Source organism: Apteryx mantelli, chromosome 1, assembly GCF_036417845.1.
Source record: "Apteryx mantelli isolate bAptMan1 chromosome 1, bAptMan1.hap1, whole genome shotgun sequence".
In the NCBI taxonomy this organism is placed as follows: domain Eukaryota; kingdom Metazoa; phylum Chordata; class Aves; order Apterygiformes; family Apterygidae; genus Apteryx; species Apteryx mantelli.
In genome coordinates this window covers 71,175,726-71,239,704 of record NC_089978.1, presented here as the reverse complement: position 1 = coordinate 71,239,704, position 63,979 = coordinate 71,175,726, and the positions used below count along the sequence as shown (strand labels likewise).

The window sequence follows — 63,979 nt, the reverse complement described above, 5'->3', positions numbered from 1 at the left end:
GTATCTTCACCAATGACCGGGCTTTATTCTCCATTGGATGTGCTAATTTGGCCACAAGAACAAGGAAACTTCTCTTTACAGAAAGTGCCTAGGTTTTGTCCTCTGTGCAGTTGTGCAAAATAATAACAATAATCATAATAAAAATAATCTTTTGTTCTCTCCTCAATAGACCTTTGACGCAGTGCTTTTCATACACAAAAGAAGAACTGAAACAGTGAAGGCCAAGTACCTCATGTGTCAATGCACAGTCTTTTGGAATTGCCAGGTCACTTTTAGAGTGACACGCGAAGATTGATCTCCCTCTCCTGTGCACCCATCGATGATGGAGTTTGCACAGGATAGTGTTCCTTTTTATTTTGCTCTGACAGTACCTACTGTACTCACAAGACAGTGCAAACTGAATCCAGCATGCTTTGAATGAGCACTGTCTGTGGCAGTCTGCACTCTGTGGCCTACTTCTGTCATGGAGCTTTGAAACAAATGCTTGTGCAAAAGCCAAAACAGTAAGTACAGAGTCATTCTCCTCTGTCCCATGTGCCCCTTGGTTAAAGCTAATCATGCATTGATTGTGCTGGTGGGACTCTATCGCAGTGGCTGTGGTAAATTTGATGATTCCGATAAGCTATTGCTTCTTCTTGATGTTAGTTGCTGCTGCTGCTGCTGCTGCTGTGTCTGATGATACCCCATATTTCCTTGCTGTGGCGAGTAGGATGGCAGGAGCAAAGAATCGGGTTGCTCATTGTGCAAAGAACTTCCTGTTTGCACCTACAGACAAAATAAAATTCATTGTGTGGTTTGATTCTGTCACAGAAAGAGCTCTTCGTCCTCAATGTACAGGGCACTTAAAAATATTGCCAGCCTGCTGGCTGTTATTTCTAAGGCTGTGTGTTCGGCATGGGATTAGCTTACCTAATAACGAGATGGAGTGGACTTAAGTTGCAGCAAAGAAGTTTACAATTAGGCATTGAGAAAGGTTTTCTAATAGGAATGGGCTGCCTAGGATTTTCAGGTTATCTGTTGCTGAAAAGCCTGTTTAAGAACAGGCTGGACAAACATGTCAGAAATGACACAGATGATAGAAAAGACAGAAATGACTCTGCATCCTAGTGTAGCTCATGAGGTCCCTTCTAGCCCTTTCTTTTTGTGAGTTTACAACTGTAAGTTGTTAATGTGAATTTTGCAGATGCTTTTCTTGGGAATGGAATCTGCCATAGTTATTGAATTAATTCTCAGCTATAATAAGGATTCCAGCACAATAATAGGAGTTTAATCATTTGAGGTTGATGATACTCTTTCAGTGACTCCAGTGGGTTTGTGATTAGGTTTTATAGGCTCAGTTCAGCTCCTTCTGAGTTAATACAGAGACATTGCTTTCCTCCCCTCCCCCATCAGTATGTGTTGAATTAGCCAGAAAAAAAAGTATTTTTACATCTTCAGTTCACCTGGCTCTTCCAGGCGATCTGCTCCAATTTATCTTCTTTGCCTTGTGGAGATGAGGAAATATGTTAATTTACTGAAGGGATCCAGATATCTGATCCAGATCTCATTTTATGTTGATGCTGGTAATTAAAAATCATCTTTTCACTTGTAAACTAAGCAAATTTTATACTGAATAAAGAGTACAGAGTAAATCCTAAGGCAGCAATTTTCTGAGTCTAGAAATACACTTTAAATACATCCAGGATAATCTGATTATGTTTCCAGTGTACAAGATTAGTAATTTCCTTTGAAATATTCTGATTGTTCTCACTGCTCCCTTGCTGTATTGCTACCTGCCACTGTATCAGTGTCTTGCACATTTCATATCTTTAAAACGGCCATCTCTGGCATGATCAGGCTCCCCTGAAATTCATGGCAAAGCTTCCAGCAGCTTGCGAGGGCATGAGCAGGCCCCATTCGCGCAGCCCACTTGCCCTGTTACTCTGTGCGTGGGCTGTGTGCGTTGTCCTCCTTGTCCTACCCTACCTGCAGGTAGTGCTGCTGCTGCTGCTGTTGGTGCTGGAGTTGCATAGGTGGCAGAGAGGATGGCTGGGAAGGAGGGGTAGTGGAGAAGCCTTGGTTTAACACTGCTTGTCCCATCAGAACGATTGGAGAGCTGCTGCTGGAAGTCTGCACTTCCAGGCTTGGGAACATTTGTTGGTTTTGAGAATATCTAAGAAAGATAGAAAGAGGTAAAGCAATCAAGAATAAATGGTTAGAAAAAAAGGCCTTTTCTGAGGATACAGGGGTGGACAGCCCTACTCTTAATAAATCATTCTTAATAAAGGATTCCAATACATAGGCCTGTTAACATGAAAGATGGCATCATTGGCAGTACTTTTCTGCTTAACACTGTGCATGAACATTGGTGATACTGGACTTGGAGGACAGAATATGTCTCACCTCAAGATCCTGACCCCTTTTTAGGTTTACTGAAGATTCTGATTTAGGCTTATCTTCTCTCCAGCCACTGCATTCACATCCCAGGCTCATTAAAGCAAATGGCCTTTGATTTTATATTAATATGCTGAGCTCGGAACTGCAACAGCTGAGAAGTAAATACACCTCCTTTTCTGCTGCCTGTGCTCCCATACCACTGCCTGTGGGGGTGGTAATCTCTTGCAGAAAGATGGGTAGGGTTGATTACTTTTTAAGCTGCTCCTGTACAAACTGCCAAGTATAGTCAGCAATTCCCCTAGCTATGAGCCACATTGTAGGAACAGAAGAAACAGAGGTTCTGCCCTCTGAAGTAAAGGATGGGCCAGAAACAAAATACTGAGCTCTTCTTGCCAGTCTGCTTTTGCATAGCAAAACTTAAATACTTGTTGTTTTGTGGAAGGCTTTGGGCAAAACCACAATGGAGCTGCTGCCAACCCTGCCTAATTCTGTTTATCCTGTAATGGCTGATGAGATCATAGTGTGGTGTGTTTTTGCTATACAGCTGTTCAAAATTAGGGGTCAGACAAAAATGCTAAAATTTCAGTACTTATACTAGGACATGGGCTCCTAGAAGGGTCCTGTGAGTCAAGCAGAATGCATGAATTGGGAGATGTATATTTGAAAATCAGGCCTCTTTGATTTAGATGCTTAAAAGGAGATCTAAAACCCTGTATTTATATTTGAAGTAGAAAATTTTAGCTGAAAGTAATCTTAGAATAGCAATAGTGTTGCTTAAAAAATACTGAATACCTACATTCCTGAGGTACCAGTTTTAAAGTAATGGTATGCAACCAGTTGCCATATTACATTGACAGTTTGCCATTAAGTACAATGAGAAAAAACTGCCAAGAAAAAAAAAAAGCATTTTCTGACTGATGTTTCCTGCTTCCTTCATCCGAGTTTTGAGGAGAGAAACAGCTATAGGAGTTAATTTAGCAGCTTTTCAGGGAGTGCTCAGAGGCAGGGGCCTGTTCGTTCTTTCAGTTTTACTGGTGTAGATTAGGCATAGCTCCACTGCAGTTATACTGGTGTCGCACTGGGCAGAGGGGAAGAGCTCTCTTGGCCCTGGCTGTTTCTGTTGGGTCGCTACTGAATTTCTCGCTCGCATTTGCCTTGGTGGGTCAGCAGTTCCAGCGCTGAAGCGAGCGCTGTGTGAGGGAGGAAAATTCCCCCAGCCTTGGCGTGCTGAAACGCCGCTGGCATATGCTGCATTCCTCTCTGTAACCATTCCTGATGTGACCAGACAGGGCAAGGCTCACCCTGGCACTGGAAGCCAGGCTTAGCACAGTAACACATTCCTGATATTTATAACTGCTTTATCATCTTTCAGTAAAGAAGGCGATTTCCCCTCAAAAGCGCCTTCGGTGTTTTTTCTCTGACAAGCCACGTACTTAGCCTGGGATCCAGCCATGCTGAGGTCTGAAGGGTGTCTTGCGTTACAGGACCCAGGCATCATGGGCTGAATAGGCTGGCTGAGCAGCAGTCTGGTACATGGAAAAAAGCAAAAGTGGCATCGCTGTAACAGCAGGACCACACAAATGACACGTTTCGAAAGCCGAGAAGGGATGCTTTCGCAGGCAGGGCGCCAGCCTGAGAGTGGGAAATCCAACCTCGGCTCCCGGCGGCGACAGACGCATCCCGCAGACCCGCGGGCCTTTGGGGCCGTGCCCCCCATTTCAGCTAATGTGGGTGCCTCCCCCAGGTGCTGGGCCCTGGGATTTCAGGAGGGTGACGTTTCCGCTCCCGCCGGTGTGGGAGCAGCGAGGTGCATATTTGAGCTTGCTGCACATCAGGCGCCTGCTCCCTCTAGGAGGCTCTGCTGCCTCCTAGGGAGGTCCCAGGAGTTTCGCCGCGGCCCGGCCAGCTCCGTCCCCCCACGCAGGGGCCCCGCAGCCCCCCAGCCTGGGCCCTACCTGAGCTGCTGGTCGTGGCCGCAGGCGGCGGCGGCGGCGGCGGCGGCGGGGGGCGCGGGGGCGCTGCCCCGCAGCAGGGCGCCAGGGGGCGCCGCGGCGGCGAACGGCGGTGGCGGCGGCGCGCCGCGGGGAGGGGGGCGGCCGCCGCCCGGCGCCGGCTCCGCGCTCCTCGCCGCCTTGGGGCCCTGCAAAAATCCCAGCGGGGGGAATAAACCTCGTTAAAGAAATTATTGTTATTATTATTATTTGCTATTTATAAAACAGATCCGCATTTTATTTTAATAGCGCCATTATCCTACAGGTACGTAGGAGGTTAAAAGTTGCAGCTGAGGGGTCTGCAGATGATGGCGCGACTGTGCTCGCTGCACACTCTGATAACAGGAATAGGAGCTAGGTGTTCTGGGAAGGAAGGTACCGCAGGAAGAGCGAACGCTGGAAGTGCTGGGAGATCTGCAATAAGAAAAAAAAGCCTGTGCCAAACTACTCCGAGCTTTCACAGGTCTCACTTATCAATAACTGGAGGTGAGATTTATTTCTCTGCACGGGAGTCTGTTACACTCACCACTTGGGAGTCTCAGGCCAATTTCTGTGTAGTCCACCAATGTGCCACCGCATTGCAGCAGGTTTAGCTGTGTCAGTGGCCTCTGGTCAAGAACTGGTTTGGCTGCAGAGAGTGAGCTACCCTTAAGAGCAGGGTTAAAGCTTATTCTGAGAGGTCACGCTGCTGACACCCATATTGCTGGTTTACAGTGTGGTCAGTCAGATTTCTTGCATGACCAACTGAAGAAAAATAGGTCATCCACACCTTTTGCATGCTCCCCCTGCTCAGTTTTAAAGCTGAAGCAGCTGCTCCAGTAACACTGCTGGCTGGGATCTTATAAAAGGGATTTAAGTGAAAGTAAACGCTGTAGACAGACCCTTTATATAGGGTCCCTTTATATAGGGAATAGGGAAGGAAAGGCAAAGACACCCTTACTTATGGGACTGACACGATTTTACTTGCTTGTTTAATAACAGCTCAGTGTCTTCTTTCCATACAAACGTTTCTCTGTTCAAAAAAAATCATTACCTGGCTTGATATCACACTGGCTTCTCTCAATACTTGCTGGTTCGTTGTTTGTGAAGATGCAGTTTGCCCTTGAAGTTGAGGACTGGGAACAAGCTGCTGCTGAGAAATGACGCCTGGCCTCTGCTGTAGCTGTTGTGGCTCTGGCTGTTGAATATTGCTAAAGCTCAAGGACACTGTTGGCTGCTGTAAAAACATCTGGAAAAGAAAGGAAAAGGTTTTATTCACGTCTCCTAGCTATCTAGATAGAGATAATGATGGTGACAGAGTTAAATCCAAAGATATGTTCTAAAATAAAGTTATCACAGTTCTGAATTAACTATAAATTTACTGTTAATTGGAAATCATATATTGTTCCTACATTAACAGTTCTGCTGTCTCTTCTTTCTTTCTTTCTTCTTCTGAAAGTGTATTAATTACTCATGAAATGCATCCTGAAGGTAGGAGTCCTCTCTCCGTGGGGGAGGTGCAGTCCTTGTAACAGCGGTTCACTGTACAGTCATGGTGTTCTGGGGCACTGTCTCCAGAGAGAACAGAGTCATTCCCTGTCTTTTCAATCATTTCATTTCTCCCTTCAGCAAAATCAGCCTGCCTTTCAGCCAAGGCCACTTTTGAGTTTGCCTCTGAAAATTCAACGCCATAAATGCAGTTGGGCTGTTGAATCTTTTTAATGAGGTCACAGGCAGGCCTGAGTTGTCCATGCTGCATGGTGGTGTCCTTATCATTGAGGAGACACATAAACAGGCAGTCACTGTCATTTGTGTGATTTCCAGTCAGGTAACTGTCACCTGCTGGTCTTCCATGCGTTTGGCTTCTGCAGAAGAACTAAGAACCCCTCTGCTACTATTTCTGCAAGCGACACAGTTTTGCGTTGCAAAATGAGGCTTTCTTCTTTATAAGTTTCTTCTTTATATAAGTTATAGGGCTTTGGATTTTTTTTTCTTTTTCTCTGGGCTATTTGTTTTTTTTATAGCCATACAAAGGCATCTTTTTATAAATTATTTATGCTACAAGCTCTCCTTGCAATGCATCAAACCTAGTCGGATATTCTCTTGCTGCCAAGGACTGTAGGAAGCTACACTTCCCTGGTAGTTGAAGGCATTCCTGGGTCTTATTCTGATTCCCCACCACTACTACCCATGTGCAACACCATTAATTTAAGTGGAACTACTTGTGGTTTAAATGAAATCAGAATCACAATTACTCTCTTCATTATGCATCCATCAGTCTCATACCCAGCAGTACATCTGAGGTACGCCCAGTAATTAGTACACCTTTCTGCAGCTTATTGCTATATTAACAATTCCCTAAACTATCATGTCCCCTGCAATTTCTTTTGGGAAAAAAACATACCTTTCTCCAAAGACCTGACACAATTGCTGTTCAGTTGCCTAAGTATGGGTTGATCCATCAAATTTGTACGTATTTATCTAGCTTTTAAAACACAGTTTATATTTAAAAATGTTAAATTTTCAATGCATTTCTGTATGCCAAGTTTTACTCAGAAAAAAGGTACAGACAAAGCTTACATTAATCAGTTGAGAGAGAAGGGCAATTAATGAAAATGTTAATGGTCCTAAAGCAACGCCTTGTTTCAGGTGCTGTAGGCTTAACAACATCTCAAAGATGTCTGATATAAATAAATGGGTCAAGTAACAGAGTTGTTGCTGCTCACAGCAGGTCTGAAACTAGCTCCGAGTGTTTTCTTTCAAAAACATTGCTCACTGAGTTTGGAGCCATTACATATCAGAAAGACAGATGGTCTTGCAACTTCTGCCAAGTAAATAGGTCTTATTATGAATAAATCAAAGACAGAAATTATGAAAATTCATTTTCTTGTTTATTTTCTCTACTTAGAAGCTGAGCTTTGAACATGCCTAGTAAATGAACTTATTTGGTTAGCTCCAGCAATGGAACTGGTGGCCACTTGTTTGATATAAAATTCAGAACAGGTAAAGCAAGTGGTGTGTTTCAAAAATGTGATGTGGAAAGTGAACCCACTGTTACTGGCAAGATCACCACAAATTAAGACCTTTAAAAGCAGTAGCGTAAGCGTCCTCCCTGTACGTGGTGCACAGTGCTGAGAAATACTAAGTTCATCCAATGCAAATTCAACACCTATCAATGCAAATGTTAGGCAGGGTGTGAATTTATAGCAAATTACTTACTCTGCAGGGAACTGCCTGTGTGCATGCTTTACTTTGAGATGAAGGCAAAGTAGTTTATCCTTCAAAGAAAGCAGAGGAGCCTGCTTCGCAATTATCAGAGTGTGCCACTGGATAGGAATGTGCACAATTAACAGTTGGCAGCTAACAACCTATGAATTACAACCAAGTTCACAGTAAAAAAGCTTTCTTTTTTAATGTGTTCATAGCCCGAGAGGCAGACCTAGAGACACTCTCTGTTGCCTAATAATGGCCAAAGCAACATTATTACCATCAGAACATAAATGCCCTGGAAAAACAAGCCCAGGACAAGAAGCAATGGTGCCATTTAGCCTGTGTCCCCACAGAACAGGAAGACTCAAGATGCCTCATCAAAACAGGGGTCAACCTGAGAGAGGATTGGAGGAGTGGAATTTCTACCTGCTAGTTAAGCATAAAAAGCAAGAACATACTTCATTTGTACAACACTTACGAGTGTTTCTTCATAAAATATCTCCTGTGGTAGTCCTGCCTGAATTCATCTGCAATGCTGAAATACTATAGCTTTAAACAACAACAGAAACCCCATAAGAAACAAACCTTTCTCAGTCTGAGCAAATCAAGGAGATAAATTAGCAGCCCCGTAACTGCACTGTGGATAATGACATGTCTCATGGCTGATTTTGTGTACTGCCAAGTCAGTGAAGCATCTTAAAAATATTTTTTAATTGGCCAGCTTGTTAACATACTCGGCAAAGCAGTGAGAGAGAGAGAAGGGACACACTGACACTGCTGCCCCCTCTTTCCCAGATAAACGTCCCTGCAGCTAATACATGGATCGTGTTGGCAAGACGTTGAGAGAAAAGTGGCTGTTTGACTCTACCTATTCTTTGGATAACTGGGCTTATAACCTTCAGGCTCATCATACAGATATCAAGACTCTTCCTTTCTGTAAAATATGTAAAGATGAAAAGTACAGTACTGGCACTCTGAGATTCACAGACTTCCAAGGGAGACTGGTTTGCAAATTATGGGTGGCTACAGATGGTCTCATTTGTAGTTCTTGCAAGCTGGTCAGGCTCAGCCCTTCTGCCTTCCTCTCCGTCCACAATTCATTAGTTAGACTGCTTAAATCTGGAATAGACACAGCAGCCTTCAGACTTCTGAGGTTTCACTTGCTGCTCCTGTCCCTAATACTTTCATTTCTCAGGAGAAGCAGTAACAGGCATTTAATGGGTTTTTGAAAACTTTTGTTCAAGGCCCACAACCCTCCTGCTAGTTTCATCTTTCATCACACAAGGTTCGTGGAAATGGTTACTAATGCCAACTATTGTGCTCAACATCTGTCCAGCTGGGAAAGCATTTCTTGGCGGACTCCTGAAGGAAATGGAAATCAGGCTCCATTCTCCACAGAGCTACCTGTACCCTTCTGTGTGGAAAGGAGTGAATCAGTGTGGAAGGGACGCTAATAAAACAGCTAATGAGGGAAAACTGGAGAAAAGGCCTCCCTTTTCAGAGAGCCTGTGGCACTCCCCCATGCTTCCAGCTCTCATAGTCACGTTCTCCATGTGGAATATTAAAGAGATCAGAAATATGCTTGATGGTAATGCTCCTCTCTTTGGTACTATGTTTTGTGGGTTTGATAAGAGATGCAGGCCAAAGTCTTCAGACATCGGGCTCCGTGAATGATGAAAGCTGTATGGCAAAGCACATGGTTTGATTTCTGATTTAATGGTTTACTCCTGACTGCTTGTGAGTAACAAGAGTGCAGTATGCAAAAATATGAGGCTTTATTTTAAATTGCTCCTGATGGTTTGCATAAGACAAACCTAATTCCTCATCTCGCTTTATCCCTTTAACAGCACAGTAATTTCTTTTTTTAATCTAGAGAAAGTTGGAGGAGAAGAAGAAGGTCCTGGTCATAAGTCAGTGTGACCACTCAAATCTCACTGCTTTGTCTAGTTGTTCGGAAGAGACCAAAAGGCACTCAGACTACAAATGCTGGCCCTCCCAGTCCAGCTGTGCCCCCCCAGGCAGATACAGCAGCCCCTGCATTTCCAAGCCACCCTCCAGTTCCCCTCTGTTCTGCATCCGTAATGAGCTGCAATATGGTCAGTGCTAACATCAGGCAACTTGTAGGGTTTTGAAAAAATATTCCCCTGGGTCCAACCTGGCACGTTCTTCATGGGGGAGACAGAATTGCACGAATGCTGTAACTCAGAGCTACAAACCTGGAGGGGCTGAGTGGTACAGAACCACCCACCCTGGGCCTCTCCTTCTCTCTGCTTGAGCTCCCAGGAGCATAGAGGAGAATCTGTCCCACAGTCTTTGGGTTATTAAATGCACCATAGTACATATGGAAGACAGCTAAGTAAAAGTAAAATCCGTTCCCTGCATATAAGAAGGTGCTCTGATCTTCCACTTTTGTCTGAATTATGCAAAAAAACGGGATCAGTGAATATGAATATTGAAGATGTCACCAGGAGAGAGCAATGTTTTTTGCCCAATTAAAAAGAGGGCAAGTGAGAATATCATGTCTCTTGATATTTGTAATAACAATAATAGCTTTCAGACATATGACATGATTCTGAACTGAAAGGCCAGTTAATTGCAAAGAGAATTTCCTTTCCCGTTAATCAAAGTCAATGCAGAACCAATGGAAGAAACACACTGATGTTAAACCTGGTCTACCTATATGTTTATATGATACCAGGAACAGAGAGTCCTGGTTTTGGGACCCATCATTGCTGTGTCATATTATTAGCAGTGCATATGCAGCAACTCAGGTGGCAAAATTTCTAATTTGGGTTCACAGATACCTTAATTAGCTAAGCCTACAATCCCGAATTGTTTTAATATGTGAGCTGCATTTCACAGATGCTGATTATAGGTGAGATTCTATTTCTGTGGAAGTCAGGAGCAAAATCCCCACTAACTTCAGCGAGTCCTAGGTTTTTATACTGTGCTTAAAATGTTCTGTGGGACGTTCATTTCTGTGACAGAGCTTGCCTTCTAAAAAATCTGGATAGTACAATACTCACAGTGGGTCCCCAATGCAGCATTTCTAGCAAGGGTCATTTAATTTGATATTCCTAGTTAAATTACAGGAACATAGCAGTAATCAGTCCGCTTTTAGAAAACTTCCATAAAACTGGATGATTTCTCCATTTGTCATTAAATGAAACTTGAGATGTACCAAATTGCATTTGCTATTATTTACAAGGTGCAGCAGGCATAAAGGGTAGTACAAAGCAGATATTGTACTTAGTGAATTCTAGCTCAGTGGAGGAGGTGTACCAAAGACACAGGAATAGCAGCTTCAGTCAGCTTGACCCTAATGGCTTAGCTGGTCCAGGGAAGGACAAACTCAGACAGGAGTGTTGGCCTTTCAGGTGTACACAAATCAACACTAGCAGAGGTGGGTTTTTTTTTGTTTTGTTTTCATAATATGACAAGGAAAGTCATCTCTTGTGCTCTGTATCCAAGCTGGGGCTGGGTAAGGAAGCAGGGAGCGAGTGGAAGAGACAAGCCCTTGGGGAGAGCCTGAGGGAGGGTGGGCAGGAGAAGCACAGGGCTGCTGGCCAAGGAAGAGCTGGATAGATGTGACAGTGAGGACTGGTAATTCACGTTTGAAGCGAGCACTGAAGCTAATGAACTAGAGAGACATGATCATTGCCGAGTCTGAACTTGAACACTTTGTTATTATCGCTGCTCAGTCTGAAGACTCAGTAGATGAAGTACTGAAGTACTACTGTGAACAACCTAATTTCTTCCCACCATGGTTGAGATATTTCTTCCTCTTCTTCTTCCAGAGGCCTCTCAATCTTTCTCAGTGTAGGTTACTCAGGAGACTAGCAGAGGGCAAAATCCTCATTCAGATGAGTTAGCTTTCTCATGTCCAGATTTCATGGACTCTGCAGCTAAATTGAAGTTACCAACTCTATTAAATGCCAGGTGAGAAGATGCTTCACTCTGCCCCTTCCAGCACCACCTCACCTGTACACTGGAGTCCTGGACCAAGCAGAGCTGCTCCTGTATTTTCTGGAGTTCCTCTTGCTGCCATCGAATGTTGGCCTGGAGGATCCGGGTTCTTTGTTCGAGCTGGTCCTTGATGGTCTGGAACATGCTAAACTGTGCTGAGAACTTAAAAAAAAGGAAAAAAAAAATCAGTCATTATGATAGGGACAGACCTCAATACTATGTTAATATATAAGAAGTTATTGGTCTCTTGACTGTAAAACAGTCAAATGAACAAAGTATGTCTGTATAATACTTTTATACTAACATCTAGGCAGAGATAAATCTGTTCTATTTTCAATTTTACATGCATATATTAAATTGCCTCAGTTATAGTGATCTGCTCACAACTGACCCTGTTCTTTTAGTGAATCATGACAGTGACTATTTTTGAGAATATGCTACTTTAAAACATTATCAAGCACATATTAATTAGATGACAAAGGAGTGCATTATTATTACTAACCTGTGGTTTGGAGCCCTTAGCATGACATAACCTCATATTCCAAAGAGTTTTACTAACACTTCCCGTTTCCTACACAGAAATAACAGTCCTGCAATGATTTATTCTGCTGATTACTTATTATATTGTCATGCAATGGCTGACCACAGTGAATATTTTCTAGATTTCTACAGCTGAGTAGTAGTCAAACTACAAGAAATACTTGTTAAGTTATTTTTATGCATGACATAAAATGAATGGTGAAGCTCAGTAGCAAAACAGCTATTCTAAATAATTATATAAAATGGAGATCACTAATGGGGGTGAAGAAGAAAGTGAAACATCCAATAGCAGCAATGCCTAGCACAAAAGGGAATCATCCAATAAGCACCGAGGAGACTAACATGGTAATAAATTCCTAGTTTCAGTTGGTGTTTTAGGGTATGATTTAAAGTTCACCAATGTTAATTATTACTTTAATTGGCTTTGGAGTAGCTGCTTTGCATGAGTTTCCATTCTAAAAGTAAAAACCACACTTTGGAAAAAATCCTACAGCGCAACTCTTTGAAAAATCTGAAAGCTTTTCCATAATCGGGCTATCCCACATCTCTCTGAAAACATGCAGTGCTATGAGAGTCCAGGTGAAAAATAAAAAATCTTGCAGTGACTTGAAAATGGTGTGTTGTTCCTGGGGCTTTTTTAGTGGCCCTTTGCGAGCAGGCAAAAATGTTGCAAGTTGCTGGAGCCTTCCTGCTTAATGGGATTGCACTTGCTTACACTATTTCTGGCTTTCACTTTTTCAAAATAGGAAACCAAAAAAGGTGACAAGGGGGGAATTAGGGAGTGCTCTGGTGCTAGCGACATTGTACAGTTTAATGAATTTCAGGGCACTTGGAGAAATCTAAATGCGACAGGTCAGATCTGTCTCAGCTAACTGCTTTGCTGTGAAACAGCTACATGGGTGAAAGTGCCGTCACATTCCCTCCAACAAACAGCTGAAACCTCTGTGCAAATGCCCTTCAGGTGAGAAGGGAAGAGAACTTCAGAGGGTTTTTTTGAGATATATATTTACGCAGGTGGAGGGTGGCGTCCAGGAGGTCGCTGCTCAGAGCGGTTGCCTGCAGTTTCCTCCTTCGGCAAGGCCGAGGGGAGTCTGTTTGCCAGCCTGGATCGCAGCTGGAGGACGGCTGAGGTGGCACGCTCACTTGCTGGGAGAGGCCCGGGGAGCCCGCTCCGATGCCAGAGGCGCCTGCGAGCGCTGTCGCAGCAGCTCGCGTGAGCCGCCCCGGGGGTTAGCGCGCGCTTTGCCTCGGGCGCTGCTGCCTGCGCTGCTCTTGCCTTTAAACAACAGCACCGGCGTCTGCAACCCAGGCCTCTCCCGGGGCGGAAAAATGGTGTCAAACCTCCTGAGGGGAAGTTTGTGTTATTTCTGATTGGTGTTAAAGGGGAGAAGTCAGAGCTAGTGCTACCGCTTCTTTTATTCCATGTATAAAGTATTAACTTGGCTAATGGACGGGTGGAAACCTCTGGTGTTTGGGAACAAAGATAGGTGACTGCAAGGGGCGTGCAAGTCTCCTTGTTTCAGTCTGGCCCAGAGTTTCCGCAGACTCCTGCGCACCCTGATTTTAGCAGTGGAATTGCGCCATGGAGCAAAGGCTTGATTAGATGAGACACAGCTAATTCCTGCTTTAACATGGGCCTGTACAGGACTTTTTAAAAGCTAAATGTTGGAACCTTGTTCTCTCTCTATTAATTCTGTTGCTAAGGATTTCGCTTAACTCTTTAAAAAGGTCTTTATCAAAAAGGAAGAAAAACCAGTTTTAGGCAAAAGTTTCATTTTAACTACCTGGCCTGCCAATGGTAAATTTATCTTTGAAACAGTCCAGGTGTGTGAACTCCTTTAAGACACTTGGGGAAAGGAACCTGATTTTCTTCAAATAAGAAATATAAAGAATTGTAGAAGAAATAATTTTATACCCATTTCATACTTTAATAAGAAGCAATCTCTATGTCCAAGCATTAGTTTTAGATTTGAATTTGATTTGCAGAGCTGCACACAAAAAATATTGCTTTTGATTTTAAATTATTATTCCATTCTCATATTTGATGTACATTTCTAGTATTTTCTTTTTATCTTCTTCCTCATGTGCTTTTTTGTGTTAACAACTTACTTAACAACAACAACAATTAGCTGGCCTACTAGAATGAGAGCCATTAAGGAAGAAGACAAGAAGTTTTCTCCTTTTCTTTTTTCCCTTTCCCATTCCAAATCCAAAATTAGGTGGCAACTCTAGCAATGACCTGTCTGATAAGAAGCCTCCATTGTTTCCCCGTATAGTGAGACACTAACAGCAGTTGACCTGCACCAGGGAGTATTTATCTCAAGATCGTTAACTGCTCAACTAATTAGGGAAGAAATCTGTAATTGTGTAATAAAGCATTTAACTCAAATTGTTGCACAGAAAACACTACACAGCTTTAACTCTATCCTTAGCATCAGATAAAGTTGCTATTCATCTCACTTAGCTATTTACAAACTTCCTCTGGTCCTCAGAAAAGGGAATGTTACATGTGTAGCAGCTTTCCAGATACAGCCCAACATGCAAGACAAAACCTGTGGGATATCTGTAATTGCAGAACACCCCCAGTTTGATCAAGGTTTGGTAACTCGCACACACATACACATGCAAATAGTGATAATTTTAGTCTGGTTTCTTAAAGAAAAGGGAGGCTTTTGCGATGGCGCGGGCAGGTGTTCTCGCCCGGGTGGGAGTGCACGCCGTGCAGCCTCGCTGTGCGGCCCCTGGAGAGGGAAGGGCGCTTCTGGGGTGCGATTCGCCCCCGCCAGCACGGGCACCTCGGGTCGTGGGGGTCACGGTGCCCTCGGCGGGTGCGCAGCTCTTGCCCGCTGTGCGGGCGGCCCCGGGCTGCCAAGCGAGGGCAGGGGAGCTGCGGCCTGTGCGGCTGCCACGGTGCGCCCCAGCCACGTTTGAGCCCCCTGGCCCACTGCAAACGTGTTGAACAAAAAGACAGAAACCTCAATGACATTATGTTCCCATAAGTGTCACGAAAACAGGTAGCTGGGTAAAGGAAAGAGACCCTATTTATCTTTTAGCATGGTTTCCTAAAGAAATGAGGCTTTAATTTCCTCCTGCCTTCCAACTTCCAATCCTGTTGGCCAAAACTCGAGACATGCAATGGAGTCACGAGAGTCTCGAAAGCCTCAAGTTGCTATAATTTTCATGAAAGCTGCAGTTGAGCAAAGCCGCTAGTAGCCTCAGCCGTAGCTGCGGGACCCCTTAGTCCCCCTCCTGACAGAGAGGCTGGGACCACGCGCCAGCCTTGCAGGGCACTGGAAGTCCAGCCGCAAGGCGCAATCCCTAGGAAACCAGGTTTCGTTAGTTTTGCTGCTCACTGAACAACTTGTTCATTCCTCCTGCCTTCTGAATGATGCCTGTTCATTCCCAAACAGAAGTATTAGTACTGATTTTTAGTCATCAACACCCGCTGTGTTGCAGGAGATTTAATTTATTACAATGAGCAAGACAAACAAACAGATATTTGAATGGGGAGCGCTTGGTTTGAAGTAAACCACTTACATTCAAGTGGCACCTAGCACTGTGCTTTAGGGCTTATTCAGGCAAATCGGCAAGTCGGAATCTAAAACTGTATTTAGGTGGCGACAAAGACAAGACAGCATTTGCTTGAAATAAACTAATCAAAGTTCAAGCAGATGGCGCCTGAGGCAAGAGCTAGCTGTTGGCTGCAGATGCACTTGTGGCTGCTTGAAATGTCCTTCCCTCGCTGCTACCCCTTGGCTGGACGTTCAGGCTCCCACAGACAAGCCCTTGCAAGGACTCCCGGAAAAGTGCCTTGGCCCTGCATGCACACACTCAGAAAACTTCGTTTTAGCAGCTTCCACCGCTAAACTTCAGTCCAGGGTGAGCAGCAAAAAGCTGGCGGATAGCAGCTTCTGAAACTGTTGCTTCTAGGTCTACAGCAAAGCGACTGACTTGCCTGAGCACCATTTCCATTGGGGTCCGTGGCATGATTTTGTCAGCACAAAAGGATCTTTGGTCTAAACTGCATTTGTATGTAGGGGAAAAGGCAATCTAGTGCTGTAAGTTTTGTGGCCTGTAGCAGAGGTGCAACTTTCTTTGAAATAGTGACATGGTAAAATGATACGGGAATAATTCAGTAGTGACTCTGGCATATTTGTGGTAGAGGAGTAGATATCATAGTTCTAAAAATAATGAGCTCTTGTTCTGCTGCTAAACTTCTGAGAAATGATCAACTAGCAAATTGAGGAACTGTAACTGTGGAAAGTATGCCTGGATTTCTATACTATACCTGGATTTCATCACTCATTCACTTAGTGCTGTAGGCACATAGGATGAATCTTTTTCTTGTCTTGCTAAATAATGGATTATGTTGCTGTAGGCTGGCATGTTTATTATTTTCAGGTGGCAAGTACAGAAAGAAATTAATAGTTTATGAAAAATCACCCAAATCTGTGGAGAGTTACTACCTTTTCCAGGAGTGTCTTGTATGAAGTGCGAGCCGCAGCAACCTGAGCTGATCCTGCGGTGCTATTTTCATGCTTCGCAATAAGAGAAGCGTCTGCATGAGCTTCTCTAGGGGCACTGCTGTGATTGACTGAGCCTTGCTGCCACTCAAACAGGTGATCACCAGAGGACTGCTTATTTAGACAGACTCAGTTCAGCCCTGTTCATTTTCCCCAAATTTAGCCAGTCCAAAGAGACAGAACTGCTGGCTGTGCCACTGAAGAATACTCTGATTTGGCTGAGAAGCAATGGAACAGGAATGTCAGTAAGCCTGTTAAACTGGGCTTTCAGTAAACAACCAAAAAGCATCTCTCCTGAATGAGTTTTGATAGGGAAGAAAGGGGAGTAGAAAAGAGTCAAGCAAAACATGCACAGGTTTATATAAATAAACTAATGGATGTTTTGAAATGCATTAATGAATAGCAGAGAAAAATATCTGCAAAAGAAAGTGAATGCTCAGAGCAGGTAATTGATACTCTGTTTCTTCATTGCAGGCTGGTGTGGAGTCGTGAAAAGAATGTTAAACATAAAAGATAAATGAGAATTTGTTATTTTAAAGCTGGGATCCTCCAGACTTTATATGTTTTATATACTACAGGAAGAAACTCTGGGATCCTGCGAGGAAGTACAGGGTACAAGTGGTAGAAGCCACCAAGGTCCAGGCCTCAGTCACTTCCCAAATTATAGGGTGGCAGGATATCATCACAGCATGGTCACAGGCCAGAAACAGTGCAATGGGAACACGCTACTCAAATTTGCTCCTTTGAAATCCACTGCCAGTGAAACACAGGGATTGGGTTTTTGGGCCATCACCTGCTTTTGAGATGTGGGTTAATAGACTTCAGAGGAGGATTTAGCCTCTAGCAGCATCCTCGTTGTTACCGGCAATCTCTCAAAATGGGTCTTGTTAACCTTTAAAATGTGTCCCTTACTGCAGGTTAGTTCTGCATCGGCACAGCCAAACAAGGGTTTTTAGGAGGATTAATCGTCTGTTTTTGTTTTTGTTTTTTAATTCTCATCAGGACCTTGATTCTGAAGAGGCAGGGTTGAAACCTGTTTTTCCATCTTGTTGCTTTTTGTCCTCCTATGACAGAGATGTGGGTGTGTACCTGGATATACATGCACCTGTGCTTCTGCTGTGAGTGTCTGTATATAAATATATGTTTAAACACACAAGTAGTCATTCAGATGACACTCCCACAATATTTTAAGAGTTGAGAGCTGGTGGATTTGGGGGTTTTAACTACTATAGAAGTATCCTAAAAACCCTGGACTCTGTCAATTTATTCAGTAGATGATGGGAGAAAATATCAGGGGATAGATAAGTGACCTATTCCATTTCCAAGCCCCCAACTAACCTGTGCCAGAGGTGCAGGCTGATTTGGCAAAGTTGCTTGTGGCAGCAACTGCTGTGGGAGAAGCTCACACGAAGTCTGAGAAGGCAAAGAAACCTAGGTTAAAAACAAAACAAAACAAAACTTAATTTATAAATTTGGCTCCTTTAAATTTTAGATTTCTTCTAATGCCATGGCCTTTGCGTAAGTCTTTTTTACTTGCTAAGCTGCATATGTGGCATATGCTTCAAACCTTCAGCCTATTTCTATGACCGTGTGTAAAGTTACCTGAAGAGCAGTAGGCTGACTGAGTCTATGCACAGACAAATCCTGCTGCGTGCTAGGAGTTCTTTGCAAGGGAGTGTTAGGCTCTGCAATCAGCTTTGTCGGTGTAGCTGTAAGAAAAGTATCAGTGAGTTCTCACAAACTGAAAAATCATGATCATTTTAAGTCAGAGTTGGAATGAGACATGTCTAAAAGTGATGTGTGGTCTGGCTAAATTCCAGCTGGAGTCAAGGCTCTTCCTGTTGACTTCAACTGCAGTAAAATCAAACTGAGAAGGAAGATCTGGGCAAAGATGAAAGTCAGTGAGACAGATTATGAGTCTGTGCTCCAATGAACAGAGCAAAGGGACCCAACATTGGTTCTAAAACAGCTGGAACTCTCTTTATATGAAGTTAGCTCATCAGCTTTTCTTCCAGACCAGAGAGCAGAAAGAGTGCATAAGGTGTGCCCAAGTCATGGCTGGAGCATCCTGAGTCCTGGCCAAAAGAATATCACCCACAGGCTGTTACTGCTTGTGTAAGTCAGGATGGGCCTCACACTGCTTGTCCTGAGACCCTCAAATCTGAAGACAAAAGTCTTCATTTTCATAGTAAATCTAAACAGCAGGTGTCGTGGCTAGTCCCACTACCCGTTTCCCAGTGTATGGATGGTTGCACTAGAACCTTCCCTCATGTATGTTATAATTTCAGATTATGCACTTCATTGTGAGTGACAAACACATATTATTGATATCTCATAAATAACTGTTAAATTAGCAGCTGTGGTATAGAGACACACATTCTGTAACTTGGCTAAATTTAGAATAATACAGTAACCCAGAAATGCCACTCACATGCAGGGTCTGACTTCGGTGTGTGAGAGGATTTTGGTGAGCTCCTGGATGACACTGAGGGTGTCCGACTAGCACTGAGGATTGAGGCACCAATATCGAGTGCATTAAAGTGCTGCTCGGGATCCAAGCTAGGGCCACTGTCCTAAAACAAAACAAAACAAAACAAAACAAAACAAAACAAAAAAGGAATAACTAAAACATCTGTCAGAGTAAAAACATTTTGTCATGCATATGGTAATTCTTGCAGACCCACTTCTTTGGCTAGCCTGAAATGACTTGAGAAGAGCTATTCCCCAGTAGGCTAGCAGAAAACCTAGGCCCAAATGTCGATGTCCTTTACAAACAGCATTTTACTGATTCATTTTCCAATGCGCTTTTACTGAGGTGGAAAGAAGTAGCAAGCTACTGCCATGGTCATTTTGTGCTTTGAAATGTTCTGCTGAATCTTTTGCATTCAGTTGGATGTGACAGTCACTACAACCTGTGAGAGACACTCAGCGATGCATTGAGGAGGAGTTTGCGTTCCCTTCCCTCAGCAGGCCACATACATATTGTCAAGAAAGGATTGCCAGAACATGTCCAAATGAATCTCAAAACTGTAGTACTTTGTTGGAGGAACATGGAGATAGCTCACATTGCCCCTGCCCACGTTCCACATATTTCATGGCAGTTACTGTTCTCCAGGTTTATCCTTTCATGAACTTATCCAATTTATTTGAAAATTATTCAAGTGAGCAATGAATTCTGAGGTTGAAGGAATCCTCCCACAAAGACAATGCTGAAGTCTTTGATGATGTTGACATAGGAACAGATTGTGATTGCTGCATATATTCACAAAAAAACTTGTCTTGTACCTTTAGGGCTGAGGACACAACCTCTGGGGACACTTCTTCCAAGCCCATCTCTTGTCTCCTCTCCACCCGAACATCTGCATAACTGATTGTAAAATATAATTCTATGTTTCAACATTATATGGCTATATTTCATAAAATATGCTTTAAGCAAATAAAGGCACAAATTACTATAACATTTTACGGGTTAAATGAACAACTGAAAATCACTGAAGTCATATGCTACTGCACAAAATTTGAGATACCACGTTTTAATTTTCAGTTTCTGCTCAGTTCCTATATTTGTGGAGTTAAGAGATATATTAAAGAGCTGAGGTCAAATTCACATCTCAAGATCATGTTAGAACTTCATTAGAAAGCTTCCATACATCTCTTTTAAACTGCAGCGTAAGAATTTCAGGAACTGAACAGTCAACGCATCTGTTTATTCCCTGTTTTTACACAAAATGGAAAAATGCAGCAGTTAATCTGTCTCTAAACTAATGGTTAATAAGTGAAGCTTAGCATGGAATAAGGCTTAGTCTGCTCATTTTTCTATAATAAAGTTACTTTTTTCACCGAATTCAGACTTAATTTTTATTACATAAAAGACACATTCATGTTTCTAAGAGAAATGCTTGCAATAATTAGAATGCCCTTATCTTACTGTCCTTTACATCCCTGCTGTTTGCTATGACTGTGATGGCTTTCCGTACCTTACTACCATGTGTGTGCACACAATGAACTCCGGCTTAGAGTTCCACTGGTGGTACGTGATGTAGTAATGGGTCTGCAGCCAGATCCACTGTTGTCCTTTGGTCAAAAACCGATAGCAACAAGACTTCCCCTTGCCAAACTGCATCACTGTCATCAGAAAAGATACACAGCTTGTAGCACAATGTGAAAAATGATGTGAAATGCAAGAAATGGGACAAAAATATCTATGGCCCAGGTCCTAATTCCTGTTGATTTCCAAGGGAGGTAGGAGCCTAAACACCTTTTGAGTGTGAGGGCCTGTGACTCTAATGATAAAGCAAATATAAAGATCAGTAGGTATCTTTTTCTAGCACTTCAAACAGTAAATTCTTGAATAGTACAATTACCCTTAACTTTGGACACTAACACATTAATATCTTCTACAGCTTAAGCATAAATCTTTCCCTAGTTTATGGGCTGATCACCTACTACCTAATTAAGCAACTGGGGTTAATTTCTAAGAGTGATCATCTTAAGTTCTATATCAGAAAAATACAGGATAAAAATGCTTGAAAAGATGAATAGTCTGTGCAGATGGATTTCAGTGACTGTGAAGAAAGAAGTGAGTATACAGGGATAAAATCGTGCTAAGATAAAAATCATTTGGAACAGAAAGAAAATTCCCAGTCTGACAAGAATTCAGAGTGCAGTAAGCTGCAATGTATCTAAAGGTTTTAAAGACTCATGGACCAAATTCATCCCTGCTGTTTTTCCAGTGATTGCAGGGGGTTCTCACACATGCCCATATTTAACCTTTTTATATTTTAAAGTCAACACATAAAAACTAATTTTGTCTGCATATTTTCAGGCCACACAGAGATAGTAAGACCGAGATGTTCCAATCAGTTCTGTAAGCAAATATTTGAAAAGAATTGTCTCATTTTCTTTACTTAAAGAAAGATTTTTTCAGTTAAATTTTAATAGACTATATTCAAATAATCACAGGTAATCCTAAATACACAGTGAACAACATTAGGGTAAATAATCTGAAAGAATTTTAAAAACATGATCTCCTCTGGGATTGCTTGAGTTATTCTGTGTATTTTTTTACTAACAGAGTGGGAGTCAAATCTGGCATGTCTTATCCATTCAGTGAGTCTTACTGACTACTTCTGGGCATACGGAAGGTAAAATTGGTCTTTTCACAGCTAAAGAAGTCTGGCCCAGACTGCTCAGCTACCGTGTGCGCAGTCTGCTGTAACTCCACCAAGACATACAGCCTTGTAGCAAAGGTCAGAACCTCACCTTCCAAGTTGAAACCTATTTTAATTGAAACGACATTTTATTGAAAAGAGGTGTCCCGGTTAAGTAACAGCAACTTGGGCTATGCAATACTTACAGTGTTCATGGCACCTTGCTAGCAGCTCTAGGTCATCTATATGGTAATAGTCATAGCCAGAAGTACCCAGCACTTCAAAAGGCAAGTATCCTATAATCGGCGGCGCTCTATGTTTAGGCACAATAGAAGCGAATTGGTACAACCACGAAGCAAACAGCAGTTCCGCACGTTGCCGCGGATATCCGCAAGCCCAAATCCTGCTCTCACTTGCACGTGTCCAGCCCCCCACCAGGGGACTGGATCCTGACTCCCCCCGGGTGCCCTGCTGTCCCGCTGGAGTTTGCCTTGCAGCTGGGGCCGGCAGCTGCACAGCGGTGCTAGAGGGCTGCTGAGATGCTCTCCTCCTCCCCAGGGCAAGGCCTATGAGACCCTCCTCTTTTCAGGGAAGACGTAGTTGTGGAAAGCAGCTCGGTTTCTAAAGGATCTTTGCACAGGAACCTGCTTTAAGGGGGTCGTTCCCTGTGTGTTCCTACGGCAGGGGCTCTGCTACAGTTCCCACATGTCCTGCACAGGAAAAAAAGTGTGTCCAGGTGATAAGAAGCCATCATCTGTTGAGACTAGAGCAGTAGGAAGGGAGCTCATTTGTGCCATATCTCTCTGGGTGTCTGCAGAGCTGGACCGTGCAGTGCTTACGCAGTTGCCTTGTACCTTTGCCAGCATGGTTGCCTCAGGCCAGCACAGACTTTCCCTCCCTAACTCGGTGAGAATCGCACACTTAATCAGTGGCTCGGTTTTGAAAGAATGATTTCCACCGCTGTGTAACAACTAGACATTTTCTGTCGTGTTACAGGCTTTGGTCCATTGATATTTTTAAAATAAACAAGAACAGGCTAATCAAAAATTCTGTCTGAGAAACAGAGTGGCTTTGTTTTTAGAGTCTAATAAAAATAAATGCAAGGTAAAATAGTAAACATCAGCTTTTGTAGGAATTTTAGTGGTAGCCCTCCTCTTCATGTGACTTAGATGTGAAGCATAACACTATTTGAGAGAATTGTACTTATGAAAATAGCAGCAAACAAGCACAAAACACTATCAAGAGTGCTTTTCTTGTCACCAACCTGTGATCCAGGAATAAAAATTTCCATTCTAGACTGTGCCTTGAAGTGAATTCCTCCAAAGGTTCTTCAACTATGCACATCTCCTGTATGCAAAGAAAACCTACTTAATGAGAGTTGCAGCTTCACCTCCCTGCTTCATGCAGCTTTTGTTAGCTATAAATACATGATGCATAAGAAGATAAACCAGAAAATTCATACATCCCCTGCTCATTCCAAAAAGCAATTTATTGTATTAAGCAATGCCCACATTTTTGCAGGAGTTCAGAGTCATGACTGTTCCTCAGGGTGCCAAGGGTTTCGTGGCTTTCCCACTTAATGGATGGGGGAACTATGCACTGAAAGAGTAAATGGGTTTTTCAGCGCTGCAGCCTGTGGGGGAGAGCAGGGCACCGAACCCAGGGCAGCCAGGGTGCCCCGGCTCTGTCCCTGAGCACCCAAGTACAGAGACTGCATGTGGGTGCCATCAAACAAAGGCAGCAGCTTTGCCTTTCACTTTAGTCCTGCTGTCATTCCCTTGGTACACCAATGTCAGCCAGGAATAATCTGGCCCTTAAGACTCACAACAGCCCTCTGAGCTTGTGATAATGATAATTAGTAAATGTATTACAGGAGGTAGGACACAGGGCTCTTTGTGAGGCAGAAACTCCTTGGTGCAGAGGGATGAGGATTACAACACCATTGATAATAATTAATTATTGGGGTGGAGGTAAGAAGGAGAGGAAGGACGGCATTGCACATGCCAGCATGCCCCATGGTCTGCTCTTAGCCCTGTGCACCTCTCCTCCAAGCTCCTGGCTGTCGATCACTCCTCTCCCATCCATCTCTCACTCCCCGACGGTTCACAGGACACCCTGACACCTCTCCCTCAAGCGAGCGCCCAGTAAGCCTCATCCTCCTCCCTCTGACACTTGGTGGATGAGGCCATGTGAGCCTGGAGACCCTGGCCTGGGACTTGCCAGTCATCTAAGGAGCCAGCATCAATACTCAGGATTTTGTGGTTTCCAGCACCTTGTCCAGGGTTACCATTTCCCCCTTGTCACTCCTGCAGGAGGGTCCCATCTTCACTGGTAAGAGGCCTTTGGTCTGCCCCTGTCCCACAATAGCAGGCTGACCCCTTCGCCCTGGTGCCGTCTCCTGCTGGGCTGTGGGCTTCATGACACCCTCCCATCGTCCCTCTGCTACCTCTATTTCTGCTCTCACTCTTTGGGAGAGAAGTCTTTCAGGCCAATGATATTTTCAACCCTCTTAGGACCACAGAAAAAGCTGAGGTGACACTGCCATCAAGTGTTTCTTTGATATATATTAATACTCAACAAAAGTGATTAAAGTTGCTGGCTGTACAGTGGCAAAAGGCTTCACATATCTCTCTATTTCTTCTCTCCTTCCCTCCAGCGTACAGCAAAATCAATGCTGACCAAGAAAATACCCTAAAGTTCAGGAGCTGTTCAGGTGCAGTGTGCAGGCATTGCTGTGTGACACCAAAATGCCAATTCTGCCTTACCTAGCTAGTCAGAGAAATGTTTTTGACTTCATTTTAGAGGAGAAAGTCAAGACCATGGGTTAAATGACTCACCCAGGTGAATTTAGGAGATTAATGTTCAGAATTTCCTGACGGCTAAAGCCTTCTCTGGGTTGTTCAAAAGCTGCTTTCTCCCTAGCACTAAGTTTGTTTTGAGATGTTAGTTGCACAAAGATAAGGACATTTATTTACAAGGATCCCAGAGCAACCTTAACTCTGGCCTTGACTACTAATATGATTACTATGGTTAAGATTTATGGAATGTGTTCTTACTTACCCAGAAAAAAACTCTGCTTGACTGTCAGGGCTATGAATCAGTCAAGATTGCCCTGAAAGGTCCCTGTGCAGTAATAGAGTCAGGCCAAGGGAGCAGTGATTTCATACAGGCTTTGTCTCAATTAGACTTTTTAATCTCTTAACCTCTGAGGACGGGACATTTGAGGCAATGGTTCACATTTGCTAATTAGAGAACTGCAGTGTCAGGCACAAGGTTGAATGGTCCATCTTTATTTCCAGAAGCAACTATTTTAGTATCAAGATTTGGGAGGAGGAAGGCTAGCAACACAAAGACATCAAGGAACCCAAATGAAAGTGTAGGTAGCCATCTGTACCCTGTCCCATTGCAGACAGAACAGAAAGTTGCAACGAACATCCTAATTTTAAAGTGACATTGCAATTCCTAATGCAAGTAAGGTTTACATTTCCTGCACAAGGCAGGACAGAAAGGATATTGTTTCTACAGATCCCGTTCACACCGATAATCCTCTTCACTGGATTTTTTATGCATGAAATGTGATATCTGTAATCCATTCAATTAGCAAAATTTAGAATTTTGCATGTACCCAATCTGGAAATGTTTTGAGAGCTTCTAAAATGAATGGAATCCAGGATATTCACTTACCTTCAAAAACTGAGGCGTTGCCAAACGAACAGTAGCAACAAAGCAGATCTGCTTTCCTGGTGATGTTCTGTAAGCCCTTGGAACGGCATCATCAAAGCCATTGCAAGTGGAGTTAGGCACTAGGTAGGAAAAAAACAAGACCCTGAGTCATGCCTCATACGAGATTTACTCCCCTGAATATTTTGCGCACTTGAAGAGTGCTAATACTAATTTTATTCAGAGAAGTGCTCTAAAAGCTTTTAAAGCTGATATGCATATATTTAAATCCAAGTCAGTCATGTTAGGCAGAAAGACATCAGAGCTTAACTTCAAGTATGAAACTTATAGGTTAATCCTGATAAAAATAACACCAAACCTTATTACAGAGCATAAACCAGCTTTCTGGAAAGAAACCCCACACATCCAATTGCTCCTTTTCACCACTCACAATAATTATATATGCTGCAGCTTGCCTAGTGCGTTACTTCCATGAGGCAGTGAAAAAAAGTGTTGGCAAGGGAGGTAGCTGAAGAACGCTCTTCAAGTCATCAGTGGCAAAACACTGAGGACCAAAGCCAGCAAGGCTTCATCGAGCTAGCAGAAATTGCTTGTGATTCTCGGCTGCTGAAATGTACGTTGCCATTCTATATTTAAGGAGAACAGACCCCAATGTGCTCAAGTTCTGTTTATTTTAAAGAAAAGCCGAGGGTCCCGTGTACAGCACTAGCATCCAGAAACGGGCATTTTTTGTAGGTCTGTAGATGACCTGCTGTCTCTTGAAACACTGGACTGAAGGAAAAAATGGATGTGATGTGGCTACAGAATTTGTACACGTTTGTTATGTGCGTCTTTCGTGATTGCATGGCTTTTGTGTTGCTTTGAGGGGCCTCGAGTACCTCCTGACTTAGCGATGTGTCACCAAAAGATCATGTTGCCTTAGCTTAGCCCACCATCCCATGTTATGGTGACATAATGCAAATTCTTCATCCAAATTTGGGCTGCTTAGAGATCGCAATCCCGCTCCCACAGGAGTGAAGGAAAACTGTGCATGAAGCTGCAGGGGGAGCTGGGCTTGCCCCACGGTACTCTTGCCCTGCCCAAGCCACTATCCCTGTGAGGGTAGAGAGGGTCCCATCTAGCAGCTGGAGGTTGCCAGTGTTAATGTGATGCTAATAGGGATTAACGCTAATGTGAAACAATCTTTCCTTGCCATTTGTCCCCTATAATCCAACTTTATCAAGTTTTCTACAATTTGTTTCTTCTCCACAGGACCAAACAAGGATAAGCTTGTCCATTCCTGTGAAAATTAAGAGTTTTGTATATGTCTGGGGAGGGGTGCTTCTGCACTGGACTTTAGCTCACTAGCCTAAATTGTACAGATGGAAGCCTCAACCTAGTTATCACATGTGCTTTTGGAGCCCAGTTCAACCTGTTACAAAGCCTTAGCATAACAATATAAAGCTGATAACAAGGATAACAGGGTATGAGACAGAAAAGTAAGTACTCTGAGGAGAATGGTTTTAGGCCACTATGTGTGCAAGAATATAGCACCAAAAAGGGGAAGAAAGATTCCACATCTGAGAAAGCAAGGCAGATATGAACATATGCAGAGATTACAGCCCTCTCCTGTAGCTGAGTCTTGAGGGCATGGCTTACAGGATACTAAGATAAAAAATAAGGGCAAAATTTTCCTCCTTTCACAAGCAAAGCACACTTGCTCTGGGGACCTCATAAGAATATATATTCAGCTTCTGCTGCTGGTATTATGTGCCTATAAGAGGGCTTCTATGGGACTATTAACACAAGATGTGGAAAAAAGGGGGAAGAGTTAGAAGCTACAGGAAACAGGAGAACTCCAAGTAAAGAATTATTTGTTCTGTTCTGATACTATTTAGCAAAAATCAGTTGATTTCGGTAGTCAGTCCTATTTAAAAATTAATGGTAAGGCTATACATCCAAATTAAGGTCGCTGTAAAAAGTTACTTCCAAGCTTACTACCTAATAATGTAGTCACGTTTTTAAGTCAATGGAACAGTTCCTCTCTGTAATAGCCAAGTTCAGTAGCAAATATTTGCAGGCTGGGCTCTAAGAAATAAAAATGAGATAAGCACATTCAGCCTCTGAAGTACAGGTATGATAACTTAACTTAGTTAATGAAAGCATGACCTTGCGAATGACTTCAGTTCCAGAAGAAATACAGAATGGAAAGTGAGATGCACCAAAGAGAGTAGATGGCCTTTTTACTTAAGCTGGTTGATGTAAACAACCTTGAGTCTGAAAAAAGTTGTATTCCCAGAAAAGAGCAGAATACATCCCTTAATGTTGCTTTTACAAAATAGAATTTTATTTCCAAGAGGTAAATGCAGTACTGACAGAGCAGTAATTGTCATATAATACAGCTATTTAGCAAATTTGGCATTTCATCACTAGGAATGTTGAACTTAGAGGCAGTGAGTGAAGAAGCCTGGGGAGGTGAGATGGAGGCAGCCTGGCTGACAGTCCCCCAGGCTTCGAATGGGGACTCTGCCTGCTCCACGCTCAAATGCTTTTGACAAGGTCCAAGGCATTAAAAGCCAAATAGTAGCCTTGAGAATGCAGGCAGGTAACTACCAGCTTGAAATGTACATCTCAGCCTGAAAATAACAGCTACTGTAGCTGAAAGGAGCAAAAATTCTACATTTGTTTCTGAACTATTTTGTTTCCTGAATTGTTTTGTTAGTATTTTGAGCTTTTGACAGTTCTTTCTACAAAGTCTGTTTTACTCTTCTCTTGCAGTTGTTCAGTAAATTTCAACATTTTTTACTGATATCTTTTAAAGCATTATCAAAGAAAGGGATAATTACATGTATTAAAAAAGAATTCTTGGCATAATCTTTTAAACAAGCCTTCCGAAAAATCATATTTGTTAATTCTAAAAATCCCTTGGAAAGAAAAAACACACAACATCTTAAAGGAGCAAAGTTCAGTACTGAACTTTCTGCAAACACCACAGAAAAATAGTCTAATGTAAAATATAGGATGAAGTCTAAAGCTGTGATGATATTAACTTTTATAAGTCCAATACAGTGCTTAGAAGGCCTCTGACGAAAACGTCAAGCTGAGTATAAACAGGTGGGGTCAGGTAAATGAGGAAATGTGTGTTTCACACTTAAATGATCTAGACAAAAAATCCTGAATAGAGAATTATGAGGTTATGTGACAAAGCTAAAGACATGATCAGAGAGGTGAAACAGTTGTTTCATATATATTAGCTAGTTGATGCTCCTCAGCATGAGTTTTAATAGTTTTTGTGATTGCTTATCACGTCTGCTTCTTCTAGAGGTACAACATAATTCTTTTGCAGTAGAAGTATTTATTAAATTACCTGCAAATATAATACAAGAAGATAGAAAGAAATCGATTTGCATAAATACAAGGTTTGAGAAAAATGAGAACCAGGAACATTAAGGCTAAGATGTTAAGAATAAGTAAACTACAAAAGAACCAAAGCCTTTAACTACCATAGAAACAAAGATTTTTATCTTTGGGGACACAAATCATGCCACATGAAATGAATGAAAACATGTTTAAAAAACCCCAGATGCTGCATTATTCGTTTAATAATAGTACAACAGTCAATTGCTCAGTCATTTTAACTTAGCGTGTTTAAAATGTATTCTTTCTGTAACAGCAAATCTCTCATTTATGTCATTTGAAAGATGAAATCTCTCCTTCCTATTTTGTCAGTAGATGTTAAAGTTTAAAGCACTAATCTTAGCAACTGTTAAACAAACAGAGTAGCAATTTCAAAAAACACCAGCCAAACAGACCAGAATAAAGACAAGATTGTTTCTTATAAATAAATTCAGAACACAGATCAACAGAATATTCAGTGATTAATGTATCTCAAATGAAGAAATCAGAAATGCTGATGGCAGGCAAGGCTACGCTCAATAGCCTTGGATGAATAACAGTGATGGTGCCTATTTGTTTGTTTTGATTTACTCCCTCCTCTTTCCTCCTCCTGTTTCTCCCTCCACCCTATGTTGATATAAATCCCATGTCAATTCTTTAGGATAAGAATGGTGTCTTTTTGCATAAATGCCTGTAGAGTGCCCAGTAGAAGAGATGCAAATTGTGAGCTGCTCTACTATATTGTTAATAGCAAATATTAATAGGTGACTGCTGGTTTTGAGCAAAACATTTATTTCTGTTTGGGTTATTCTTGTTATCAGATGTTTATATATTTGCTTATGTATGTATATGCATCTATATGCTCAAGATCAATATATCTTCTGTATAAATCTGTTTATTTTCTTTAAAAGGGAATTCAGATTGAATTAATTGTTCTGGGAGTGAAGAGATTTTTTTTCTCCCCGGCGTAATAATTTCCTTGATGGTTATTCTTAAATCTGAGACATATATTGGCCAGCAGTAGTGTATCTGCTATTATTAGCATCCAGTAACTAGATACTTCTCGAGTTTCCATAAAATTGGGAACATAAGATACACAATTTTAAATTCCACTATAATATTTAATTATATTACTTGATCAGGAACTCTTTTTACATAACAATTATCTCCTCCTTTAAGAGGAAAACTTCAGGCATTTTGGATGAAAGGACAGATCTGCCACTTTAAAGATGCTGGTGTTCCTTTTTTCTTTTGATGAACACTTTGAAAGGTAGCACTCTAACTTTGCCCCTTTTGGGATTTTTTTAAGCAAATATGTCACCTCGGAAATATGATACCAAAGCCAATATTTGGTTATATAATTGTGAGAGATTTTTCTGTTTGCAAAACTGCAAACAATTTTTAGAAGAGGGAAAAATCCAGCTTGCCTTATCTTTTCTTATCAGAGCTAGCTATTAAGCTGCTTTGTAAAATAATTTATTCTCACTTAATTTGACATATTTTATTGGGAGCTAAATATTTCCTTGAATTTTTTTGAGGGGGTTATCGTTGTTATTTGCCTTCCCCCTCAGCCCTCTGGCAAAACTGGATGGGGGCCACTGCATTAGTCTTTGGTAACGCTGACATGACTCTGTCCCTGAACATGCGCTACTGGTCAACAGCTACAGTGATGGCACGCTGCTCCATCAGACTTTTGAATATATGCAACACTCTTGTTAAAATCTAGACGACAGGAAAGGCTTTAATTAACTGAGTGGAGACTAAAGCATTTAGATGCAGAAATATAGAAATATATTGAAAGATCTTCCTATTTGCAAATCAGAAAAAAAAAAGAAAGAAAATCATAACTTGGGGAGCAAGTAGGCATTTCTCATCTAGAAACGAAGAGGAAACTCTACCTTCTCTTCTGAGTGACCCACTGGCCATATCCCCTCCTCTCAAGGGACTGCTGAGTCTTCATGTCAGGTTACTGTCCTGCTTTCCTCACTGAAGCCTAATTAATGATGATTATATAACCTTCCCGAATGGAAAATCAAATCTCTTGTATGTGATTTAGCACAGCCAGTGACTCATGCAGTCGCTCTGCACCGCTTGTGTTGCCGTTTCCCTGGTTGACCGCTCTCGCTTGGGCATGGCCGATCCGAGGGGAGTGCGCTCACGGGCGGGCAGCTTGCATCAAGCCCCCGGTGAGGATGCGGCTGCAGAAATGCCTTTGCAGCGGGGGTCAGAGCACCGTTTCCCACAGCCCTGGCTGTGGGAACTGCCTGAGAGCGGTGCCTCCTGCCGAGTCTGGCTCCTGGCCAGCGAAGCTACTCCAGCTTCCAGCTATAGCTGAACCCAGGAGCCCTAGGGACACCAAATTTTAAAGGCTGAACACACACCTGGGTGATTTCTGGGGGAGGTTACAGCTGCATCTCCCTGCCCGGACTATCTCCCTCCTGGGATGAGGAAAGGTGCCAGTGACCATCCTCCTCTGGGGGAGAGCACCTGCAGGGGTCAATGCATGTTCTGCACAATCTGACCCCCAGCAGCAATCCTGGTGACACACCACCTTGGAAGATGTCAGGTATCTGTTTGGCTTCGATAGAAACAAAATTCTCAGTGTTACACTACAATGGCCTTTAAACAGAGGGGAATTAGCCCTGCAGCTCCCAGTAAAATTAGGGAGAGCAGCTAAGCCACTAACTGGTTTTCTAAGTCTCAGTCCTTCAGATTAATCCATTCAAACCCATCCCTGTACGAACTCCTCAGCTGTCAGTCACAATGCAATTAAGGGAGAAGGTACAAGGGAGGGAGGGAGGCAAGGCCATTTGGATCCCAGCGAGCATGACCCTCTTCCCCCCGCTTTATCCTCTGCTGGAACTGAGGCAAGCACCACTGTAATATGAGCAATTAACAACAATAAAAATGAGCCTACGAAGCAGTTATTTCAAGGGCTGTTCATGTGCAAAAGAGGATGTGTGGAAGTAGAGTAAAACTAGTGACATCTCTGTTAAAGAGGGCAAAACTGGACCTAGCAATTTTTTCAAAACATTAGCAAAAGTTAAGTGAGAAGGAAAGGTGAAAGACTGTTAGGACTGTCACTGCCATGACACTACACTAATGAGAACAGAATATTTAGGTACTCTGATGGGATACAGCCTGTGCAAGGGTAAAACAGCCTCTGCAGCTACGGAGGGCCTCATGTTAATGTAGTAGGAGCATGCAGTCAGAGTGGATTCGGATCACGCTAAACAAATCATTAAAAACAAAGGTAGAATTTGGCATCAGGCAGCTAAAAGAATGCTGGAGATTTGTATTTAGAGAAGAATATCCTGTATCAGTCTCCCATGTGTAAAAACATGCTCACACTTCCACTGCTGCGAAAAGCTACAGGGGAAAGCATTCTTGAATACATTCATAAGGAACATCTCCCGCTAATTAAGCTTAATTTGCAATTTCTGTCTTTCTCCCTCCACAGTATGCTCTACTAACTCTTTTCTTATCTTTAGCTCAGTGTTTTCCCTCAACCAACACCTCTGAAACACAGGATTTGGGGCCAGTGGATCCTAGGCACATCAGAAAAGCGCTGCCCCGTGAAGCTTTGGTACGCCTCTCCCCTGCCACCCATCGCTCAGCTCTGGTCTCGCCCGCTTCGCTCAGAAAGACAAGGGCAACCCTGCACATCGGGCGCAGGGTGAGGCTACGGAAGAGATGAGAAGAAATTGAAAGAGACAAAATAAAGTGAAAGATTAAGAAAAAAGTGGTACAAAGGAAAAAAAAATAAAGCAGAATGCACCTGTCTTATTTTGAAAGCTATAAACTGGAGTCTTTAGAAGATGATTTGGGGTCTCCTGAAATCCATATATTCCCATCTAATTTATAAGCATTAAGTTAGGGAAGATTTCTAGGTAACAGGGTGAAAATGTGTTTTATGTTTCTTCAGAGAAAAAAACTGATAAAAATGCTAGGTTATGAAAACCTAAGGGGTAAAAGGGCAATTTTAAAGTCACATTAAAAAAAAAAGGTTGAAAGTCCTTGAAGGAAATGGATCAAAAATTCCCCCGATAGAAATGTATCCTTATGAGTCAGCACCTGAAATTCAGTTTCTGCTCTAGAAAACAGTACAGCTTGCTGTGTTTGTCTGCCATGCAGCCACATCTCACTTCATTCAAACTAGAAAGCATAAAGGCAGTTATATTTTTATACAAATAAAGCCTCAAATCGTACGGCACCAGACAAGAAATACATATCTCCATACTGCACATAGATTTCTATTCTAGTCATGTGGATCAAGACCAGAAAGTTAAATGGGGACAGGGACATTTTTTCGCAGTGTGGTGTGCGGTTTTTGGAAAGCATGGTGGGGAATTTTTGCTGAGGATGACCTATTTGGAACAATACCAGCAACTTTTGAAATACCACTCTGGAGTTCAATCAGGCAAGCAACTAAGGCAAACTTGGATGGGCAGGAGAAGGGAAAGTAATAAAAGAATATTTCATTTCTGAATATTTCACTAATAGCCATGCAGCAATCTGTTTATCAAGGAACACATTAGGTAAAGATCTGCTCTTCACCCCTCGAAAGATGGTTTCCTTACAATGACTATGCAGTATTAATGACTACGCTGATTATGTCTCTCTCCTTTTTATGTGAATATCGGGTACAGTAGCTGGAGGGGAATGTAAAATGGCAGAGTCTGAGACTGAGGAGGATCTAAGTGTCCTCAGCTATTTCGATGGCCATGGAAGGTGACATGTCACCGCAGCGTGGTGTGTTGGATGCAGACACTCAATTACGTGGCACTACAGCATTTCCCCAGAATTCCCTGGAGAAGGGTGAAAAGGCAGATACAGCAGATTATCAGTTGTGGAGCAGGCCGAATTCACATTTTACATAGTCAGTAGATAAGTCAGCAATCTTATTATTTAGCTAATAGGTACAGTCCTAGCACCTAGTATCAGTGAGCACAAACAAACCCTCCTCTGAACCCTTCATTATTTGCAAAGTTACCCAGAATCCAGGATTACAACTTATAAGTGAAGTGCATTAACGGAAGGAACTAACACAATTTCAAACTTCATAGGTATTTACGGAGTTTTTGCAAATCGGTTGCTCGATCCATGTGATGTGAGATTCATCCCATAATGTTAGAAATAGTCCTTTCAGTTAACAGCCTGTCTTGTTCTATGGAACCATACTTATATTTTATTTTGTATAGCTAAAGTAACATTTATACAACAATTAAAGCTTACCATTGCTGTAAGACCGAAAATTTCCTACAAATTTTATGTATTCATATGTTGGAAATTCCTTTGGGTTCAAACTTCCTCTCAGAAGATGACAATAAAACTCTAGTTCATTGTCAGCTGGATTGTTAAAAGAAGAAGAAGAAGAAATAAATATACTATTTAAACTAAACACAACGAATGGTGCCTTTCAACCCCAATCTTGCAATCAGCAGCATGAGCGCAGCTTGTTACCACTCAGATTCCTATACACCAATGTACTATAAACTGCAGGATCAGCACCTCTATAAGCAAATGCCTTGCATGAGACCCAGGATGTTCAGCACTATGCACAGGTCTGGATACAGTTAATTTACACATTTTGAGACTAACTCACCATTCTCTTACACCATCTTCCTCATAGGAGTTACACTGGCATAACATTGTTGTATTGAAGGAGAAGAATGGATTTATACCTTTTTCTATTTGGAATTTTCATCATTCACAGATGTTCTATATCTCGTGTTGGAAAAGTGTGCCTAATTACCTCAAAAATATCTATTAAATTAACTTCGGCATATTAGCTATCAGCTGCAGGTTTTGTATATACAGTAGATTAAGCAGCTGTACATCTTATTATCATGTGTTTTCTGGATGAGGCAAGGGAAAGGATTTTTAAGAAAAACAAAATTCAATTAGAAAAAGAATTATGATGATTTTACAGATACTTTTCAACTGTAATGCAAAACAAAGGTATGCAACATTAGCGTATCTCCAAACAGCATCTTACTTTAATAGGCTGAAATATCAATTAAGATGTGATTTGTCTCAGGAGAACTCTCAGTTTCCATTGGCTAACCTATTTTTCTTAGCTGTCTCAAAAGATACAATGTTTAATAATTAACATAACTGCAAGCAGTCATAGCCTAGTAAAATAAATGCAATGAGTTTAGTTTTAAAATAGTACTGAAGGTCATTCCAGGTGGCAAGATCTTTTTAAAATGCTATGGACATGAAGTTTATATTGCATGTTACATAAAATCTCTTTCTGAGAGAAAATTCTTATCCTGCCCATGCTTTTTCCTTTATAGGGAATGATAAAATAAAACTCACTTTTTAGGTAATCCGATGAGGCAGAATCTGTCATAAGCATACAAGAAGACAACATCTTATAAATTTCTGAATGTTCTTGTTCTGGGAGGAAATTTAGCAAATTCTGATCCAAGACATCGCACTGCAAAGAAAAAGAAATCTTGAGAGACTTATCACAACAAACAGCAACGTGGCATGCACATTCCCTATCACCCATTACGCCAGTAGTTGCTACCAGTTTGGCGGGACACTATGCAGGGATACATGGCAGGCCAGGTATGAAACCTGGGGGTTTTCCCGCTGACTTCCAGGCACTCCTGACAAAGCTCAGATGAAGGGACAGCTCATAGGTGAGCTTAGTGGACCCTTGTTGGTGGCCCCGTTCTCAGCTCAGCCCTGAGCATGGGTGATGCTCCTACACTATGTCTCAGGCCGTCGGATGCATTGGGCACGGCTGCATGGCTAAAGCAGAGGACCTGGGGGAGAGCTGGAAAATGGAGCGCGTCCTCGGCTGTTGGACCCTCGGCTGGGGGTGGCAGCCGTTTCTCTCCCTTTACAGCCCCCTGCGAATCACGCCAGGGAGGTGGGAGCAAAGGTGACGCCGTGGTCTGGTCATCACTTTGCAGCAGTGACTGACCCCTGGGACCAGGACTTCACGGTGCCACCAGCGCCAGACCCTTGGCCAGCCCTGGACTCAATGCTGAAGTCCTCTAAGCATCGGCAGCTGGCAGGGAGGTGAAATGCTTCTGAAATCTGTGTGGGATCTGCGCGATTGATACTGAGATTTAGGTGTGGAAAGAGGGGATCGATTCATGCAAAAGGGGTTACTGGCCCGTGATGGAGAAGACAAGAGTGTGTCACAAGGTCACCAAGGGGCAACTCTCACCACATTCAGCCATGGTGACAAACCTAAAGCTAGAAAAGCATCTGAAAGGAAGTCCTAAGGTAAAGTAGCCCTCTAATGGCTTTCACTTACGTTCATCTCCCTTGAGACTACCTCGGGCTGAGTTGGCATACTGACACAGCTTCATGTGTTGTCAGAGCAGCTGCTATCAGGCTGTATTTCATGTTGAAAATGTGTTAGCCCTGTATGAGACTGGCAACTTATTAATCATCATCATTTATTTATGTATTTACTTAAGATTATGCTCTGCTTTCCACGCACACCTGCTGTTCTGTGTGGAATTTATACCTAAGGTATTGAAATGCATCAAATATACTTTGAAAATGATAGTGCTACAGTTTATACACCTTTCTTGATGTGATAAAATATTAATTTAGATTATTAAACTGTATTTATTTATTGTATGAGCTCATTACTTGAATAGTCTTTTTGTTAAGAATATTTGAAAACTATTTTTGTGACTCATTTAGTATGTACCTTATTAAGTATTCATCCTATTGATCCTACATAGGATTTGGTTTTATGTATATGTATATATACAATGTTTATTTTCATACAAAATATATTACATTGTTCATGTAATTTCGGGCGTATGAAGAAACACAGAGATAGAAAAATCTCCAGGAGTGAGCACTTGATGGGAAACCTCAGTGGCGAGTCCTATTTGAGGCCAATGACAAGACCTTGGAAAAGTAATTTTTCCTTCTCATTCCTTTTCTACCTGGAAACAGTAGATAATAAGTATATCCACCAATTTCACATAAGTATCACGAGGGTTAATTAAGCTCCCATACACTCAGCAATAGTTGCAGAAGGACTGGAGAGACCTACTTATGGTAGGCTGTATCCTTATCCTCACCTATGTGAGCTATCTCAGCTCCTCAAACTCAGTGTTGCTTATTTAGCGATCTGAGGATGTGTGACCTTTTGCCTTCCACGTTGGCCGAGTTCTGATTCAAAACACATTATTAAGTCTGCAGCGTCTTTTCTGATTAAGATTATTTAATTGTTGAAGCCCACAACTACATGTATGGTAGGAGTTGCCAGAGACTCTCTTCTTCCACACACCTGCCTCAGAGCGACCTGCCCACCTGCTTCCATGAGCACTATCTATTGACTGATTTCACCAATATACAGGTCCTGGCATTTATATTTTTTGCCTCCGTCATGTACCATATCCAGAATTTAATCTTTTCTGTTGGGGAATACCAACTTTTTTTATGAGCGTGAACAAAACTGTAAGATTTATGAGTGCAAACCGAACTGTAGGATTTATACTCTTGCCTCCTGCAGGAGTTAGTCCCACCTGTGAAGCAGCACACAGAACAGAATTTCTTGATCTTGCACAGATCAAAAATAAATCAGTATTCTTGAATCAATATATCAATCACGAATACATCAACAGTTCAAATATAGAGCAAGCAGCAAATATTCCACAATCTTACTGGGGTTGTAGGAAATATCAGGCAAGCTATTCAGAGCTAATTCTGCACCAGATCCAAAAAGCAGACAACTAGTGCCATGGCAAAAAGGTGACAAGCAGAGATGGACAAAATCTGGTCACCACAGACAAAGAGGCATCAGTTGGAGGGGAACGGTTTGCAGCTTTGTCTAATTGTTCTAATCGTTCTGCAGGGGCCAGTTCTGCCCCACTGGCAGCCACAGCCATGAAAAGCATTGCCGAATGAGGCAGGCAAAGCGGATAAGAGATAAATTACAGTGCCTGTGAGCAGAGTGGTTAGATGAACTACATTAATGCATATTTATGCTGCTAAGCTTTGAATCTACTCTGCACCTTCAAATCTGTGGATCCTGCCTGCTAACAGAAACTTCTGAGCATTTATCCCTGATAGCTGTGACAGGAAAAGAAACACCTTTGCATAAATGAATGATGGTCAGTCCTTAAAACAGTGCACAGCAAACCTGCCCCCAGTTCTCTGATGGTTTGGTGCAGCGCTCAAATATCTGTGCAGTTTGAACAAAACAGCTGTACTCCGATGCGGAGCTCTTTCCTCACCGTTTCACTGCTCTTTTGGGAGGGAGAAGAAGGAGGAAAGATGATGAATAATTTCTTATTGCAGGGAAGAAAAGCAGGGCAACTGGTTAAGGGAGTCAATACAAGAATGGGAAGGTGGAGGGACATAGATAAGACAGGCTTCTTTCACAACAGCCAAAAACCAAGACAGCTCTGCAGTTGCGTGCTGGGATTCGGCCCCGGATATTGCGGTATGAATCTGTATATACTGCAGCCATGCCTATCGCCTCCCTACAATACGGTGTACAAAACTTGTGCATACCAGGAGGTGCTAGGTCCTGGATTTGCCCAGCGTAACGTTTCGCTAAGCACCTAACGCAGCAACACAGCTGCCTCAGGAGCCCAGCTGGAGAAGGAGCCCTCCTATGGGAAGCTCCATGTGCCTGGGACCACCTTGCTGCTGGCGGCCGAGGACCCTTGTGAGGGTCGGCTCTGAGCCGGGACACCTCGGCTTCCAGGCTGGACCTTGGTGAGAGGGAAATATCCCCAGGAACAGTGCTGAGAGCATCTCAGATGGTCTTATGTCTTTTGCCCACCAGTTGGTAAGCTAATGAAACACCTCCTGCTTGAGCCTGCAGGAGCAACATCCTCCAGAAATCTCTGTCTTCTCCTACAGATGGGAAATAGTTGCTCTGATGTCTTGTGTTTAATTGTTTCCCTGCACAGAGCAGGTAAGAAAGGACTGGGAGGATCCTCCTCCAGAGACCTGCATAGTTTTGGAGATGTAACAGTTGACTGGACAACGCTACGAGTTGTGACCAGATTTATGGGAGTAACTTTACTAATATTTAGTCTTACAGCATGGGATCAAGCTCTATTTACATCAACCAGTGCTAGGAGTAGCCTCTAAATCTTGTAATAACAAACTATTTAGAATTACAACAGAGGTTTTGAAAAGTTTCATGGAACTTAAAGCAAGCAAAGCTGTTTTAAAAAGAATTAGATATATATTGTTCCCAGCACCAAGGTCTTTCATGATTTTAATGAAAGAAAAGTCATCAGATTTCTAGAGAGGGGCCCTCAGAGACCCCTGATTTGCATTCTGCCCAGTTATGCTTTCTATTCAATGCTCAAAGCAGCAGATTTGCAGAGCCTTTTTTTTTCTGCAGCCACAAAAGAGAAAGAATTGGTGTTTTGTCTCTCAAACAGTCACTAAAATTAACTTACAAATAGTCCCTGGAAGTAAAAAAAGTAAGCCACATAGATTTTTCAGAGAGCACTCCAATCAATTTTAAAACTTAAAAAGACATACAGGCAGGACAGCATGGGACTAAAATGCCCAGTACGCTGTCTAACTGCACACTCAGTTGGACCTCTGGCCATGGCTGTACCAATTTGCACACCTCAGGGAGACAGTGGCCTTTATTGCTTACTCAGTGGCGGTCTCTGGGATGCACACAATCTCTCCACAAGTGTGGGTGGACGGGGCAATTTCTAACCACAAACACTTAATCAGTCCTGAGAATGTCTGTGGGAACTTCCTCTGCTGCATCTGGGCCTTGGCAAGCTGGTCCTTGACTTGGGCTGTTTGCAATGTTGCTTCAATGCAAATGAAAAATAATGGTCATCCTTGTGCTCATTTCGGACTGGGTACCATGCAAGATTATAATACAAAGCATGACTTTGGGAGGGAAAAACTGAAGGGCCTGAAGGGCCAACTCAGGACTTAGGAGCCTGAATCCACCCATGCTCAGCCAGGGCTTGAGATTTTAGGGACAGGGACTGAAATTTGTGTTTATGTGACTTTCCTGAAAAGTGATACTTTCCCGCAGCAGATCTACAGTTTCCACTAAGTATTTGGAAAAGATAGCAATAAACCCCCCAAAACTGTGAAAAACCAAAGAGACTCCATGCAAATCAGTAAGTGTATGAAGGCCCAACAGATTGCAGGACAGGGCTCTCTCTGCCTTTGCAATAAATGTAAATGTCAGGAAACAGTCAACTATTGAGTTTTTCAACTGTTGAGGATTAAAGAAAACTGAAATGGATAGATTTAGTTCAATCTACTGTTGCATAGCAATATCCTTGCTTTTACCAGGAGTTGCTGCCTTTCATCAAGTCCTTTAAACCTCAGAAGAAAATAATTTTGTTCATATTACAGCAAGGTAGTGTGTGTGGCTGGGTGGAAAACATGACACATATTTGGTGGAAATGTAAGCAAGGGAAAAATAATTGTAATTTTCCCAAGTACATGTGTGTGTGTGGGGGGGGGAGGTACAATAGTGATTTGGCAGCTATTTTTTCTCCTGGGTATGTATTTATTTGAGACCAAGCCACTAAAAATGAATGTGAGAAGTAATTCTTAATTATTGTATCATTTCTCCTAGAGCAGCCTTAGCATCAGGAGCAGGGTTCAAAGCAGCCCCCCTCCACTGCTCCCGCAGCCCAACCCAGCGGCACACAGGAGCATCTCCAAGAGCAAGCTCCAGCAGCCCATGGGTAAATAAGCTATCCGAAACCAGAGCATGAAGCATCAGCTCCAGCACCGCCACCTGGGAGCGGGGTGCATTTGCCTTGGGAAACGAGTTTAGCTGCAGGGAGCAGCCCTGACAAGCTCAGCAGCCGCCACCAGTTAATTCAGGGTGCAATCCCACTCCTCTGAATTCGATTGGGATTTTCTCCTTTATTGTGGTGGGAGCAGGATAAGGCCCTTAGTGAGCTCCTCGTCAGGCTGCCAGGAGCACTGGGGCTGTTCACCACTAGCTTAGAAATCAGAGATGGAAAAGACCAGCCAGGTTGCCCTGTCCCTCCCTGGTCAGAGTATTCCCGAAGAGCTTTGCCGAAATGCCTCATAGCAACAAAAACTTGAAGTGTATGAATCACACTCACAGAGAACAGAGCTGATCAACAGCACGACCAGCATAAATCACCGCATTTTCAGGAAAACATCCCCTCCACCCTATTACGGTTGGTTCTAAAAATACAGGGTCTGATCCTACGACCACCATGATTTACACAGTCACTGGATGCCCTTGTTCATGTGCGCCAACAATTCATAGTAGAAAAGCTTACGCCAGAATTACTCACCGGTAAATGCCCTAGAAGAGGTGTAATGCTGTCAGACACGTAGATGATGCTTCCACCTGTGGTTACTGCTATAATGAAGCCATCTAATGCCTAGGGAAAATACACAAGGGGAGAGTACTTTAATAGGGATGAGGAGTGTAAACAGCGCATCTCATTGTATGTTGATCAAAACTGTTTTGCCTCAGCACCATACTGTCATCAGGTTGTAGGAATGTTATTTCAAGTCGCAGAACAGTAATTCTCTGATTTTACAGTCTGATTTAACTTTTACAACACTCTTTGTAGTCTAGTAAAACCTACTACTGAAGCAACAAAGGGCTCACAGGAACATTTCATGTCTCAGTTTTTAAATTAATCACACATTTTAATAATGCAAAATGACTAAGACTGGATCCCTTGGAAGTTATTAAAATGAACATTTGAGCTCTGTGTAAATATCAAAGGATGATAAAGAATGCAGTCCTATCTCAAAATGGTAGTTCTCTGCAAAACCCATAAATCTCAGTTTGTATTAATGTAATGTTGTATATTACTGGGCTTTCATGTAAGTAAAAGCAATGCAAATGATCAAATAATCCTTAGCCTGAGTTTTAATTGAGTGATTTGTTTTAAAGGTCATGGTATTAGATTACTCATTCAAGGAGAAATTCAAACTTCTGCAGAGCTTCTGCCTCACTTCTGTCCCACCTTGCAGTAAGCCCTTTCACTCCTGGGACTGAAGAATACCAGCATGTCAGTCCTGTCCTCTGCAGAGAAGCAATTTCACCTTCAAAATTAGTTTCCTCCTCATCCTGAGCTGCAAAGTTTTGAGCTAAATCTTGCTCAAAGCTAAATCCAGCTAGATTTCCGGACTCAAAGCTAGGTTTCATATACTCTGAGTAGAACCCCCAAAATAATTAAGGGTCAACACCAGGTGCTCAGGGACTATGTTAAATCCTTCCCACTGAAATTAAGGAGTCACTGGTGAACTTCCAGTGCCTTTTGAACAGAGCAGGTTTGGGTCCTTTTTGTCAGTTTACTGGTGATCCAGAGTTGGTGCTGACTGCAGTATTTGAGCAGTGCAAAGACTGCAAACACAAATGAGTCAGAACAGAGTTGGAGCATATGCTAGAGGAAATACTTGTGCAGAAGACAGGTGTATTGCAAACAGCCTGATTAGGGTGACACAGAGCTACAACAGCTCACTGCAAATCCCAGCACCCCTCCAAGCCAGGCTAGTGGTTGCTCCTGCGCGCTGCAGAACATCCTTCCCCCCCGCTGACTTCAGTAAGGGGAAGGATTCGGAGAGTACTGGAAAATGCTAATTGTTTTTTTAAAAAAAAGGAGAGCGCAAAGCCTTGAATAACGACACAAACATATGTTCCTTTTTCTGGAGAACGCTGAGCACCCACAACTATTTAAGTCAATGGGAATCTGCTGGTGCTACAATCCTTTGAAAAGCAGGTCAATAACTTATACCCCAGTAGAAGAGTGTGTGTTTAGCATCTCTGAAAACCCTCCAGCTGCAATAGCTAGTTTGATTTTGTTAAGCTAAGTGCAGAGAATGTACAGTACATTCAAGCTGTTTTCTAAAAAACATGATAGCTGTTAACCCATAGAAGAGAGCAGTGGTTTTTCAAGGCAGCTGGATTGTGCATGTTACTATGGTGAAGGGTTTTTTTAAAAAAAAAATCAAGTCTTTGTATAATTTGCATTGGATATGAAATAAAGTGACTCACATCAGAATTTTGTGGTAAAATCAAGTTAATGTATGCATACATAATTCTATTTTTATTTACTTGCAACTCGTTCTTCTAACGTTAAGATGGCATATCCCCCATCAAAGATTTCACTATTGCAACAATCATAAATGGACACAGCCTAATACCAGCTCTTATGTGATTTGATGACAGTCTTTTTATGGTGTGAGAAAAGGCCAGTTTTAGGAAAGCCAATGCATTACTGCAGTCAAGTATACTTTGAATCTTTTGAACCAGTGCTTAAAAGAAGCCCTTCCCATTTTTCAGTAACAGGACAGGAAAAATTTTAAGCAGGCTTGTCCGAATGTTAACGAAATACGACTAGAGGAAAGCAAAAAAGAATGATGAACAGCTGGCTCAACAGGACATCCCAACACCCAGTGTTAGCTTGAAGGGCATGGAAATTCAGAGTAGCAAGCAGTTTATTTATAAGCTAGGAAACTAAAAGCAGTTGTTTTCATCTAAAATTGTATGGCATGAAAGTAGAATCAACAAAGGCACAGCCAGTCAAGACATCTGCCAATTTGTTGCCATCTGAGGGAAATATTTTAAGGCAAGCTGAAGGAGTTGCGTATGTTAAATTCCTGTGCGCTGAAATGTGAATCTGCAGTTGTCAGTTCAATGTGAATGCGGAGCCTTTTTACCCCGAACCAGGAAAACGCTAATCGCAATGAATGGCAATGGCAGAGGGAGGCCGAGAGCCCGTGAGCGCCGGGAAGGTGCCACCGCTTCGTGCCACCCCCGCAGTGCTGAGCGCCGCTCCGGGGTGGCTGCTCCTGCCGGCAGCCTTCCCTGCCTACAGCCAGAGCCCGAACCCCGCGCCACGCTCGTGCCACTTGCAGGAACCACGATGGAGACGGCACTCCCGCACCCCAAAAGAGGGAAGGGCTGCTCTTAAGGGACGCGGTGGAGCCGTGTAACCTCTACGTGTACAGTACTGGAGGAGATCATTGTTGAAAAGGGCTCTCGCTGTTACTAAGAGAGAAAAACGCATTTCAGCAGCTCATTTGCATTTCATCTCAACCCTGCATAAACGCCGTTGAGTCACCTCCCTTCAAATCCCAGCTAGCGTTAAAAGCGCCTATGGTATAATTTAAAGGTAATTTAAAAACTATCATTGCGAAATAACTGTGCTCCCTGTTATAATAAAAATATGTTTGATGAGGGCCTTGAAAATCATTATAGTAGACGTATTAACTGTATCAAACCAGCAGGAGCTGTCAGTTTTTATCTGCTTGTATAGCACCTAGCACTAAAGGGACCTGACACTGTGGCTTTTTAGGTGCTACTTTTGCATAGATATTAGGTAATAATAATGCATCCCAAGAAAAGGTGGAAAAAATGCTGCTTTCCCTTTTGCTCACCTCTGTTTGTAATAATAAAATGTAAACTGGGATTTAACACCTCTTCTGGCTTGCATTTCTTGGAAGTCTGTGTGCACCGTACCTGGCTGCGGCAGCACCACACAATGGTACTGCCCCTCCAGGAATGAAAAGGAGTATGTGGGATTCTGGTCCCTCGTTCCAGAGGCAGCTCTGCTCAATGGTCAAATATGGGAGTGCCTGAAACCTCCTCTTTTGGGACAGCAGACAACATTTTATTCTAGAAGCATGGGCATTTCCACATCTGTTCGACATAATTAACAAAAAACATATATGCATGTTCACCTCCAACATCAGCTGGGTGAATTCTTCATTGCTGAGGAATGAAGGCTTCCAATCCTGCTGAATTTCAGAAATCTCTGTCTGTGCCGAGACTTCTAGACAAATAAAACAGTGCATGTTTTTAAATTCAGAGAAACTTGTATCTTGCAAGACTATACATGAATTGCTCTGAAAGGATAGAAATCATCTCTATATTCAAAAATTGTGATTTCCAAGCATGAGATTTGCATACAGAGTGAGAATACAACCAATATCTAAATGGTGCTCAATCCTGAAATGTTTTCCTCGAGTTTTACTTAGCTCGACTGGAATCAGCTACAGTGGGAGCTTGCATTCACATAGCCATTGACTTAAATCAGCCTTACTGAGGTGAGTATTGATCAAAAGATAAAAGTGCATGAAACTAAAATCAAGGCAAGGATTAGCACATGTCAAAGAGGTGGTTACAATTTACTAAATTTTCAAAATTAGGATGCCAAAGAGCTAGACTTCAGCCCACCGCTCCCGTGCTGAATGGGGAGCGGCGGGAGAACTCCTTCGGAGGAACCCCACAGGGCTGTGGCCCCAGCTGGCACAGGCTTCCCTCCGTTCCCCAAAACGCAAGCAAAACATGAGTGTTTCACCAGCCTGACCCTGGAGCTGCCTTCTCCCTCTCCTGTGCCCACTGCCAGCTCCAGAGAGGAGGGCAGAGGAGAGGGAGCAGAGCGCCGGCGTCTCATCCCCAAACCCTGCCTGCAGGACGGTCTCCTACGCTCCGAGTCCACGATGACAACCCTGCTGTGAGACATGCTCGCAAGGTTTTGCCCCACTGCTGGCCCAGTCTGGCCTGTAGCAGCCTGCGGGTGCCAGCTCCCTGCCAGCTTTCCTTGGAGGCGTGCAGGTGCGCTGGGCTAAAAAACTGCAGTGAAACCCGGAGCCAAACAAAAGATAGCTGGGTGCACTTGGGTAAGCTGTTTGCTCCAAAAAACAGTGACTCATGTTAGCTTTACCCAAGTAATGCACTACTAAACTTGTCAGTCAGTGTGATGGGGACAAATTTTACGATGTGGAGAGACTTGCGCTGGTTTTGCTCGCTGTTCGCTTTGCTCCTCCAAAAGTGTTCCTGAATTGCAGCACTGCACTGAGCGGGATGCTGAGTGCAGCCTGTCTTTTCCTTTCAGCACCACCTGCTAATTAATCCGATTGATTAACACTTATAGAGCATGTAATACCCAGTGCTCTCCATTCTGAGCATATAGGAAAACTGGCCAGAGAAATGAAAATGGCTAAATGATATTAAAGGCAGTAAATTTATAACAGTGCCTGTGCATATTGTCTCCTAGAAATAAATCAGAGCCTCCATTCAGGCTTTATTAGTGGAGATGCAGCTGTTTGCTTCTAACAGCTTATTCAGCTTGCTTTCTGCACTGCTGGGGGTTGTCACTGACAGCACAGTGGCTCTCCAAAGCCAGGACGGTTTGATATGGAGCTTTCAAAAGCAAACTAAGGAAAAAGAGAGACCAGCCCCAATCAGATTTTTATTATGTAGTCTCAGAATATAGGATACTTTCAGCAGATCGATAGCATGGAAAAGATGCTATATGCAAAACATAACTGCCAGAAGAATTACTTGAGATTTGGTAGATTCCATGGATTATAAAGAAAGAGACTGTGTATGAAACAGAAAATCTGAAAATTGACCTGCTCCTCTGTTATAACTAAAATCTTGATTTAGCCCACTAAGTGCAAGGGAAACATGAACCAGATCCAAGCTACTCTGAAAATAATCAACATTTTAAAACTGTGTTGCTTTGTATTATATTGTGTGGCTACTAATCTAGTTTAAAAATAGATGACATTTGCCTTTTTTAGCAAGTGCACAAAAAGTCACAGCTTGACCCAGTTGCTGTATAAGGATTTGTGGCTCTTAGCTTTCTTTTGCTTAATTATTCTTCTAGAAATGAAGTGCCTTTTTGAGTAAATTATTTGGGCTATCAGCTACTCTTGTCTACACTTATTCAAATCCCGTGAGATGGTTCTTTGCTTGGCTTTATAACTGAGCATAGTCACATTCTCCTTTACTCTGCCTTGAGCAGCTAAAAAAATAGATACATTATTACTGTCATTTTTTAATAGGTATATACAATTATCAAACTTTCAGATGTCCTAGTCATGCCCTCCTGTATGAAATGATCTTGTCTATGATAAAAATTCATTTAAAGAGAAACTTCACTCTAACAACAGAATCACTATAATTATTTCCTCCATAAGTTTGACACTTGTGACTCCGTTATGTTGGGAATCATGATATAAGAGTTTTTATGCTCTTTTCCTCTCACCCAGAGCTCTCCAGGGAGCATGGGTGGGAGATGGCCAAATGAATGAAGGTGAGCCAGGTGACGTGGTGCTTTAGCTCACTAGAGCCCATTCTGCCTTGTGGGACCAGGGCTGTTCCCCCATGGTCACTCGCTGAAGCCCTCGGCCTCTTTCGCACAGGAGCACAACAAGAGGGTCCCATTTTAAACCAGCCCCAGATGATTTATAAGGGAGAAGCATTTAAACTGTCTTTTTTGAGCTGCTGGCTGAAGTCCATGTGTCAAGGAGGCTGCTGTTCACATTTCTCTCACCTACTGAAAAAGAGACCAACCAGACTAGAACAGTCGGGTCTGAAATTACTCTGTGGTGAGGGCACATTTTAAAAATACTTAGCAATTGCTGCTGTGTGTGTTTTAAAATAAGCTCCTGGTCTTCCAAGCCCAAATTTTACAACTGCCCCTACATGCTGTGCAAATGTGACATAGCTTCTGCTTGTGCAAACTGGGTGGAACACATCAAGTACCCATGCATACAATTTGCCAAAATTGGCTTTAAAAATAGAGGCCTTTTCTGGTCTGAATTTTCCACTGTCTGCAGAAAATTGTGTCCTACACAGTCCACTGAGGAGAAGGGGGCTTGACAGATTGCTTCCCTACATTTTCTGTGGAGAAGCTGGGGTGAGTGCTTTGTTCTGCTCAGAATATTGCAGATCTCAAGGGAAGGAAGTCTTCTCTCTGGCCCAAATCTCCTTTCGTTCAAAGCATCCCTCTTCATCAGGTACGCTGCAGAGCAGTGCTGCCCTCCTTTCCCTTCGTTCCCGACATTCATTCCCTTCTCTGGCAGGTTGAGAGTTGTTCTCAACTAAAGAGCAGCTGAGGAGATGGATTTGGGCAGCACAGTGCCTGCATATTTTCTCATTAGAAGTTATGAGACAGAAATGAATACCTTGCAGTAGCACTTTTAGGCCCCTTGAGCCATTCTGATCATCGCTGAAGGAACAGGATATTGTACTACCATTTGGTTATCGCATGAAGAACTGTGGTAAATTTACCATTGTGTTTCTGCAGGAAGCCAATGACTTTTTCCAGCACAGTAGTTTTGTCCATTTTGCGGGTGTTGCCAGGAAGCATGGAGCTGAGCTCTTTGATGAGAACATTGAACTGATCGCGTCTCTTCTTCTCAGACTTGTTACGTGAAGCCCTGTAAATGGAAAAAAAAAGAAAAGATGAGCAGACCCAGAAAAATTCTGAAGATTTAGAATTAAAAAGCCTTTAGAAAGTGTGTTTAGATTACAGACTCCTCAGAGAGCCTATTTCTGCCGCTGTGTTCGAAAAGCTCATAGGAAGAAAGGACCTGATTTCATTGGGGGTGTTTTGGCACCACCATAGTACTATCATTAAGACTGCTGATAATCTCTTGAGTGAGTGCCCTTTAATGTTTTTTTATTATATATCAACCTATACACTAGGAAGTGTTTTCTGAATTGTTCTCTTGAATACTGCAATTGTTCTGCTTGGAAGGTATTGCCTGGACTTCTGTAGCCATGTGAAAATAAAAAGGAATATAACCTAGATTTGTTTGTTCTTCTGAAAGGTCCTCAAGCAAGCAAGATTTGCTTTGTTAAATACATAAAGATCTAAAAATCTGGTTACATGTAGACAGGAAAGAAAAGCCAACAGACCAATTCTCATTCTGAGTTTCTAAATCCGTGCTAACTCTGCGGACCTTCATAAGGAGCTCTGGAGGCATACTGGTGAAAATCAGAGCAGAATTTAGCCCAGCATTTACATTCCCCCAAGGACCAATATGGCAAAAAACATTTTCAGCAGAGAAATCGCAGCAGAGACTTCTGGATGTTACTACTGACAGAGGGGTAATTTTTGTTTGTCTTGCTCTCGACCCTGAACACACTTGGAGATACGCTGGATAGAAGCCAATGCTTGATTATTTTACAGCTTTGAACACCAGAGATTGGGTGGATACTGCCTGACTGATTTCAGCCTGTTCTTATTACAATGCAAAAGGCTGTCAGAACAAGATGTGAAAAGCTCCATCCTTATCCTATTTCTGTACAGTTCAAGGGAACCTGAAGAACATCAACATTTTACTTCCTCATAATTCAATCTTCACTTCATTTTAAGCTCAAAGAATCTTGAGCCTCCTGAAAATAAAACAAAACACCAACCATCTATAGGGGAAGTGTTGCTTTGCCAAAAAAAAGATGCCTCAACAGAAATATAAGGTATCTATTTTTAACACTCGACATTTTATTCACAAAGGAAATATGAAAACTCCTGTAGTGGAAATAACTCTACCAAGATCTGAATCAATGATCGCAGTAAAATCTTAAAAAGGAAAAAAAGAGAAAAAACAATTAGGTCATCTAAACTACCATTGTACGGTTGTAAATGTTTTGTTCAATTCAGTTATAAATGTCTTAAATAATGCAGTTTTCCTCACTTTGCTCAGAAGATTATTCCCTAGCCTTGTTTACTTCACTGCTAGGGCATATCATTTATGGTAAGCAAAAACAGTTTGTGTCTTAATTCCATACTATTTGTCCCAGTTCTCCTCTCTCCTCACTACTCAGAAAAAAATGTTGCATATTCAAGGGAAAGGAGGCACAGTATGAATGTGGGTTTTTAACGAATACAGCTGAACATACAGGACAGCTTGAACTCAGAATGATTGAAGTCACCAATTTAAAATGTCATTAAATAGTCATTTTTAATCTGTTATATGTGTGCTGTTTATTGTCTTATAGAAAGACTGTTACTTGTGATTAGTAGCCATTTCATCATGCTGATTTACAATGAATTGTGATTTTACACTAAATTTGGTATTTCTTTTTGCTGTCCAGCGGGATACATTGTATACACATCAAAGCAACTAACTGCATAACATACCTTAATTCAGAGTCTTAAAGCTATATTTTATTGGAGTGAAAAATGGCAAATGCTCATTCTAATTTATTAAATGCTTACTCATGTTTCATTTCAAGTTAGTTTTGGTTGAAATTTGGAATTCAATCAAATTGCAAAAAATGTATTTCCAAATAATTTTCTGTTAGTTAAAGTAAACTAAAAGAAAAGAGTGTGAGAGAAAAAAGTTCACAGAGCATGCTTTCTGTTTTAAATTAATTTATAAAACAAACTAATTTATAAATAAATTAATTTATAAAACAAAGTAAGCCTTGTCCAGCACCAAAGAATTTATATTGCTTCTGTCTCCAGAAGCTGGAGATCTCAAAGAGGTCTTAGATGCTTTCAGGTTTGGTGCCACCATACCTAAATTTTAGGCCTTGGGGCTTTGGAGTGAAGTTAGGTAGTGCCTTAGGAGAGCCAGATGCAGCAGAACAGGGTTCTAAATAAGCAGTACCCAGAAGGAAGAGCAATACAGCTTGGCTAAATAATAATCCCTTGGTGGGGGGTGAGACTTCAGATGCCTCTCCTTGGGAGAACACGGCCCCCCTTCCCAGCATGGGTAATATATCAAAGGCTATTGGGGTTAAAAACCTGCCACCTTCTGTAAGGAACAGCTCCTCTCACACGTAACAATCTGCTTGAATCAATAAGCTACAAAAATTTGGCTATTTCGGGGCCTCCCTCTTGTCTCCTCCCTGGCGTGTGCTTTGCAGTAGAACGGCTCAGGGTCAGCAGAGAGGGCCGTGATGCCCTGCGGCTGCCCTTGCCCACGGCTTGGTGGTGACGGTCCCTCCTGGGAGAAGGAAACACGACTCTGCCCGCACTGCGGACAGCCTGTGACCTGGGCCTCCCAGCTCTGTGGCAAGTGCTTTAATTGCTATCCTAAAAGGCTTTAACAATGCTGGCCCATAAAATAAAACAAAGAAAATGCTTCCCCTGCAGCACATGACAGATGAAAGCCATCAGTTTTCAACAAACAACAGCAAGACACTTAGCCAATGGCTTCTCCCAGGTTTGACTGTCTTCAAAGCTTTGGGAGAAAACGTGTAGCTTTTGATTATTTTTAATTGAACTGGAATGGGTTTATTTTATAGCAACTTTAGGCCTTCACATAGCCTCTCATGATTTCAAAATTAATTTCAAATTTGAGTTTATTTATAAAAAGCAAAATGTAGCTAAATTAAAATATAAAGAAGCCATTTTCTTTTTTCATTTTAAAAGTTACGATTTTTCTATCCACCTTGATATAGGCCTGCCCCAAGGTATCACAAAAAAACCCTCCCTGAACAAAGAGCATAAAAATCATACCAGATGGCAATGACAACCACTGATATTGAAGATATGTATTATCCTATCTTTGTCCTATATGTATGTGTTTAATCAATTTTTCTGACAATTAGCTCAGAAGTATCTTGAAAATAATCAGGCCTTAGCTGTGTGAAGAGTGATGAAAACTATACATGGGCTTCCTTCCCCTACTTTCCATTTCTTTGATTCTATGTGTCTTGCACCAGAAATTCACATTTCACAGTGCTCCATGCTCACTATGGCACCTTCAGCTGCGATATCCCATCTCTGAAGATGCATCTTTTTGCAATGCAATGTGGCATGAGGCATCCCTTCCCCAAATCCACCTCCTCCCCTGTCCACAGATGTCTACGTTATTTACAGACAGTTTGGCACAGCCGCACTCTCTGTACTGCACACTGATAGCTCTCTGCTTGGGAAGTCTCATGCGCATGAAGCCCCTCCGGAGATGGTAGTGGAGGGGCTTCAGGGGCTGATGGGCCCTTTGCCTCAGCAGATATCCCTCGCAGCCCTAAGTGGAGGTCAGTGCTTTGCTCCCGGTATCAAATGCAGACCTTGAGCATGCACAAATTAGAAAAGGGAGCAAAGGAGAATGGTTGAGCTTGGTTGCAGCGTGTGCTGACCTATATTAGTGAGAAAAGGCTGCAGGGAGGAAAGAAGTGGAGAAGGAATCAAAAGAGATGAAACTGGATCAACTAGTTGTGCCTGGACTGGAAATACTCTCATTAGAGAGAACCAAGGGAAAAAAACGTGTGGAACCTACGGCTCCCACTAAAGCAATTAAGCTGCAGGTTGCAATATTGATAAAACTTCCAGGAAAAAAAAAAAGCTTGCCAACAGCTTTTGTGACACTGCAGATGCCAGTCAGATTTGACAGTTATTACAGTTCATTGCCACAAATCTTCTTCTGCCTCAAAACATGCCCTTCCTCCTCCCCACAAAGTGTTCACAACAATTTCCTGCCTGCTTATCAACTGGAACTTTATCAGGGGGAGAAGAGCATATGTGAATAGATGTTTGTGCCCGTTCAGGGTTGACATATCACTTTAATGGTTTTTTTCTGTTATGAAGATAACTTCTGGGTGTTTTCATTACTGTGAGATAGGCACAGCTGAATAAATGACCATCATAATAAGAAAAAAAACCATTTTTTAAAGCTTTTTTTTCTTTTGCAAGATGCCTCTTGTAAAAAAAAATCATACATGTTTTATACACTCTGGAGGCTAGGGTGATGTATTATAGAACCAAGAGTATTCTGCTGGTTCTTCAGTTCTAGTGCTCTGCAGTAATATGAAAAAAACAATCAATGCCTTTGCTTCTTTGACATTTTCCACAGGAAACATTGCTGAAGTTATTTTGTTCTTACAGGGTAGCTGAGAACAGCGATCTGTGATATGGCAGTTTTTCAGGTTGTGCTTGGCTTAATTTTACTCTTTTTATTTAATTAATTATGGGTAAAGCAGCTTCTGCAGCCACAAACAATATCAGGTTCACCACAAGATAAACAGAGTTATAAAAGAAAAAGTGCTCACCTCTTTGCCCTGTCTTTCTCATCTTCATCCATTAGATTGTCTAAGCAGTTTTTTCTGTTAAAGGAATGTAAGAGTCATTATAAATTGTCATTTTGTTAGCTCTACTTTCAGGTTATTCTCAGAGTTGCTTCTATTTCATTTTAATAACAGAGTGATGATATCCAGGTCAGATAAATGTATCAGCAGTGCTTTACACCACAGTCCTTGAGTTTAAGAAACATCCATTGTAGATAATATTACTTCTTAGCATCATACTAGTTTGTAGGGGCTCCAGCCAGCAACCAAGGCCCCAGGCACAAGGCAGCATGCCAACACAGTAGAAAAAGGCAGTCACTTCTCGGGGCATTTTCAGTGTTGGGGTTATTCTCTGCAAATCTGAAGTCTGGATGGGCCCTAGGTTCTCTGCCCAAGTTGAAAAGGCATTTTCAGAACTCCCATATTCCCCAAACTGTTGTCCCCGGTGCACTGACCAGAGCCAGCCTTAGTCATGCCTCAGACTCTTCATATGAAGCCTCCTACTGGGAGACACTTCTTCCTCCTCCATGGACCCTCACCTGAGTACCAAAGAGACGGTTGTAACCTCATTGAATTATGGCCCAAATTCAAAGTGTCCTCATAAATCCTGCTGCCTAAGTCCAGCTCCTAAAGGACAGACATCCACACTGTGGAAAAAACACCCCATAACTAACAGCAGTTGACAGACCATCTTCCTGGTGCTCCCAGCACCGAGCTTGGGGAGGACGAATGAAACTGCTGGCTGCACAGCTCTTCTTCATCTCTGCCCAGGCTTAAAATGGCTAGTGCTCACTGGATGAGCAGCTGCCAGGCCTTGATTTGCTACACAGGTAAAGATGTAGCCCCTGGCTCTAACCCTGACCATGAACTGTGGCCATCAGTGTCACTCCTTTTGCTAGCATTGACCACAATGTTTTCACCTGCAGTCAGGTTTATGGTCCAGTTGCTCGGGCAGTTCATTCTGTAAGGATAAAGTATTCTGAGCACAAGATATGTTCATAAAGCCACAGATCAAAATGGAGTAAACAACTAAATCAGTAAATTGTGTAGGTGAGGTGAAGGGAAAAATACAAGACCAACACAGCTGAAGGCTGAGATCCTCAGAAACATTTGTCTCCAGCTCACTGCCTGCCCTTCTTTTTGCTCCATGGTCTCATGAGAAAGAGATGCTTGAGACACAGCCCTGTTCAGCCTGCAGACAAGGCTGTACACTAACCTGCCTTTTCTTGTGGCATCTCGCACTCGTGTCAGAGCACAAAAGCCTCATTTGCTGCATGCCACACAAATATTTTTCTGATCAGGAGCACAATGCTGTTACTAACTTTGGATATTGCCAAAGGTCATTTTCAAAGTGTCAGTATAATGACATGTAATGATAATACTATACTAAGTTTCAAAAATCAATAAAATGTTCACATAATGATTCCTCAAAATGTAAGACGTATGAACAAAATTTGGAGGGGGGAAGGAGGGAAGTTAATTGTTGCGCTTTATTTCAGCTCATAGTATTTTCCACATATGAGTCACATAGAAATTCACCTGTCTAAAGAACATTTTATTAAAAAACAATAGTGAAAACTTATCAATAGTGAGAATGATGGATAAACTCCCTCCTTCTGTTAGTAGTTCCTATGCAGTATTACTACATTGGCTCATTAGTCAACAGTTAATTAAGAATATGAAACTGCCTGTAACTTTTTATCAAATATAAGCGTAATTAGAGATTAAAAGCTACAAGTTACTGATTGGAGGGCAAAGCTGCTGCTTAATGGGGTTCAACTTGTTAATGGAGGAACATAAGTAGGAAATATAAAGAGACATTGGCTTTTTTAGCTGTGGTTGGCAGATTTAAATTGCTGAATCTTATTACACAGAACAAAATAACAGATAATACTATGTAGTTTTTAGCCCCATCCGGTTTGGTGAGGCAGAAGGTACCTAATAGAAAGAGGCTTCCAAAGGCTGTCCTCTATAAACTGTCAAGGAATTACACTGTTGGGAAGCCTCTACTCTGACAAGAGAGCAACAGGTCTAACTGGTCTGTTCTGCCAAGGATTTGGCTAGGTCTGTAAAGCAATTTATGGCCAGCTTCCAGTAAACAAGGTTTCTCACTGACTGACATCAAATTCAGAATCTGCTGTGCTGTTGCTAGTGTTAGACAATATCTAATTGTAACTTTGCTTCCATTTCCTCACACGGCAAAAACTCCAGAGCATTGTAAGCATTGCTAACAGTGTTTGCCAGTACATATGTACCATATGCAATTAAAACATTTCTCAACAAAATAGATACACAGGCAGAATATACAACTTCTGCTAACCAGTACAGTCATCTTTCCCCTAAGCCACATCAGATGTTGCCTGAGTGCTGGAGGAGAGCCCCATGACATGCAGTTTAGGCATGTGCTTAGTGCAACCTGCTTGCTCTACATTATCCTCCCAGGCCTTGAGCTGAGAGGGCCCAGAATAACAAAAAGGCAATCGACTCTTTTATCCCCCAGCAGTGCTGGGTTTAGGAAGCAATTCTGGCTCATTACAATGACAGAGGCAGACAGTAAATTCCATGGCTCTGTGCCACCATTCCTCTGCAAAGAAATGACATTAAAACAAGTAACACGAGGATTTCTCAAAATCTGAACAATCCTTTCATGCTAACAAAGAGAATTTGAAAACCTGAGGGTAACAGCACCACATGGTGTAACTCGCGGCAATGGTGTATTTAACAATGTCAGCCATGTTTGGAACTTCATTAATATCTTCATTATCAACAAAGAGTGAAGAAACTGTCAGTCAAAAGGATGGGAACCACCTGGAATTAGGCAGAGAAAGCTCATGTACTCCTGCCATCACAGTATTGGGTCGGACAGATGCACAGAAAGACAGATATGCCCAAGTGGGGTGGAACAAACCAATGGCAAGTTTTTAAAAGGTTGGCTTGAGCCCTCCCCCGAGAATCTCCTGCCTTTAGAAGAATTTAAGAAGTAGGATGGTACAGCATGAGAAGCAAGGCAAACAATAAGGGCCATCTTTGTACCCACAAGTCGGGGGCCTCTGGACACCCCGATTGCTATGCCTGGTCCAAGGAAGCCTCATCAGCTGCAGACAGGCTGCAGCACCCCAGCTGATTGCCCCCCTCACTGAGGGCCAGCTCCTTGTTAGCTGAGCACTTGCCCGCTAAACTGGTTGTTAGCTAGGCTCCTTTTTCTGGCAAATCATCTCCCCTCTCTGACCCGGGGCCTGGTCATGTTAGCCAGTTGTGTCCCTCAGAGTATTTCTCTTATGGGGGGGAATCTGGATAAACCATAAATCCGTCATCAGGCTATAAGTCGTCTGACCAGAGAGTCTGGCTTGAGCCCAATGTGATAAGCAAAGTGAGAATTTTTTTGCCAACAGTACATGGGAAACTGATCATCAGAGCTTTTATTGAAATGTTTTATTTTAAATGTCTTCATTTTTTAAAGTTTTTTTCCCCATTTTTTTAATATGAGCTTTTCTGGAAACAAATAGGTAAAACAGGTAACCATGACTTAGGTATCAGATGGAGAATTACAGCATGACCGTCCCCCCACATTCATTCATACAATGAATAGCTGCTTGGGAAAAAAGTAATTCAGGCACAATGCCAGGTCACTCCAGGGACGCTCCAGAAGAAAAGTTGCACATGTTTATTTTGATACAGTCTATTCCCAGTGGACGCAGAGCTTGCACTATAAAATTCATCTGGCCCTGATCACCTTATGCTGCACTTGAAACATGTATTTTAGTGAGTTAAGTTACTGCTCATCTGTGTCTGCTAGGCTGGTTTCCCTCCTTACTGTCCTAGTGCTCATATGGCTACACTATCAAATGACTGACACTCAAATATAAATTATCAGCTGTTGATTTCCCACAAAGATGCTATGTGGCCAGCTAATCTCAGTTCCTACAAATCAGCCTGGCATTTAATAAGAACTTTCAATCATACTTGGTTAACTCAGCCTAATTAAATCTCTGTCGATCATGACAAAGACCCAGACATAAATCTCTCCTAGAGGTCCCAGGTTGCACTTGGGGAAGCCTGGTGAGAAATCATGGTGTTTGTGCTTCTCTGGCCCTACACTGGCCACAAAGGCCAGACTCTGCCTCCTCTTGCCTCTTGCAAGTGCTGGGGTAGCTGCCACCCCTGTCCCGCAGGCCTTTTTGGGGTGTTCGGCTACTCGTCCCGTCCAGGGCACGCGCAGTCCCAGGTAGAGGAGTGCCTCAGCCATGCATTGGCATCGCTGCCCACCCTGTTATGCATATACCTGAGCCCTCCCTCAGGTCTCACCCTAGGACCACTGAGGATGCTGGTACAATACCACCATCCTAAGTAAAGATGATGATATTGCACTTGGAGAGCAGTCCTGCCACAGACAGAGCGCAGGCAAGAGTTGCATGGAAGATTTGGGCGCTGGGAAGAAATGTCTTGAGCTAACACCTGGCCCCTGGGCAGAGCCTCCAAAACTGCTGTCTCTGTGAGGGTGGACAAAGAAAAAGCAGCAGGTGGATACATCCCCACACGTCCCAGACACAATGTTTGGCTTGCAGGTCCAGCCCTGCTGAGCCCAACTTCAGCCAGGTGTCGAGTGCTGCCTCGGCGGGAGGAGTTACCCTCCTTCTCCTCTTGGAAAGGGAGGAAAGGGGCTGCTGATGACGAGCACAGCAGCCCAAAGGAGGCACATGGTTGTGTTCAATCGTTCAGGATTTGAAAGCTTTATCCACCTGCGTGTGGAGGAATGGAAAGAGAACAACAGGACCCTGTGCATATTGAGTATGATCCAAGGTTGGGAAGGCATTTAGCAGCACTGGGGACCACCGCTGCGGCTGATGCCAGCAGTTGCATCCCCTTTGCTCCGAAGTGGGGTAAAACTCACTGACACATAGAGTATTTTCCTTCAAATGCTTGCTGTGGGGCAATGAGAAGGATTAGCGTACGGGACGTGAGAGGAAAGGTCACAATGTGACAGGCAAGAAGGGACTGCTTTGAATTCCTTGTCCCATGTCTCTCTGGCATGGATGAAGCACTCAGGTGTGTGTAGCACTCCTGAGGTGTTTCGTGTGTAAAGGCACAGGATGGCTTTGTATAAATACAGGTCAGAATAAATCAACAGATTCACAGACAAGTCAAACTTAAATCAGGAATGCATCCCTCCATACTTATTTTTCAGATGTAAACCTATGAACTGTTACAAGAACATAGTAGAGAGCCTGTAGCTAAATACAGCATAATCCCACCCGTACAAATTAAACTTGATTTATGAAAATGTAAACACAATAACCTTAGGAAAATGGCAACAAATAGTAAAAAAACACTTTTCTTATGATCTACACTGTTATTTGAGAAGAAACTGTGATTTTTCAGAGGGAGAATGGCAGTCTGCAGTTACCACAGGTCATGTAATACTGAAATTGTTATGGGAATTACTGTTTTTACAAGTAAAGTAAAAAAATCCAGTAGCATGGTAAGTGACTACCATTAGAGTTAGGATTATTTTTGCCTGGCAGTGCGTAACTTAGTCTTCCTGTTCTCAGTAATTTACTACATTTTATTTGCATTAGAGAAGAGGATGTTTGGGGGGGTTCCAAAAAAAGACAAAGCACAAGAAGAAAACTTTCGGGGAAAATATTGGACTTCATGAAGCTGTTATCTTAGCAGATAACTTGTTGCACTGTTATAGATACAGACTTTTGAAAACTCAGAATGATTCTTACATAAAAAGGTTTACAGTAAAAATCACCTAGAATCTGGTGATTACCAAACTCTAGTAGACAATAATTAAATACACAAAGACTAATGTTTTATTAAATGCATCTTACTGATCATTTCAATTGAACAATTATTCTTCTAACCTTCATGTTTCAGATTTACAATGAATCTGTAGTTGGCAAGTGGCTTAAAGCAACCAACATTAAAAAAAATCCAAATGGAGACAATGAAAATGGTGGAATTTGACATGTATTAATGGTCCACTCTTCTGAACTGGGGATGGCAGGGAAGCGTTCACAGGTAAAGCACTTGAGTGTTATGGGATTATAATGAAGACATGTAAAGTCTCATAATGTTTCCTGGTATTATTCTTTACATTATTCCTATTTAGTGGAAAAAGTTATTCTTTTCCATATGTCAGAAATGTTGTGCCTACTGCTGTGTGCTGTTGGACAGCTGCTCCCTCTCTACCTCAGTGGTGGCTATATTTTTAGGACATGTAGTGTGTGAACCCTCTATAGGTAAGGAATAATTTGCATCAGTTTAAGGCAGAAGTAACAGAGCTGATGTCAGCAAAGCTATTCTGGAGTACAGCCAGGGTAAGTGAGAAGAGTCATATATCTCTAGCTTGTGAGCAATGTGTAAAGTTTGGGCAGAGCTTGAGATGTCTGATGAAGATCAGTATATATATGCTCATTATCTTTCCTTATTACCATCACTGAATGACTAGAGCCATTCAAAATTCAATGACTAGACTAAATGAATCCCCAGGTTCAAATCCTGCTCTGCTCTCCCCTCTCACTACTGGAAACAGAAAGGCAAACAAATTAAACTAACATTAATCAGTGAAGACTGCCATCTGTGTAACTTGGAGCACTCTTTGGTGCTCCTGTCCCCTTCCAGCAATGCTAAACAGAATTAGTGGTCCGTGGGTGTATGGGAAAAGTAGGTCAGGTCGGGAACATTGTTCCGTGTGATGAACGGATGATGTGATTGCAATGGGCTGCTTGCAGCCCTCTCTCTTTCTGAATGGGCTGCGATGATGAAGCACCTAGCCTTGTCATACAGCACGTAATAGCAGCTCAGACCACTGCAGTCTTTGCGAGGGAAAGCATATTCCTCTCGGAGGAAGGATGGTGCCTAGCATTGAGTGGATGGTGCCTGCGAGAAGCAGGAGTTTTACCAAACATGTCCAATGCACAAACATGTGCATTGGAATTAATGGGTCTATTTTAGCAAGGAAACTGCGACATGGGGCAGTTAAAGGATGAATTATTACTAGTTTGACATATCTATTTCTCCCTCCTTACAACACTGTACAAAGCCAGGCAGCATGTTACTGCCATAAGGGCAGGAGAACTGGGACTTACTAGAAAACTAGGGTGCACAGCCAAACGTTTATAACTCTATAGGGTGGGTAGGGATGGTGTCAGCAAAGCCAAGGCTCACCTACAGTTGTCACTTGCAAGGGACGTCAAGGGCAAAAAGAAGAGCTATCACTGCTATGTCAGTAGTAAAAGGCTGAACGACGAAAATGTGGGACCATTGCTATGGGAAGGTGAGTTAGTGACAGCAAACCCAAACACAGCTGAGAGCTGAGGTACTCAATGCTTTCTTTGCTTCAGTCATCACCGGCAAGGCCTTGCAGGCCTCTGGGCTTAGAGATGTGGGTCAAGGAGGAGAAGACCAACCAGTAGCAGATGAGGGTCGAGTCAGGAAACTGAAGGGGACTTGACCCAGACAAGTCTGTGGGACCTGATGGGCTGCATTCTCGAGCACTGTGAAAGCTGGCTGCTGTCCTTGCTCTCTCTCATCTTTGAAGTGATTGGGGAAGGTCCCTGATGATTGGATAAAGGCAAATGTTGCCTTCAAAAAAGGCCAAAAGGATGATTCAGGGAACAACAGGTCATTGAGCCTCACTTAAATCTCTGGGAAATCATGGAGCAAGTCCTCTTGGAGTTCATCTCTGGCACATGAAGGGGAAGGTGATGGGGAACAGTCAGCACGGATTTATGAGCAGTAAATCGTGCCTGACCAACCAATTGCCTGCTACGATAAAATGACTAGATCTGTGGATGGAGGGAGAGCAGTGGATGTCATTTATGTTGTCTTCAAGCTCAAAGGCAGGGCTGCCATCGGAGGGACCCGGGCAGGTGAAGGAATGGGCCAACAGGAACCTTATGAAATTTAGCAAGGACAAATGCCAAGTCCTGCACCAGGGAAGGAAGAGCCCCAGCAATGACACAGGCTGGGGACTGACGGTCTGGGGAATAGCTCTGCGGAAAAGGCTCTGGAGGTCCTGTCAAACAGCAAGCTGAACATGGACCAGTGGTGTGCCCTTGTGAGAAAGATGGCCAGCATAATCCTGGGCTGTCCCAACAGGAATGCAGCCAGCAGACTGAGGGAAGGGATTATCCCCCTCTACTCAGCTCTCATTACAGCACATCTAGAATACCACATCCAGTTTTAGGCCCTCCCTCCCAACACAGGAAAGATTGATAAACTAGAACAAGTTCAATAGAGGTCCACCGAGATGGCTGGGGCTGGAGCACTTGCCCTGTGAAGAGAGGCTGGGGGAGCTTGGGCTTGCTCAGCCTGCGGAAGGGACGGCTTGGGGGGCACCAAACAACTCCTCAGAGCTTACAAGGGGTCGTTGAGCAGATGGAGCCAGGCTCCACACAGTGGGGCATAAGAAAGCCTTTCTCCCTGATGAGGATGGTCAGGCAGTGGAGCAGGTTGCCAAGGAGGCTGAACAGCTTCCGTCCTTGGAGCTTTTCAAGACCTGACTGGATGAGGTCCTGGGCAACCTGGCCTGACCTGAGAGCTGGCCATGCCTTGAGCAGGAGGTTGGATGTGAGACCTCTCAAGGTCCAGCCTGAATTATCCCATGATTCCAGGGCTCTGTAGGGACCCCAGGGCCGCTGGGTTCCTGTCAGCAGCATGTCCTGTTACACTATGCTAAAGCCTGGTGTCACTTCTGGATATTGTGAGCTGGCTACCATCAGGAACATCCTGAGCATATCAGTCCCCTTGAATGAGTTTCTATATTATATACCTTCCTGGAACCTACTTTATTATGTTTTTGGTCTTCTGTGTTACAAAGAGCTTATGCACTGTCTCCCCTACGCTGACATCCCTCCTGCTTTATAAACCTGCCATCTATGAGAAAGGAATGTGAGATACATATCTTAACATTGTATGTCTATATGTCATGTGTCTGTCATGTCAGTTTTAGACATTGATTTGAAAGCATATTCACTTTATAATAGAATTACCAAAAAAAAAGAAGAAAAATCTCTCTCTTGAGAATGGCCCTTGACTGCAAAAATTTATATTTTTCTCTCTCTCCTTCCCATGTTCTTAATCTGTTTTAGGTATTTGTAAATCTTTAATTCTCATAGTATCAGAAGTCCTGAAGGTACAAAGACTTTAACATATGCTTAACTCTACACTGCTATAAGAAGTCCCTCATGTATGCATATGTTTGCAAACTCGAGGCCTAAACATTGAGATAGAGCTGCACAGATTATTTTGTAACTATTAGCTCTGAAATCTTCCCCGGAAAATGGTCTCAGTTATAAAGTATCTTAGTTGTAAAAACATATTAAAGTTTATTTGCTTCTGCAAATATTTAAATAAGTAGAATAATACATCTGACCTATGATTTTCTGATGGTCAAATGCTCAGCCAACACATGTGCATTGTCAGAATGTGCTACTATAATGCTTTAAACATTTATTTGACAAAAACTCAAGGACTTTTGTTTTGTTTGGCATGAACTACCTGGAAAACACTAACACAAGCAGAAAATCAGTCTTTCTAGGTGGAATTGTTGTCAAAGTTGCTCTCTTTTTTTCCTGTCAGCAATAGCCTTGATGAGATCCTTTTAATCCTTTTCATCCAATTAAACAGGCTACAGTTGCACTAAAGTATAAAGCAAGATATTCAGGAGCTGAAACAGGTTCATTTCCCCCCACATTTTTATTTATTTGTTAAATGTCTATGGATGGCTCTTAAAGGACCACAGTACTCTTCTTTTAAAGGCTCTGGGTCTGGGAGTAACTTTGCTAACAGCAGAGGAATTGACTCCAGAAGGGAATTTTGAATATTTGACAGTACAATCACAGTTTACACCAGCTGCAATGGTGTCTGCTCCATACATAAGATGCTGAAATATGAGAACACGTATTTCTGCAAAGAAAGAGGAAAGCACACCAGAAGCTCAATGTGATGCCCTATTTCTTTGAAGGCATAGATGTTTTGATGTCTAACCTCGTGTGGTAACTCCCTCTCCACTGAGCAGAACCTGGGGGTGAAGGATCATCTTCTCTTGGGGGCCCGGCCTTCTCCCAGCCCCGTGGGAGCTGTGTTGTCCTTCCTGTGTTGTCCTCTCCCCCCACATGGCTCTTGACCTAGTAAGCCCCTAGGTGCTGGTGGGACCCGGCCCAAGGAGCAGGCTGGGACTCAAGCCAGGTGGCAAATGCTCACCTTGGCCACCACTGTCCTCATAGCCCCATGACTAGCTCCTCCAGCCTGGGTGTCCCAGCATGGTGATGCCCATGGCGGCCTCAGCTCTTCCCACTGATGGGAGCCGGAGGTGGGAAACACAGAGGGAAGCACTACAGCCCTTGCACAGAGTCTGCAAGAAGGCAAGAGCTTCCCTTCCCTGTGCGAAAGCCAAAGCTGTGGCCTAAATCTGTTGTGATACGGGGGAAATAATCCCTATACAATATACAGAAATAAATACAGATATCAGCGTCAATAATCCTATCACTTTTGTGTTAACAGCTTGATAACATATCTGCTTATAACTCACACACTGTACTAAATTTTCTGCTCTATAGTAACTATCATATTCCTGTCAGCAGAACTAAATATTTAATCATCTGGGCAGATGAATCATGAAAAGCTGTTTTGGGGAGATATTTTTAAATGGACAATTTGTTGTCATCTAATTTTGACAACTTGCTGCCTCTCTCCCCTCTCAGGAGGGACCCCCTAAGCCTGTGTCCACATGAACTATTTGTCTGTACTGCTTGCTGTCTCCCTTGCTGGTGCACCCTGTCATCTATGCGGTTTTAAGGTTATTTCTGACAAGACCAAGGCAGGAGGGTGCAGCCAGCTGAGAGCTCGTTTGGGCACTGCAAAGCCTAGAGACTAGAGGCCAGAGACACACAGCCTGGCTGGTTGCATGGCGCCACGTGGCTGGGTGCTGCTCAGTTTTGGCCCCCCAGTTTTGTGTCCAAGTCCGTACCCCAGCTGAGCATTCGGATGCAGCACCAAGCCGAGGTTGCACCTGTGTTTTGCACTGTGTCCCGTGAATTTACAGCCTTGGGTCCCTCCTGTTGCAGTCTGAGGGTCACTCCAGCCATGGTGCTGGCGTGCCCCCACCAATGTGCTGGGTGCCACTGCTCTCAGCTTCATCATGCTACCGGTGGTTCCCATTTTACAGGGATAAAGTTTCTTCAGTGTGATGTAAAATTCAAATCAGGTTTTGCAAAGTGAATCTCTGAGGAAAAAGGATAATTATTAAAGATCTTCATTAGTGCTTTGCAATCTTAATTATGATAATTATATTTTTGTAGCTAATATAACTGAACTCTTGCTTTTAAACCCACTAATAAGCATTTTTAATCCTCCTCCTACTGGGCCAACAAAACTGTAACGTTGAACTTTATATTTACATAGGGCACTATTTTTAATAAAGGTGATGTGCTGTTT

General features: G+C 42.7%; 1 protein-coding gene across 2 annotated transcripts; it reads right to left on the bottom strand.

The window, feature by feature from the left end:
* Positions 1–4,603: 4,603 nt before the first annotated feature.
* NPAS2 (neuronal PAS domain protein 2) lies at positions 4,604–47,939 on the bottom strand. 2 transcript variants are annotated; one of them, XM_067289710.1, is made up of 16 exons: positions 47,807–47,939; positions 44,464–44,555; positions 41,058–41,147; positions 35,113–35,233; positions 34,027–34,140; positions 25,420–25,538; positions 23,000–23,082; positions 21,942–22,048; positions 20,563–20,710; positions 19,871–19,952; positions 19,017–19,158; positions 18,188–18,294; positions 17,924–18,016; positions 11,538–11,684; positions 5,401–5,595; positions 4,604–4,781 (listed from the first exon to the last, which is right to left on the bottom strand). In XM_067289710.1, exons 1-16 carry the CDS (start codon positions 47,883–47,885, stop codon positions 4,722–4,724), a joined length of 1,779 nt encoding a protein of 592 aa, XP_067145811.1. In that variant the 5' UTR covers positions 47,886–47,939; the 3' UTR covers positions 4,604–4,721. The 2 variants fall into 2 exon arrangements, with proteins under 2 accessions (XP_067145811.1, XP_067145810.1); XM_067289709.1 differs by having other exon boundaries at positions 17,924–17,998; positions 47,807–47,914.
* Positions 47,940–63,979: the final 16,040 nt, after the last annotated feature.

Bases quoted from the DNA above. Each gene is read 5' to 3' on its own strand.
- NPAS2 (XM_067289710.1), bottom strand. From the start codon at position 47,885: ATGCTTCCTGGCAACACCCGCAAAATGGACAAAACTACTGTGCTGGAA. The intron at 22,049-22,999 runs GTTGGTGACAAG...GCCTAAACATAG, and splicing joins TTTTTATTCCTGGATCACAG to AGCGCCGCCGATTATAGGAT. The intron at 19,953-20,562 runs GTACGGAAAGCC...TTTTACAATCAG, and splicing joins TGCACACACATGGTAGTAAG to TTATGCAGATGTTCGGGTGG.